Source organism: Salvia hispanica, chromosome 6 (genome assembly GCF_023119035.1).
Source record: "Salvia hispanica cultivar TCC Black 2014 chromosome 6, UniMelb_Shisp_WGS_1.0, whole genome shotgun sequence".
Classification (NCBI taxonomy): domain Eukaryota; kingdom Viridiplantae; phylum Streptophyta; class Magnoliopsida; order Lamiales; family Lamiaceae; genus Salvia; species Salvia hispanica.
The window spans coordinates 41,062,194-41,116,719 of record NC_062970.1 but is presented as its reverse complement, the minus strand read 5'-3'; the positions used below and the strand labels follow the sequence as shown (position 1 = coordinate 41,116,719).

Here is a 54,526-nt window from a genome sequence, read left to right as displayed (position 1 = left end):
AAGAGACATTGAAATATTAATTGATTTTATTTTTGATTTTGTTTTCTATCAAATCTGCATTTCTTTCTTAAATCACAATAGTAGTAATGTGATCATGGCAAGATTGAAAATAAAGTTTCCAACATTTTTTTGACCATAGCCCGTGAAATGAGACGTCCATTTTCGAGCACGTGCAATAGTAGTTGTTATGTATACTACTCCTACTTATCTAAGCGGGAATGAGCACTTATTGTAAAAATAAATTGCCGAAAGAATGGGAATATATATATGGTCAGATGGGTACTTAATTACTTTAATGAAACTACCAATTTAAACTCGAACCTTTGTTTATGTTTCCGAGACATTGATAAAGGCTTGGGAATTGGACATCTACCAAATCTTAGAGTTTTTATTTGTCACATGCTATGACGTTCAATCATTTTTATGAGAATGACGTTCTACTATTATTATTTATGGATGACCAAATTTATATCCTAAGGCATAAATTCAATCACCCAAATTTGAACTCAAAACTATTAGAGTTATAGATCGATATTAGTTTAAAAGTCATAAATTCATTTCCCCAACTCGTACGTACACTGGCAGCTCACTTCCTATATGAAATTAAAGTCATGTTGTTTTTGACCCAACGATACTAATTAGACGAGTTCATAAACCTAACTTTGTCATTGTGATTCCATATCTCTTGATGTAAATTAATCCAAATATCAATTAATTCGTTCATGTTAATTAGGACTTAATACTCTTCTAACAAATTGGATCTTTATAATTTATATAGTCCATTCCTGATTATATCTTATAATTTTCTGGACGAAATTCTGACAATATAATTGCCTTGCATTGGAAATCTAATTCTGATGATTTAGTTAACAATGATTAATAATAATTGCTATTTGTCTCCATCACGTAAGTTGGATAGTAGTACTGCTAATTCAATTGGTTTTTTATGATTGTCTCATAGTAATAAATCTATAGTTTAATAAATCTTAACAAAAGAGACACCTGTTTTGATCAAGCTGCAAAATTTACGTTTGGTTATTGGACACGTGAACTCTTAAAAATTTTAGTAATTGGACTCGTGAACGCTCATAAAATATAGCTAGTACGTTCTCTTTTATAGTAATCACATTAAATAATTTCTTCTTATATCTTTGACGTACTGGAGTACTATATCATATTTGATAGATATTTCAAATTTTGGTTCAATTAGGTCGTGGTCCACTGACGTTTTTATATTTTTGTAAATATTCGTATATTTTTGTAAATATATTTGTTTATGTTTCCGAGACATTAAGGATTGGGACATCTACCAAATCTTCTCCGCCGGAAACAGGCGATGATCGTCCACAAAGTCTAGAGTTTATATTTGTCACATGCTATATACTATATGAAACTTTAAAATTTTTGTCACTTAATAAAATACTTGGACACGTGAATAATGATAAGAAATTACTAGTATATGAAATGCACAATGACGTGGCCCGTGGGTGTTGGAAATATAATTATGGGATTCAATAATTTTTAAGAGAATGACTAGCTAGCTAATGGCGTTCTATTATGGATGACCAAATCTATATCCTAAGGCATATATTCAATCACCAAACACAATTCCACTTAAATGTACGTAAATTGCGATTAGGACTTTAACGTTACAAATTTGAACTCAAAACTATTAGAATTTCAATCAATCTTTTTTGATAATATAGAGTTAAGATCGATATTAGTTTAAAAATCGAAATTCATTTTCTCCAACTCGTACACTGGCAAAGGCTGAACCTTAATCACAACTTTGTTAAGAAGTAATTTACAATTAATTACGTACTATAAAAAGATTCGTTGCGCCTAGCTATTCATGTATAGTTTGTTAAGAGGCATACGTGGAAATACAAAAAAAATTGATGGCCTAATACTCCATTTATTAAATGCAATAAATACTAGATATTTTTTTGATCGGATGCATGGGGTATTACCGAATAACTAATTAAATTGACAATCCAACTAATTGCAATGGGTTCCATTCCATAATTTCCATCATATATAGTAGTAGTACAAATTTTGGTATACATTTTGTTTTTTCTGTACTATTAGAAATGGGGCGCCCAATTTAATTAATTTGACACCGTGTGTTTTTTGACATTGGAATCGTGACTAGCTACAACATGGCCATGGGTACATGACATCGCTCAATTTCATTTCACGTTGATTATTGTGAACTATGGAAATAAAAATAGGCTAGTGCATTATCCATGAACGTGGCCCTGGATGGAAATTTATTTTCTATGTGAAAGGTCATTAAAAACCCTTTCTCTTTTTTTGATTGGGGGGATGCCCATCAAAAAGGAAGGGCATAATGGTAAAGGCACGCCCAATTAAATCAAATACTACCAATTTCAACAGATATGAAAACCTCTCTAATTTCATGAACAGTGCGGGCTCGAGGGCTCTGCATAAATATTTGATTTCATGCAACTGAACAATGGAAAATGTGTAGATTTGGGATATATCATACCATTTCTTTTAAAAAGATAAATGTTTATTGAAATTCTCTAGCAATAATGAATTACAATAGAATTCATTAATCATCAATCAGAATTTATCAATCAGTTATAAAATTTTGGCATATTCAACAAGATCATTATGGCCGCAATTGTTCTAAACAACCAGGCGACCATTAGATTTGTTCTTAAATTCTTATTCCACTTTAATTTTTATAAGCCCTTGTTAACATTTCACGAGGTCAAGTTTCAATTCCCTACACGTGGTACTCCTAGTGGACCTTCTGGGAACTTTTCCTCTAATTTGCATCGACACATGTTCATTAGTACAATTCTATAAGCAAGAAAACTCCTACTATAAAAATATTACACAGTTAAGAAATTAAGCTATTAATCCCAATTATAAAAATTTATCCATTCAGAATTTATCAATCCATTTCATAAAGAAAACAAGCCACTAGAAATGGGACTTATCTGCCGACGGTAAACTATACAATTATAACACATATATTCTCTTGGAAGCGAACTGGGTTCGGCCGGGTCAACCCGAAAATGAAAATGAATAAAGTTATGTGCACATATTTATATTTCCCTCTTTCACTCCATAAAAAGTAAAAAAATCAGAATTTAAATCAAAGCCATTTATCATTTCTCGATCTTAATTAATGCACAAGTTACACAGATCTCAAATTTGAACATAATCGCAACTTATCACATATGCTTTATTAGTTATTTCAATAGCAATGACTAATTACTGAGAACTACTTGTACTGTATGATTTTTTGTGACTATGAAATTGAGTAAAAATGACAACACTGTGAAATCAAGTTCTTCTAATGTCTCCTTTGAGCATGACAATTTGTTTTTTTTTTTTGGTTTTTTCTTGCATTGTTGTACCAAAATAGTCTGTAATCTTTTCTATGTATCAAATAGACTGATATTTGTGCAAAATATATTTAGACGGTGCTACACGATTGGAACGACGAGGAATGCATAGAGATATTGAGAAAATGAAAGGAGACGATAAAGGTGAAGTTAATGATCACGAGTACAGCGATGTGCGGCTAGCATTGGACATGGTGATGTTGGCTCACAAGTCACACCTTAGGGACGGAGAGGACTTTGAAGGACTCCTCTAACAAATATTTGTATATTTTCTGGATCATGTATAAATATAGACTCTAAAAAGCTTTGCTCTAGCAAATAAGTTGAATATAAATATGTTACTCCCTCCGTCCATGAAATATGAGTGGGTAGGTACGGTATATCTAATCGTGCTTACATTTAAAATTTCATTATTCTACTAAAAATAGATACTGCGTTACTAATTAATTATATTGACCTATATATTCCATCAAAGTTTAAGAACCATAAATAAAATGATTGAATCTCAACTCAATGCATATTTTTCATTGGTGTGAGCCATACGCTGATTATAAGAGGACAGAAACAATTTGATTTTAATTTGTAAAAATTTATGTGCAAATAATCTAATCAAATTGTAGAAATATGAAATACGCAACGTGGATAAGTAGTATTTCGCCAAAATAAACATTTAAGAGTTCAAAATTGCAAGGTATATGGGTTTTTTAATTTAATTATAAAAAGTGCATGGAGTACTGATTTAAGTTATCAACATAGGAGATCATCAATATTTTTTTTCATAACTAATGCTACATTCGACAGTGATAAAGTGCTACATTCGACAGTGATAAAATTAGGAATTTGACAGCGTGTGTATTTTTTGACATTGGAATCGCATGGGTACATCGCCCAACTCCAGAAATACGAGCAGCTTAGTTACGCTAATTAATGCTCAACCAAACTGTACGTGCCACTTCGAATTAGGATTTCATAAAAATAATCCCACGATTGGATGAGTTTGCTACTTATATTTGGATAGAGACTACCAATTTGATTAAGCAATCTCATAAATTTTGTCACACTTTGGCCGGACATATATGGATATGAGTTTTAAAAAATGTTATAAAAATTGAGTGGAAAAAGTTAGTGGAATGTGAGTCTACTTTTATATACTATGAGGGTGTTCGGTTTGCAAGATTGTATCTGAGATTAAATTTGTTGTATATATATTTGGTTCATGAGATTCAATCTATCTTGCAAACCGAACACCACCTATTAGTTTTATAATAAAATGCGAGTGAGAATAAGTTGGTGTAATAAGTTGGTAATATGAAGTATACTACCAAAAGTGGTAAAAAATGAAATGTGACAAATTTTGTGGGAATGAGGGAGTAAATTCTAAAATAATGAAAAAAAATATTTCAAAACTAAACTTAAATTTGAAATGACAACAGTTTTATTATTTTGAATCTATATTAATTATTAAACATATCATAAGTAAAATTAATATTATTTTCATTAGTTTTTTAAGTTCATATATGTAGATTATTGTTGAATGACATCGATATTCAAAATATTATTGTGACGCTCCGCCTTCATCGCGTCATTATATTTTAAGTCGTTATTAAAAAACATTGAATGTTTAGCCTAATATCATGTTTATTATATTATAGAATTAATGAAATATATAATAAAGACGACATTCGGCTATAGTTATGGAAATAGCAAATGATATGGATCACATCATCGAATGTAAGAGTAGCTTTGACCCGTTCACTTTTCCATTTGTAATTATCAAGAGTCCTAAAACTTGGCACTTGGCAGAAATGAGTACTGTGGACTACAGAAATGAAAATAGGTTTTCAGTGAATTATCCATGTTTTCCATGAACGTGGCCCACATTACACCTTGATGGAAATTTATTTTCTATGTGAAAGGTCAATAAAAACCCTTTCTCTTTTGGGGGATGCCCATCAAAAAGGAGGGCATAATAGTAAAGTCCGCCCAATTCACGGTACATTGTTCGATACAGAAATCAAATAACGGATTTGAAAACCTCTCTATTATCATATCATGTAAACTGAACAATGGAAAATGTGTAGATATCTTTCTGTTTCTTTTACAAACGGGTTAGAATATTTGAAATGGCAAAGGATACAGATTATCAAATGATAAAAAAGGATAAATATTTATTGAAATTCTCTCCCAATAATGAATTTCATAGAATTCATTAATCATTAAACAATTATTAAATTTGGGCATATTCAACGAGATCGCCTATTCATAAGTGTTTATTGAAAATTCTTATCGCAGACAAATACAAGAGTTCATTATTCAACCTACGTACCCTTTTGGTAGCCAACTTCAAAAAGCTTTGGCCGCAATTGTTCTAAAGGTCTGTCAAATCAGGTATCCGCGGATACCTCAAATCAGGTATCCGCGGATACCTGATCCGAAAATTTCCCAAAATCTAGTACCCGATAGGCAGATACCCAATCCAAATTTATTTCTTAAATATTAACCACACACTTTTAGAAATACAAAATTAATACAAACTAGAAGGGAAGGGAGGCGTGTCCTGCATGCAGTAACTAGTAACAATAAACCTAATACTTAATTACTTAAAAGTTTTAAAATTGGAGTTAATATATTAATACATTATTATTATTTTAAAACTCTATGACTATGAGGTCAGGTTTGTTCATATAGTCTTATTCAACTTTATTATAAGTCCTTCTGTCCTTGTTAACATTTCATGAAGAGGTCAATGCTTCCGTTTCAATTCCCTACACGGGTGGTACTCCTAGGAACTTTTCCTCTTTTGTTGAGCTCTATAATTTAATTTGTATTGACACATGTTTATTACTCCAGTTACTAGTACAAATCTACAAGCAAGAAAACTCCTACCATAAAAATATTACACACAGTTAAGAACTTAAGAAATTATCCATTCAGAATTTATCAATTAGTTATTCATTCCATAAAGAAAACAAGCAACAGAAATGGACTTATTTGCCGAACTGGGATCGGGCCGGGTCAACCCTAAAGGCTGCGCCGAAAATGAAAATGAATAAAGTTATGTACATACACATTTATATTTCCCTCTGTCATTCCATAAAAAGAAAAAAAGTCAAAATTTAAATCAAAGCCATTTCATGATATTGACCTAACTATAACCTATTAGTAATATTTTTATAGTGTTGGATGTGGACCATGGACTCCACGTCTCTGGTGATGGAGCCCTTAAATACAGAGCTTTCCATTCACCTTTGCAACAAAGCTACTCTCACGTGGTTAGTGTTGCGCCGCCTTGAGTGGAGCATTTGGCCGGAGACATGTTTGATGTTGTTCCTAAAGCTGATGCTGCTTTTCTCATGATTTTTACACTCGACCTTGATTTCTACATTAACTAAATTCTAATTAAAAAATGATAAACACTACTACAAATTAACTCTGATTAATATATATCGAAATTGTAAGATAGTGAAATAGAAGTTAATACAATATTCCGTAATCTTTTCTATGTATCAAATATACTGATATTTGGGTAAAATATATTTAGACGGTGCTACACGATTTGAATGCATAGATATTGAGAAAATGAAAGGAGACAATAAAGGCGAAGGTAATGATCATGAGTACAGCAATGTGCGGCTAGCGTTGGACATGGTGATGTTGGCTCACACCTCAGGGAAGGAGAGGACTTTGAAGGAGTCATCTAACAAAAATATTTTCTGCATAATGTATAAATATAGACTCAAAAAAGCTCTACTCTAACAAACAAGTTGAATATAAATAAGTTATTCCCTCAGTCCGTAAAATAGGAGTGGGTAGGTACAGTATATCTAATCATGCTATATTTAAAATTTCATTATTCAACTAGAAATAGATACTATGTGAGTAATTAATTATTTTGACCTATATATTCCATCAAATTTAAGAACCATAAATAAAATGATTGAATCTCAACTCAATGCATATTTTTCATTGGTGTGAGCCATACACTGATTATACGAGGACAGAAACAATTTGGAAGAGAACCTGAATTTTTGTTAATTGTATGCAAACGTGACAAATTCAGGTCAATGATGTGTGTGACCATATTACCTGCAGGTCAAGTAAATCCACGTCAACTTATTATTTTACAAAAACGCCAGACAAGCCAAGTCATCTTCATTTTTTAACATACCAAGGTCTAATATTGCTTAAACTAAAAATCAAATTTTGAGTATTTGATTTTAAATTTCAAAGATTGTGAGTAAAATCAAAATTCGTCCAAACTTGTGTGTTTTATGACGATATATAGTTTTTGTCCACACAAACTCAAAATTTCTAATACCTCTGCGCCCAAAGAAATGTATGTGTACTTCAACTTTGAAATAGGAATAGTAAGAAAATAACAGGATTAACTGTAGTAAGCAACAGCACATGCACTTTCTTGAATATTCATCATGAAATATCTAGTTTTACTTGTACATGTTTATGATAAATAGTCACATTCCATTAATCATTACATTCATATTTTAATTATATAAAGTCTAAAAATAGGATCAGTCCATATTCCACTAATATTTAATCCAATTTAGTTTGCATTTCCTAAAGGGATTATAAACGCTAAAATCACGAATTACATTGGCAAATTTTTGCTATTTGCCGTAAACTCAAGTTTTTTAGGTTCGTTAGTAATATTGTTTGGGCATTGCCCGATGTTTATACCAAAAAAATTGTGTTATAAATTCCATCTAAATAGATAATTAAGAATGGAATTTAATTGCAACGAATTGTGTAAATGTAAAATGAATCAAAATCAATGGAAGATATGCATGAGTATTTAATATCTGTGAGTTTCGTAGTTAATCCGGGGATTTATTTTAATCTTTGGGTTTTTTGGAATTATTCGTGAGTTACGTAATTGATAGTATAACTTCAAACATGCATAGATTAGTAAGCGGCCCCTCTGGTCAACTCTCGAGTAGCGTTTTTGATGTTTGAAAAACGCAATTGATTTTGCGATGGATTATTTAGACAGCGACAGGCGACAGCGGTCTCCTCTCCCTTCTGTCACACGTCGTTTTAGTACCCTGATGAGTGATGATACACATGCCTTCCCAATTTGTGTTGGAAGTTTGCGATAACCACATGACCAAATGAACTCATAGTTAGGTTGGTGATTGTGAACAATCAAAATTTTAATATTTTAAAAGTAGTGTAGCTATAGCTTTTAATAATTCTATTTCCTTTAACTATTAGTAGTATTACTCCCCTTAGCCAGCCATTAGAAAGTCTTGTTTGAATTTGACACCAATTTTAAGAAATACTAATAAAAAAAGAGTTACTGGAATATGAAGTCTACCTACCAGGGATGGAACTAGAAAAAATAAATTAGCCGGAACTGAAATTTCATATATAATAATATTAAAAAATAATTTATAATATATACTCCATTATTCAATTTATTGTTTTGTCATGTGCTATTGTGATTTGATGAAGACAGATAAAAGTAGATTTCGTTAATTGAAAATATTTTTTTCAAAGAAAAATTTCATGATTTCAACTTAATCACAATTGGTTTGGTGGAGAGAGGATCGAACGCATGCTTGAAAATTGAAATAGAGGAGAAAGCAGTGCAGTTCAAACATACTCCAAGTTTGCCACATCAATAGTAGAAAGAGGGAGTCAACAAAAGGGCTGTTAGCAAGAAAAAAAGAAAGTTTCTAAAATTCATCGTTGAGTTATACGGGAATAAGGGATGGATAGAGCATCTTTATGAAAGCATTCACAATAATCCAGTAGGACTCGAACTCGGGTGAAACTGAAACACTTCCCACTAGAGCAATATTGAGGCAATTTATGAAAGTATTCACACTTCTAATAAATTGGCATAGTCACAAATTATAAGGGATGGATGAAGTACTGTATCTTCTAAAATGGCATGTGGACCCTCAAAATCTAATAAATTTATTTAAAATGCGATTATGAACCCCTACACAACTATAGAAATGGTGTTTCTTCTAAATATTTCACCGACACTTCAAAAAGCGTTCTCATTGGCGGTGTGCAAAAAAATGACGCAAATAATAAGCGTTGGTAAATTAAATTGGAGACGCTTTTTTAAAAAGCACCCCCAAATGCTTAGAGACACTTTTAGAAAAGCATCCCTAAATGCTTAGAAACGTTATTAAAAAGCATTCCTAAAACCACTTAGAGACTCTTTCAAAAAGAGTCCTAAACACAACTTTAATAAGGAATATCATATGATTGCAATATTAAAATATTCAAATGCTCTATTCCTTCTACAAACTTTTGTTTCTAATTTAGTTCAACACCAAGTGGTGAATCTTACTAACCAGACACTTATGCATAAATTTTCCCAGAAAGTGATTACACTGGAGTTGAATACCACCTCATGAAGAAGGCCGGCCAATACATGCAAAACATAATATAAGTAACAATGTGATATTAACATTACAAAAACCAGTAAGTATGTCTGATATTAGCATTCTTGATGAACAACAATTTGACACCTAGAGAAACAATGAAAAATTAACATCGTATTCATCACCTAAAGGAGTATTTTTATGAACATGCACATTGTTAAAAGCAACAAATGGAGTCAAGCAAGACACATACCTAATACAAATAATAATTTTGTTGAAGTCCCAATCTCCAACCCATCGACATGCTGCACACCTTTCTGTTGTCCATTTCGCACAAACAGGTGCTCTATCATGTCAAAAAATAACTAAGTTATAATTCATGCTACAGTGAATAGAGGGTTCACGGGAGATATAATAGGGTTTAGGGTTAGGGGAGAACCTTGTAGGATATAAAGTAACGTTTGCTTCAACTTGTTTGCCATTTCCGTTTACCAAGTGCATGCTTCTCAATTCGCAAGACCCAAACTTGCTAACAACTCTTTAACAGGTAAAACAATGGCAATGTTTCTTTCAGGAAATGAAAGGATATGTAAAGTGCCCAGATTAAATGAAACTAGAAAAGTAAGCAATATTTACAAATGAAGACTTGGAAAGTAAATTCCCTCAACACCACGTCAAAAAACAGTAACTTTATCAGGCGGTGCAACTTTACCATTCTTTTTCTTGTTTCTGAAACAAACATCATGATTCTCAGTAGTTAAGGTGACACAAGATTTTGAATTGCCATACAAAACTAATACAGTACTACATTAGAAAAAAACAGAGTATCTCCCCGACATCCACATCACCAATGACCCCATGATTAAACCATAATTAGAAAACAAACACAGTATCTGACCTCCATATATATGCTTGATTGTCGTTCATTTCCATGTAGATCCTTAGCAATCAACCCATGTACTCAGTTTGCTGGCTCATATCCTGATAGGAGAACAATCATTATCCACCATGTATACACATATAAACTGAACCTGGTACTCCTTTACAGCAATCATTTCTAACGTTTGACTTATAAATGTAACAATTTGCTTTGTAAATCAACCATTTAACATTGGAAATGGAGATTGTGCCATAATGGTGCCATGGATCAATCTGCTTGAAACCAAATTCAACATATTAGTTCAAATTCCCAATCAAATCAAGAAATTCTAAACAAAAAATAAATGGAATCAATTCACAGTTGAATCAATAAAAAATTCCTCTATTAGAATTGCAAACAAAAAACTTCCCGTCATTCAGAAACACTAATACAGCCTTGGGATGCTCTGACAAATTTCAGTAAAAAACAATTAGATCTACATACAAAAATCAGAGCTACATGGAACCAATAAAGATTAGATATTACATAGGTAAGTCAAGAATATCACTGAGTATAACGATGATCAAATAAACATTGGTGGAACCATACAATCATCTCCGGAATAAATGAAGGTAATAAGTACAAATTCAAAAGAAAGGAAGTAAATACACCTGATCCTGAAGCAAGTATGGTTCGAAGTCCTGCATACAAGAGGGAGACAATCATTATCCCGGCAAAGTTACATTGCAAGTTATATAACATAGGCTAAATAATTCACAAAACAAGTTGTATGAAATGTAAATAGTGTTCATATTCAGCTGAACCATGAACATTTGATCGGTAGAGTTCCTACACTGTGTCCAAACTTGATGTAGATGAGGAGTTCCACGATGCCAATAGCAAGTGAGAGCCAACAAAAAGTTCCTACATAAACTAACTTTCTGCTAACAAAGCGAGAAATCAATTAGTCCCTTGGAAACATCAAACCTTCATATTTATGATACTGAAAGTATTGAAAGTCTATAAATATGTGTATGCGTGTGTGTGAGTCAGTGAGTGTATGGGAGAGAGATCCAATAATTATAGTGGTCAGTGGTGTATGAAGATATCTGGAGGTCAAGAATAATATATACTTTTTCAGAATTTATGCTTCATAAATATATAAGCAAACATGAAATATTTTCAAGCAATTCATCTATAATGACTTCCTTCAACCAACAATGCCTCAGACTGCATAAACTGAAAGTGAGTGACGGAATTAGTTTAACATGTTAACAAAATGTTTCAGTTCAATTATCGAGTCCAAAATGAAACCTAAGAAACATATAGAAAACTTATATTGACTAAATAACGATGATCAATTGAATGGAAATAAGCATTAGATTTGGGATATTGAGGGGCGATTTGGCTAAATTAAAGTAGTAGTCGAAGGAGAAATTGTTGACATGAACATAGGGTTTACCTTGAGGAGCGGAGGAGCTGCCTCGACAGCTTCAACATCTATCTTCATGGAAACAGAGAGAGAGGCAGAGAATTCCGCCACTTGATCATTTTATCTAATTCAATAATCCTTAATCGATCAAATTGTAGAATGTTGAACAAGAAATGCAGATGATTAAATTGATTATACAAACCTGAAAGATCTACTGATGATCAAGGAGTGAATTCGCCCAAATTGAATAGGAGTGGGAGCAATGAGATTGTAGAAAAAATTTAAAGCGAGTTTGATGCTGAGCCCTTTTTAGTGAAGAAAAAGGTATGAGTCGTAACTGAGCCACCAAAAAAAAATTTAAAACGCTTTCAATTGCGTTAATTGTAACATTTCTTTTTTAATTTACAACGCTATTGCTAATCTAGTGTCTTTAGACCATCGATAAATAATTAGTTTAAATAGGCAATAGTATTCTAAAACTAATTCTATTTTTGGTTTTGGAAAAAAAAAATACCTATCTATAGGTTTACTATAAATCCAAATCCAAATTTTTTTCAAATTTTGTAAGTAAAAGAAGAATAATATAGAGAATATTTTTTTAAGTTTGAGCTTAGTGTAAATAGTTGGATAAAATCATATTTAATGTGACATTTATACTAAAATGAGCTTGAGTTTAGTGTAAATGGTTAGAGATGTTATTAGAGGAAGGATTTATGGTAGTGAATCTTGGGGCTATTTTACTTAAATTGCTTATTTTGATTTAATTACACCCAAATGTGTAGTACTACCTTCGAGTTAATTAAATTTTCATGATTAAAGCTCTTGATTTAGTTAAGTCTCAAAGTAGTTAAATTTTCCATTTTAATGTAGACCCAATGCAGTTAAATCTCATGATTAATTTAGTGCAAAGGATAACACCAAACTTTCAAGTAAGATGAAGAATTAGGATGCAAAAATTTAATAGGATAGGTGAATATCATTTTCAACAAATGTTTATTTTTAAGCCAAATTCTTTTCATCTTCGTGAGGCCGTAGCCCGTATGCGAGAAGAACAGCATGATCCAAGGCAGTATATTTTATTTGAAGAATACAAAATATGCCGAATCAAATGCGTAACACGTGTACTGATTACTGAAGCGGGTGCGCGGTAACTCATTTTGTCTCCTTCCAATAGTATTTGAGCTATTGTGGCCCGATAAGCTGATACATAAATTATCACGATGTAATAACTAGTAATGAGTAATCTAGAAAATGAAAATTATGTTAGTTTTGATTGAATTATACCAAATTATGTACATTAGTTCATAAATTTGATCAGTGCGAATGTATGATCCCATTCTCGATGTAAATCCAAATGTCGATTAGTTCATTGGATTTGAGCAATATTAGGACATAACACTCTTATAATGAATTAGATTCTTAAAATAGTCCATTGATATGAATAATAAAACATTTATATCCTACTATTAATTTGGAATCGTGACAAATCCCTAATTTAATCATATTGGCCTTGTATTATGTCAAAATGTTATAAAAATGTATTGTTTGCACGATCATTAAAACAACTAGTACTAGTGCTCTACATTTAAAATGCCTTCATTTAAACTTGAGGTCATGCCAAATTTTTATACTTTCAATTTGCCAAAAGAGTTTGTGTTGGAATAAGGAAATCAATTAATTGGAGAACAAGAAGGCAAGAGAAGAAGTTATGACAAGAATAAAGAAGGAAATCAATTATGGATTATGGAAAACCAAATAAAAAGGATATTAGTATAATTAGAATATATTTTCCATGTATAGCTAGAATTAGAGCCTATAAAAGGTTGTGTAACCATTGAGAGAATTCAACCCAAGTCATTCACAACGTAGTCTTTAAAGTTCTCCCCGTCTTTTACTTTATGCAATAGTCTTTTATTTTCCGCATTTTACTTTTCAACATGGTATCAGAGCAGGTTCGATCACATGGATCGATCGCTGTCTCTAAAAAAAAAACAAGAACAGCAAGTAAATTTGCCACAACAATTTATCCAATACTTAGGCATAGAAAAAATAGTTAGCCATCGACGATAGCAATGATGATGCTTTAGTTTAGCAATATGATATCCAATACTCTGGCGTCTCTATCCAGACTCCAGAGGGCTTCCACGCAAAAGAAATTCAGAGAGTGAGAGGAGGCTACCGGCATCAAACAGCGGCGGAGTGGGCTGTTCGACCTCGACGCGGAAGCGGACAGTGGCCAATAAGAAGAAGTTCACAGTTTGTCCGACCGAGGGGGAGAGGAAGAATGCGACCGAACAACTCCTCTCCAAATTTATGATGGTCGTGAAGGCCAAAGATGACCGATGATGAGAGGGCAAGAAAGTTGCAAAAGCACAACCCACATGTTGGTGGAGCCAGGAAAGTTGGTAGCAAGACAACCCGGAAAGGTAAAGCAATCGAAGAATTATCTGGCAGAGGGGGAGAGACAATACCCTACCGGAAGAGATGGAGTCGCCAAGAAGGTGAGAAGTAATATGTGAACACCGGTGAAGGAAAAAGAATGACACAACGAAGGTGGTCAAGAAGGTCCTCGAGAAAGAGTGATGATCATCCACTGAGGAGAGAGAGAACCGTCACACTGTTGGAGGAAGTTTGGTGCCAGAAGTGGTCACCGAGAAGAGATCCATAAGGAGAAAGGAGACTGATGGTTTCACGTCTTCATTTACAGAGAAGTAATTTTGGGCCTAATGGTTATTAGGCTCAAGAAAGAAAAGAAATGAAAATAATGGGCTCATAGTTTGAGTCGGAATGGACCGAGAATGGTCCATAGATGGCTCCTAGATACGAGCAAAAACTGTCGGAATTAACTCCTCGACATGAGTCCTAGATACGAGCTAAAACTATCTAAGATGGCTCCTAGATACGAGCTAAAACTGTCTGATGGCTCCTAGATACGAGCTAAAACTATCTAAGATGGCTCTGACATACTTGGATTTTACATGGTTTTAGAGGGTGGTTATGTATGAATTTGATCATATTTTGTCTATTATTAGACGTGTTTATATCTACTTCTCTATTGTGTTGGTATGTTGGCCATTTTGTTAAGAATGTGTAGAAAAAGGTACAAAATATGTGGATGTGCAGCAGCCTTGGTTTGAGACAATATTTACTGGATATTTTGAAGTCCAATCAGCCCCTAATGCATATCAATCTCTTCGTCTTCAAAAGAGTTTCGCGTGGGTATCTCGCACGCCTCAATCGGAGTTCGGTAGAAAAAGTTATGGCCGTTATACGAACACTGCGCTGTCTAGAAATTCCCACCCGGCCGGGTGAATTATTACCCTATAATTCCACCCGGCCGGGTGGCGTAATTATGCCTGCGAGATTCCAGAGAGTACCAAAGAAGTCCCACCCGGCCGGGTGAATTTCCAGTGGATTAATTCCACCCGGCCGGGTCCGTCATTTTGGCGTTTTTTAGAGCTGGATCGCAATTTTTTGAAGAGAAAATAAGAAGGAAGAATTAGGTCAATTCTCTTCATTCTTGACAAGCGACAAAACACACGCTCTCTTTTTGTGAAGAATTCTTGGAAGAAGATTGAAGATTCAAGCTTCAATTCCTCCGCCAATTGCGATTCGCATCATGATTTCCACTGTTTTTCCTTGTTTCTATTTGTTTTCTACCATGAACATGAGTAGCTAAACATCTTTTACGTAGAATTCTTGGTGAAGATGTATTGATTTATAGTTTTAATCCAATTGACTTCGCTTTTATCTTGCTCTTGCAATTGTTTGAATTATTCTTGTGCTTTTTCCTAACAATTGCTTGATCACCAATTGGGAGTATAGGGTTTCTTAGAATAATCGGGAGATGAAATATTTAACCTTGAAAGAAGAATTATTCACACCTTAATTCAATAAAACTCGGGAGAGTTGAGGTTTTGAGTGGGATCTTTAATCTAATCGAACTATTAGGAGTTAGGTCTAAGAATTAGAAGGGGACTTCAATTATTACACCTAATCTACGGATTTCTCACCTCGGGAGGGGGTTTAATCTATATTTTTGATTGATTCAACAATTCTGGAGACTTTAAATGGTAAATCGGTTTCAATTGGGTTAGGCTATGAGTTGTGCATCGGATCCTTGAATTCTGCATATTTCTTCATCTTTGTCTGCAACTTGTTTCTTTGTTCTCTTGTTTAAGTATTTTATTTTAATCTCTGTTTTTATATGCTTTTAGTAGTTGTTAGTTTAAAACCAAAATTCTCGATCGTCTGGATAGTAGTTGAAATTTGTTCATGGTTAGGTTAACACTAAATTGTCTCTGTGGGATACGATATACTCTTGCTTGCTTTTTGCTACGATAACCCCATACACTTGCGGGTATTATTTGGGTAAAATAAAGTTAAGTCAGGCTCCTTGATATGAGTTAAAACTGTCAAAAATGTCTCCTTGATACGAGCTAAAACTATCTAAGATAGCTCCTAAATATGAGTAAAAACTGTTTAAACAAGCTCCCGAACATGAGTTAAAACTCCTTAGACAAGCTCCTTGACACGAGTTAAAACTGCCAACAAAAAATTGAAGAGCTCCTTGACACGAGTTAAAACTGCCAACAAAAAATTGAAGAGCTCCTTGACACGAGTTAAAACCGTCAACAGAAAATTGAAGAACTCCTTGAAAACGAGTCTAAACTTACAATGATGAATGAAGAGCTCCTTGATAAGAGCCTAAACTTTCAATGAAGAAGAATTGAAGAAGCTCTATGATACGAGCATAAACTGTCAATGGAAATTGAAGAACTCTTAAATATGAGTATAAAATATTTATCAAACTAAAGATCGTGCAAGTTAAGTGTCGAAATTCCCTTCCCCATATTTGATCACCATCATTGTTTGCGCAATCAGTATTAATGTGCATATAATATAGGTTTAGGGACATATACTCTCTCTGTTCTATTGTAACATGATACATTTCTTTTTGGCACAAATTTTTGGGTAGTGATTTAGTAGAGAGAAAAAATAAGAAAGAGAAAAAAGTAAGAAAGATATAAAGTGTTGTGTTTTTTCATGAAAAAAATATCTCACTTATATTGCGACGGTCCAAAATAAAATATGTGCCACTGATAATAGACAGAGGAAGTATATACATGTATAGGAACATAATCAGAAATCCTTGATTTTTTTATATGTCCAATTTTTAATAATACCCGCAACAAAAGAACTCTTTACTTTTGGTACCCAACATAAAATAAAATAGCTTTGGACGCGACTGTTCCTAACAATCTGGCTACCACTGTATGTGCTCTCAGATTTTCTTTCATAAATTCAACATTAATTTTTATAAGTCCAATTTGACATTCCACGAGGTCAATGCTTCCCGTTCATCCCATATGCGTGGCACTCCATTACTCACATAAATGGCAATTTCCTCGACTTTTACTTTAGTAAATAAATGTTGCGTATATATTAAGTTATGACTCAACCCCTCAAATCCACAAATCGTCTCATTGTATTAATCCTTTTAAACAAAACGTTTTTAATCTTTTTGGACATTATATTTTACTAGTTGGCAACTATTCGTCCGATTCTAACTTTTGGGTTTTAACCTCCTCTTTTTAATCTTTTTACATAATTATATAATTTGTTTTTCGACTAGTTTTTAATTGGTGAAAGTAGAAAAAAAAATACTAATATATAGTATTATTTTTCAATATCTATACAATTTATCCCTTTACGCCACATACTAGATTTACCTGCCTTTTCTCTCGCACATGCTCATAACGATGGCAATGGCACCATCCCAATATTATAAACTGACATTTAGATGGGTAGGCAGGCGATTCTATCCCATAAAATTGGCTTTACGAAAAAAAAGATATAAAAACTAGTAAATCATTTGCAAAAAATCTAAAAAATTATTTATGCATTAAATAATTATATGCAGCAGTCCATATTTGTTTCCATGTGGACTGAAAGTGTTGGGCTCTCTAAGGGCTTGTTTGCTTTGTCTGATAGGCACAGTTAGTGTGCCTTTTCTGAGATTATCCTCTGTTTGGTTCAACATTTACCGTAAATGCATGGCCCAAGTTTAATGCTCAGGCCCGCCCTAAAAATGCTGATAGTGGCAGTTAGCAAATCTGCCAAAAAAGCTCTGATACATATCTTTTCTCATTTTTATAAATTATGCTTTACACACATTACCAAAATAACCCTCTCTTTGAATTTATTTTATTCAGAATTTGAGAACAAATTACCATACGATTCTCCTCCACCTGCGTGTTCTACGAGCTTCCGATGACTACTGTTGTTTGAAGAAGGTCCACCGGAACTGCACACTGACTTACACGCGACGACAAGGTTAGTATTGAGGCATTAATTTTTTTTAACGCTGAATTTGGTGCATTAATTCAGTTCATCAGCTAATTTTTTGACACAATTTGGTCCAATTCATAGGCAATCTGGGTTTCACGAATTCTAATTTCAAAATTGATTTCATGATGTATTTGGGTTCAACTAGCTATCTTGTTTGAAAGGGTGGGAACATTGTTTTGGTTTGCTAAATAGACGTAAATTGACAGGTTTATGTTTTGGTTTGATAAACTTTTGTGGTTCAGGATATTGAACTAATATACATTGTTGAAATAGTTTCAATATCATATGATGACAAGATTGTAATATTCAAGGCATATTTAATAATGACTCAATGTTGAGGAATTAAAATTTGAAAGATATCGAAATGGATTCAAATAAAAAGAGGAATTCCTATCAATATTGGAGCACTTGAAAGATTTCCTTTTTCATTATGCTCAATGGATTTACATGTTATGTAGGAATACAAAACTTGGTTATGTCAACATTTGCAACTATAATTGCCTTAGATCACCTATTTTCTCTGCAATGGGACTGTGATGCTTGATAACTCATCTGCTAATTGTGTGTTTGGAGTAGTTAAATGACCTCAACTTTTCGAAATCCACATTAAATAGCTTGTTGATTTTTGTGTTCTTTTAGCCCATCCCAAATGTTTTGTGCATTTACTCAACCTTATGAATTGTCTACAGATGAATTGTTCTGCCAAAAAGGACAAGTTTTTACATTGTATAAGTAATATTCTAATGGATCTTTAGAGAGACAAAAGGGATCACCAATGCATCAAATGGTAGCACCAAGCTTAAGAACCCTCTTCATGAGTAGAATAGTTCTCATTCGAATAATCTGGGATAAACACTCGTAAGTCATCGAACCGGAACAGTAGCTGCTGCTGTGAGAAGTCACATGATGCTGAAATCATCAAGATATTATTGTATATGGTATGGAAGAGGCAGGTATAATTCCAAAGGCTGGATGCAAATTGTAGGTACAAGAGTTCATGTAAACTAGTATTCTGAAATGCCACACCTTGTTACATAGTCATATGCAAGACATGCTTCTTCATGTTGTAAAAATTGCATTGAAAAGTTTCACTTATTTTGTTGGTAGTTTGAGTTTATCTTGTAACTCTTTCAACAGCTAAATCAACAAGTAGGAGTTTCAAGGTGCTGCTACTAAATGCTGAATTATGTTTTCTTTTTTTTGTTGAAATGTTTTTCATAAGAAAGAAGTGGGGAAAGAAAAAATTGGAGACTTTAAAAAAATATTGGAAACACATGATTATCCTCAAGTGCAGCTCATGAGTCATTTTTTTTTCGTCTGAATATGTATAGGTGTATGGTTAACATGAGTAATATGAATGGTAGAATTAAAATCAATTGATCATAACTCTAATGACATGTTCATTAGAGGGGCAAGTATTAGGGCAAATTAGGGAGACAAAAATTTCTTGAGGGTACAAGTGAAAATATACATTATTGAAGGTATAATAATCCCAAACCAAACACCTGAAATTTAACTGCATGAATTTAACTTCCAATCCAAACAGCCGTCCCAAAAATGGTGGACCATGAAACAGAAAATGCAAACCATTGCCATCCCTTTTCTTGAGAAACGGAGAATGTCAAACCAAACACGCCCTAATAGTCGTGGACAAAATATCTGTCCCGGCCCATATTTATAAAACCTGTTATCCGTTGTCATTTAGTTATAAGCGGAACTACAACTTGACACTTAGTTGTAATTTTTTTCCTTTTTTACAAAATGTCAAAATAATACTAGTAATCTAGTATGTATAAAAAAAAATAGAACTGATAATGAATCACCAACTTATATCAGCCTCCCAAGTCAAATAAAAAAAAATACTAGACATTAAGATGATTTAAAAAATAACTCGATTTACACACTCTCCCCAACACTCATCATAATGCTAAGGAAATCTAAAATCAGTAGCTAGTATCGAATCAAAATCGGCTTCAAAACAAAATCATTTTCCACATGAAAGTCTCATTTTCAATGGGTTGAAGCAACTACCACACCTTTACAAAATTCAGATCTAAAATCATATACAGGTACCTGGTTTATCTGACTACAAATCTCCAAAGTTTTATAGGAAAATGATTTCGAAAGAAAGAGGGAAAGTCGCGCGAAAAACTGCCTCAACACATGTTTTGAAATGAAGTTAAAAAATATGCTTTTACCGAGGGTTTTTCACAACCAATTTTCATAAATTAAATTCGGTTCGAGACCATAATACTATGCCATACACACTTAAAGGTAGTGAAGATGATTCGGCAAAACAAGAAACGAGCATTTGAAAAGTCACAAGTTAAAATTAGTTTGTGGGAAGATACATGGATGGATGATATGAAATTCAAAGAGCTGGGCAGTGGTGATTTTTGAAGCAAATCTAGGACTAATTTGTCTGGAACAAAGGATCATGGCAACTCCTTTTTCATAAGCGAGTTAAAAATACTTGTGGAAGGGCTCAAACAAACTTCTCCACAGTGGCATCTAATTTATAGCCACTTCTGGTGCAAGACACTCTCCCCTTAATTGGCAAACCGAAACTACAATGGAGGATGATTCATACAAATGCAAATCATCCCGAGAATTCGAAGGTCTGCACATCACCTCTGTTATCCCCTGTTTGGAAAGAAACGACTATATGTTCCGTTTAGAGAAAAAGCAAGGCGTAATATTTTCGACTATATGTTCCGTTTAGAGAAAAAGCAAGGCGTAATATTTTAATTTTGCTATTCTTAAATTTTAATGAATTTCATCTTTAATTAAAATGTGACTTGTATATAACTATATTACAAACAAAAGGAATAAAAATGAATTATTAAAATGTAAATTTTATGTAATTATATTTAAAAATAATAAATCGATGGTGAAATTCATGTATGTATAGTCTATAGTGTTAGCGAAGGCACGAGTTGTATGTTGTTTCTTAAATAATGAATGGGGTTAAAAACGTTATGAATCCAATTTTAGTAATGGTGCATTATAGATGCTCGTATCAAACAAAAGAAGAATTCATTATTCTATTCCTTCTGATTTTCACATTGATTTGACTTACTATACTATGCATTTGCGACTTTCGAATAAAACTCCTCCAAAAAAATCATTAACATATGCACATTTATATTTATATACACATAATATCCAAAGACTAATTATTTCTCTCTTTTATTTCAAAAAAAAGTCAGAAATAAAATGAAAAAACCATTAATTTCTTTATCTTAATTAATGAAGCATACATTACACAAATCTCATATTTGATCACAATATAGGGAGTTATAGTGGAATCCTGGAATCGCATTACTTTAATAACGTCACACAATCACAACTTATTGCGTATGCATTTTTACAATAGCATAATAGTTTATTTTTAAGCCAAATTGTTTTTATCTTTGTAATTCGTATATTTTATTTGAAGAATAATAGAAAATATGACGAATCAAATGCCAAACACCAGGTGCTCGGTAACTCAGTTCGCCAACTCACTATCAAACAAAAGAAGAATTCATTATTCTATTCCTTCTGATTTTTACATTGATTTGACTTACTATACTATACATTTGCGACTTTCTAATAAAACTCCTCCAAAAAAATCATTAACATATGCACATTTATATTTATATACACATAATTTCCAAAGACTAATTATTTCTCTCTTTTATTCCAAAAAAAAGTCGGAAATAAAATGAGAAAACCATTAATTTCTCTATCTTAATTAATGAAGCATACATTACACAAATCTCATATTTGATCACAATATAGGGAGTTATAGTGGAATCCTGGAATCGCATTACTTTAATAACGTCACATAATCACAACTTATTGCGTGTGCATTTTTACAATAGCATAATAGTTTATTTTTAAGCCAAATTGTTTTTATCTTTGTAATTCGTATATTTTATTTGAAGAATAATAGAAAATATGACGAATCAAATGCCAAACACCAGGTGCTCGGTAACTCAGTTCGCCAACTCACTACCGTGCCCCGATGAACTAACACATAATTATCACTATGAGTCAGCGGCGGATCCAGGTGGGGTCGCGCGGGGTCGGCCGACCCCACCGTTGGTCCATGAATGCCACCGGAAAATACCACTACTCGGTTGATCATTTTCGATCCATATTGATCCCAATCCATTATTCATTGATAATCCCAAATTAGGATAGAATCGACTAAAATAAACTCAAAAAAATAGATAGTACTGATATGTTGAGATGTGTGAGTCGATTCCATATGTTGTAAATCGATGGCAGTGTGAATATGTCATATATTTTGATTTTTGAGGTAATATGAAAATAAATGGATAAAGAAAATTGGTAGAGCACAAAATCCGAAATAAGGGAGTAGAGAGATGTCTTTTAGATACCTATGGAGCAGGTAAGTGGTAGAGCAACCAACACTAGAGATAAAGTAGTGGAGTATTCGTTTGTGCCATGTTCACCTCTAACACACAAACCACATCTCACTAGCCTTTTTCAAAGACCTAACATCTCTGCAACTCATGTCTCGTGAGTGTTTGGAACCTCTTTGATTTTTTTGCTAGATGAATTTTAAATTGAATCTTCATTTCCAACCAAATCATTTAAATTCTGCATACCAACAATTTTTTGGATATCATGTTGCAATTATTAAATTGGGCCAACAGTCGAGGAAAGCGTATACTAGCAATTCTAAAGAACGCATCAAGTAGCCATCAACATTGGCAAACCAAGAATGAGCAAATAGCTTTCTAGTAAAATAAGGTCACAAGCTCTATCACTATTAGATGCCAAAAGAAATCAAGTTAATAGCTATATATGTACCTAAAATAACCACACATATCCTGCCAATATATTCTATAAGCTCGAGAAGATTTTTCATTTCCAAGTTCCAACATAATTTGGGAGATGATGAGATGCATATAAACTATGACCTTTTTCTCTTCAACAACCAAAAACCAGTTTATTCAATCAAATAGAGTGATGGAATAAAAATCTTGCATCATCTTTGCAAAGAAATGTGTGATCATTGTATTATTTTTTGCAAAGAAATCTGGCATCCTACTTCTTATACTCACTTAGGAGGTTCCTGCCGATTCTATTGTTAACTACTCGAATTTTTACGTCTAGTGAAATCGAAAGATTTAATCAACTCTAAAGGTCTAGTGAAAACGAAAGATTTAATCATTTCTAAACTGTTTATAAAAGGACATAATTCTCGTTTTAATAAATCTGTTTTTCTCATCCCTAAGATGCAAAAAAAAAATAAAAAAAATAAAAATAAAATCCCATCTCATTCCACACAATCACCTCAATTTTTCTGTCTTCTCGCATGGGTGTTTCTCAGATTGTAACGACTAGGGTGGTGGTTACTCCAAGGATAATAGTGGAAGATTTGTAAAAATTTGGTCTCGGGATTATGGCATTTCAATTCATTTTCTGATTAATTCTAATTGATTTTTGCTATGATTGTGGCATAAGTTGTGTTAATTTGTGTTTAGCATTTCGATTGGAAAAAATGTTATATTGGATCGATTCAGGGTACTTTTAGATGCTATGTTTGTCAAAGGGTTTTAGTATGAAATTGTATCTTTCGACGTCATCATACGAACACCCTGCAAGCTGCAACAATGGATTGACTAAATCATACGATCAATAATAAAAACATGTTCAAAAACCTTGCTGTGGGGGAATAGGCCCGAGGCCCATCCGTGATTGATCCAAATGATGAATTAACCAATTGAGATGAAAAATAATTTAATTGTTCAAATAATACTATTGTTGAATGTATGTAACAAAAAATTTAAATAAAAAGTAAAAAATTCTTTTATACAAATTTAATGCAAGGTAGAGAGAATGATTAACAAAATTAACAGGCCAAATTAACAATATCGACAAAAAGAATTGCATACGAAATACAAACCAAAACATGGGGGCCCAAACAATTACTCCCTCCGTCTGCAAAAAATAGGCTTGTTTGTAGTCGACACGAGTTTTAATGAGAACTTGGTAAAATAAGAGATCAAATGTATAAAAAAATGGGTAAATTAAGACAGCCGAGGGAAAAAGAGGTAAAGTATATGTAGGCCTGAAAATTTAATCCGCAGGTTTAGGGTATTCCCGACCCAGTCCCAATACCCGACGGGTTTTGGGTACCCGAAACCCGAAATTATGGGTTCGGGTACGGGTATGGGTAGTTAATGTTAGGATTTTTTGGGTTTAGGGTACCCGAAACCCGTATTAGAGTACTCGACTAATACCCGATTAATTATGTATTTGTAGTAGTGTTAGCTACCGTCAGAGAGATGAGTCTGCACAAAGTCACGGATGAATGACAAAATGAGTAGCACTTAAGATGAATTGAATGCCATGAATATTAGTTTTTGGGTTATAAAGTTCATAGTTTACTATTTGGATTATGTTTGGTTGCTTTGACATTATTTAGATTATGTTTGGTTGCTTTGACATGTTATTGTTCTATTATCTCAATTTTTATACTTCTTTACATTCGTGTTCGGTTCATGTTGCATTATTTATGTTCTTACTTGTTATCTTTTGAAAATATATAGTAAATTAGTTATGCTTTCTTCATTTTATTTACATGTTCATTTAATGTCTTAAAAAATTATTTTAATCTCTTTTATGTTTCAATTTATACCAAAAAAAAAATATTTTAAAATTAAGTAGTGTCTATTTGTCTAATGTCTATTTTATATAATATAGAATTATAGTCAATAAATAGTATAAGTATTGTGTTATTTTTAATAGTTTCTATTCTCATCACAATTTAATTTGATGTACTCCCTCCGTCCCAAGATAAGTGACCACAAACTTTTCGGCACGGGATTTAAGGAAATGAGGTTTTGTTAGTAAAGTGGAAAGTGAATAAAGTAAGAGAGTTAGTATAGTAGAGAGAAAAAGTAATAGATAGAGTACCAGAAAAGAAAATGAATCACTTATCTTGGGACGTCCCAAAAAGGAATACGAGTCGCTTATCTTGGGACGGAGGGAGTATCATTTTATTTTTTGCATTTTCCTAATTATAGTTGCATTTGGTTCAACAACTCAATAACTACAGTCCAGTCTTGCTAAAAACAATAACATTAAGAGTCGTCAATAATTATAGTGAAGTACTTAGTACTTAATTATGATAAAAATAAACACAACAACTTAAGACTTCAGTACGCCCCCAGATAGGCCTCCACCGTGAGGTTTCTTGCCGGCGGCGGCTTGTTAACGAGGAAAATGTCCTCGATCTCCATCTTGTAGAAAAAGAAAAAGCCCACACAAAAAACGAATGAGAACCCAAATATTTCCATTTATCTGAAACAGGCCCAATACAAAAACTGATATTTTAAAAGGCCCAATTTTAATAAAAAAAGGAAGGAGCCCAAACGATATTCATTAAACAAACTTACTTAATAATAACAAACTACAATTAATCAACACTATGATTTAATAACATAATTTAAGAGGCAATACACAAGCAGTAGTAATTAATTATGAAATTACATGAAAATAAACACAACAACTTGAGACTTCAGTACGCCAGCGGATAGGCCTCCACCGTGAGGTTAGCACCACAAGCAAGAGGACAAGGAAGGGTGTCATGACGGAGAGAGAGGAGAGTGTGAGTGTGATGAGAGTGAGTGAAAGATGATAATACGTTCGAGATTTATAGTAGAATCAATGATGGCTTCTAACTTAATATGGTAGATAATGCTGATATTTTTTTATTCAAATTTTTGTGATCAGTACTTACATATTTACTTATTTAGACGGTCATTAAAGTTCCGCATGACTAAACACCTTAGATATTGAAGAATTAGATGGTGTTTAGAGGTGCATGGTTTGAAATCCGCACGAACCCTACCTTAAAAATTGAAAAGAGTTGGATAATGACTAAAAGGTGCACGGTCTAAAATCTGCACGAACCCTTCCTTAGAAATTGAAGAGTTGGATAATGACTAAAAGGTGCACGGTATGAAATCCGAACCAACGGCTGATAATCAAAAATCGTAAACACGATCCCGATTTTAATACTAACAAAAATTAGCATAATTGCAATCCATTTTATTACTTACAAAGTACAATTCAAAATTTCAATTCAATTTTTATATTACCGTGCAAATTTCAAGTCACTCTATATTACTACTATCGTTTTCAACATTGTCGAGTCATCTTCTAGAATTTAATTGAATTTTTATATTACTGTGCAGATTTCAAGTCACTCTATAGTTTTGTTGTTTTGATCGAAGATATTATATCCGTCCCACAATAAGAGTCACATTTTTGTCATTTCGGTTCGTCCAATAATAAAAGTTACGTTTCACTTTTACCATAAATAGTAAGTAGGTCTTATATTCCACTAACTAACTTTACTCACATTTTATTTTAAAATCAATATAAAAAAGTGGGTCTCATATTCCCATGAACTTTTCTAACACTATTCCTTACATTTTTAAAATTTATGGTCACGTTAAATGTGATTCATATTGTGGGACGGAGGTAGTATCAATTACCAAGTGAATATAAACGAACTCATAAATTTAATCATTGTGATTGTGACAAATACTTGAATTCAGTTATATTGTCCTTGAAACTATTTAAACTATGAGATTTAATTACTTGCGGCTTAACTAAACTCTCAGGTTTAATTAATTAGGATTATTTAAAACCAAACATTCAATTGAAAGAACCCACACAAAAAATTAATTTCAAGCTAACCCTATAATAATATCAAGCCCAATCTTTCAAATTATTTCAGCCCACACTAAATTAAATTGAAGATTCACTCAAGAGTTACTTCCCAACAATTATAGAGACTCGGCCCAACTGTCAAATATACTTTGGCCCAACCATAAAAGAATTAAACTAGGCCCACGATCCTAACTGAAGAGGGATTAAATATTTTTGAATTGATAAGGAGTAGTAGTTACTAGTTAGCATGCATCTGAGCAACACATCGTATACACTATAGAGCGGTTATTATTATAAAAATTTTGCTTTAGTTTATATTCGAGGATGATATTTTAGCCAAATTTATAGTAATAATTAAAAATACCGTCAATATTTATTCCAGCAATGAACCTTTCATGTATTTATTTTGGTTTTCTTAATTTGATTGTGTTCCACACTCCCCAATTGATTTGATTCAAATACAATAATACTTTATTATTTCTATCATCCAAAAGTATACTACATTTACCTTATTTTAAAATATACTGATTTCATTTGATGAAATATATAATCTCACACTCTATACTTATATCTCACATAATGATAGTGTAACACTCCAGTTTTTTTCGACCTTTTTGTTTGTTCTCGAAACGACGACGTTATGCATATAAAACAATTTTTCGCTTTAATTTTTTTCGTTGAGAGAATAATTTTACATTTTGAAACCCACTTTTCACGAGTCCAAGCCTTTTTATATTTAATGCTTTCTTCTTTGAACCCATCTTAAATAAAAAACCTAATCAACGAAAAGAAAATTATACATTTAACAGTCACGGCCCAATCGAAGCCACCGGAGAAGAAGAGGGCGGCAAAGCTGTTGGTGGCAAATTGAGAAGGAGATGCTGCGGCACTCGATGATGGCCAAGCTGTGCCGATTGAGAGACAGCAGCGGCAACCAGTTTCGGCAGACGGCGGTGAAACCAGGCTGAGAAGTTGAAATTGAGAATAGAGGGAGAAAGTGATTATGTGACGTGAAAATGGGAGAAGAAAATAAGGAGCTGTTAATTACTAGTATTTCAATTAGACTCATTTTGGTAGTTGGGCTACTGTACTAATATTTTATTTGGGCCAAGAGTCATTTATTTAGTTGGGCTGTCTAGTTAATTGTTTGGACCGGAGCTTTTAAGATATCTTTGCCCGGTTGAGATAAAGAAAAAGAAAAGGAGGGCGGAATTAAATCATGGGCTTTTCACTCACGTTTTTCGAGAATGGAACGAAAAGAGAAGTGAAGCATGAACTCAAGGAAAGGATTTCTCCGCGAACTCAAATGAGACATGTTACAGTAGTGTGCAACAACTATTCTGCTGGTACAAGTGGTAAAGCATTGAAGGACTTCTGACTTGTGTTTAAACCCGAGATAATGAAAAACGAAAATAGAATACTTTTGTGGTATTAAATTTATACACTAAACAATATATAAGTTCACATTTAACATTTGAAGAAAAGCAAAACGGAGTAATAAAAAGTGAAAATAAATGAAAATAAAAGCCAAAAAAGTAACGAATGACATTGTTTTAGGACATGCTTTCTGATTTTTATTTTTTATTTGGGAAGTGGGGCAGAACTGCATGATCAAGTAAACTCGTATATAGGCTGTGGAGTAATGAAAATTGGTGAACAATATTTATTACAACTATCATCATTGAATATTTATTAGCTTATAGTTTGTTTCCTACAATTGCAACGTCGTTTGGCCATTCTAGTAGTACCTTTTTAGGTAATTTTTTAAAAAAACTGTATTATTCCTATTTGTTTATATATTAATACTAGATTATTTTATTAAAGCATATATTTATTTTATTTATTATTATTATTACCTTTAAATTATTTTTCTTGCTTTTTCAATTTATTGATATGGTATTTTCATAAACAGATATTTATCATTCAATATTTGAATTCGTTCGTAATTTTTTTTACACTAGCTCATAAACATAGTATTCCATTATTTATAACTCAAGAGTTATTATTACAATATATCTTAAATTATTAACTACGGAGTAAATTTTTAAAATGCAATACAGTAGATATTTGTCCCGTCTATGATATGGAATGAACACGTGTCGATTCAATATGTGTTTTGCATCATCGCTGCCAATCGTCCTTCATTGTTCTACAGTTTTCGTATATTTGCTTTTTCTTGTAATTTTAGAAACTCTATTCATGCTCACAAACCACAACGTGATTGTCATCATCAATTTATTAAATACTCAATTACTATTTTTGATTTGTTACCTAATTAAGTTAGAAGACTCCTATTGCAAATATTTGTTCGATGATGGAAAAAATTCATCGTCAGTTATAACGAAATTCAAGTTAGAACCTTGTTAACTTAGAAACTTCAACTTTACCATTATCACTATATTTCTCTTAGTATACACATTACCATAATTTTCAAAAACTACCTAATTCTCTTTTTATATACCAAATGTAAAAGAAACACAATTAAAATAAAAATCATTAAGATTTATTTAACGGCCGTGATCAACACATAAATTAAACACATTTAAGAATCTATCAAAAATTATACTAGTACAAAAATCTCGATTGCATTAAATCGTAATCGGTTTTCTAACTCCAACTCTAAGTAACGCTACACACTCATGTTTTATTACAAGAGTAAGAGAAATGACTAATTAATGATACTAATTTAATTTGATTTTTTTCTGTTATATATACTCCCTTCAAATCGAGCATAGGAATACATTATTAAATTTAGTTATTCCAAGTTCAATGTCTCATTCAAGAAAGATATTTTGTCTATTAGTTATTTTTTCATGCATTGTTGTACATGAATGCAAACCGCATGAAACGAAAGGTTATGGAGGAAATGGTCCTCCGTTGCAATGTAAAAATATTTGAGTGTCCAACATTTACTATTATTCACACTGAAAAAGAATTTGAAATAAGAAATTATAGTCAAGCTTTATGGGTGACAGCTTCGAGCGTTGTACAATACTCATTTTCTATTGTAAATGCTCACTCTCTTTTTCTTTCATTTATTTTGTTTCAGTTTTTTCATTTTGTTGCTGTGTTCAGCACTATGCATGATTAATTTAGTATTCTTACCTTCAATCTGCCATTCCTTCCGTTTGTGCTATTCTTGAGACTTTGCACTGCTTTGCAGCGGAGTTATTTTTTCTTTTTCTCCCTGCATTTGAATTTCAGAATGGAGATTCATTAGTTTTTCTGTATTTTCTGAATTTGATTATACGTAAAATGTATACACTCATCTCTTATTCCAGTTTCCCATTCAATACATGTTCTTTGATTTCCATGCTTCTTGAAATTGTTTAAGATGATTCATGCAAAAAATGTTGCTGCATTCATTGACTGGAATAATAAAACTGCTCTGCAGAGGAGTAATTTTTATCTTTTTCTCCCTGCATTCAAAATTTAGAATAAAGATTTATTAGTTGTTCTGTTTCGTGCATTTGATTTTATGTAGAATGTATATACTCACCTCATATTCCTGTTTTCCATGCAATATGTGTTCTTTGGTTTCCATGCTTCTTGAAAGTGCTTAAGATGATTCCTGCAAAAAAACAAATTGCTGCATTCATACACTGAAATGATAGAACTGTAATACTAAACAAGTTGCAACATTCAATCTACCATTCGTTCCATTTGTTTTATTCTAGAGACTTTGCATTGCTCTGCAAAGGGAGACTTTGCATTGCTCTGCAAAGGAGTTATTTTTCTTTTTCTCTCTGCATTTAAAATTCAGAATGTAGATTCAATAGTTTTTCAAGAGTTTCTGTATTTGATTTTATTTAGAATTTACATACTCATCTCTTATTCCAGTTTTCCATGCAATATGTGTTCTTTAGTTTTCATGCTTCTTGAAATTGTTTAGTATTATTCCTGCATAAAAATGATGCTGCATTCATTCACTGGAATGATAAAACTGCAATACTATTATACTGAACAAGTTACAACATTAATTAACTACTACGTCCATTAAATCTTGATTGTAAATAATGGAAGTGATTGATAATTATATTACTATATTCAGAAGCAAATTCTACTATATCCAGTAAATAGCTATCTATCTTCCCTCTATGAAGAAACTAAAGAAATCAGCAAAGCTTAAAGGGTGTTAAAGTGAGCAACAGATTACATTTTGAAACAAATTCTCAAAATATGATTGAAAAAAATTTAAATACTCAAATTTGCACTGTTTTTATCAAGAATAATACGTCCAATTACATTTAGATAAGCGTTTATAAGCATTATCTCTATAAATCGTAAGGCTTTTACAGTAAATTTGTGAAGACATTTTACCTAAGGTCTGTTGATCCATTGAATATTCTGCGAATTTGGAGCGAATTAAAATTTCCAATCTTCGACCAGAACATTTCGCCCTAATTTTTGTAGGTTTGTCGACCTCCTTTGTGATATGTTGTTGTATCTGTTGTAGGCTCACAGCCAGATATTGAGAACCCCTATGTTCATCCTCTTTACCTTGAATAGTCGATAGCAACCTATTTTTGCTCCTTACATGTAAAATAATTAGTGAAATAATTAAATACTTGATAAATATTGACGATTTGTGATATTTTTTCAAATTTATGAACTGTGTTTCGATTTTACCTAAAATTGCTTCCTTCTTCGGTTGGTCGAAAATATGATTTCAACGTTGTGTGAAACGCTTCCGTTGTCGCTGGAGTGTGTAAGTTTCGTGCGCTAGCCCTGATTTTGCAATGGCAGAACCGATTAGAAGATAACGTGTCGCCGATTTTGGTGGGTGTGGGTGTGGGTGTGGGTGTGGTCGTAGACGCCAGTCTATGGCGACTTTTTCTCCGATTTGGTGGTAGAATCGGCGACCAGGGGTGCAGATCTAGGGTTTTCGTCGCTTAAGCGGCGTGTGGAAATGCAGAAAAAAGTTTATATATTTTCTTAAAATATGTTATTAGATCATAAAGTTATTTAATTAATCTGATAATTTGTAATTAGTTAATGTTAAGTGTAATGGAGTAGTATTTTGGATAAAATCGCTTGGTTTTGTAATATGTTTGATGTTTGGCTTTTCAAATGTGAGAGGCAATTTTGATTGGGCCATTTCAGAGAATTCAAGATATTTCATGTTATTTTTTTGTTGGTTTCTCTGTGGGATCTTGTGAATAATGATATGATTGGATCTGCATTGTATGTAAATTTGGGGTAATATTTTTGAACTCATTTGGCCTCTATTTTTAAAGAATTGTTACTACTATATTGCGATAATTGTAAACTATATTGGGATCCTCCTGTTTAGGGATCTATTTTTAAGAATTATTGGGCTATGTATGTTAATTATATTGGGCTATTTTATCTTTTCAATGTTATTTTTTATAGTTATATTTAAGTATGTTTGTTCTTTTTTTATTTTTAAAACAATTATAAATTATAAATTTTTAAAAATTTATGAATTACTGGATTGTTGTTTTTTAAAGTTATTTTTGTTTGCAGGTATGAATAACTATGTTTTGTTAATCAAGTGAAATCATGAACTCTTTCATCGTTCAAATTATTTGTTTTTTTTTTCGTTCTTTTAGATTCTGTTTTATATTTTTCCTTATTTGTATATTTTATTATATTTCATCTACTCATCTCCTATTTTGTTATTTCTTTTATTTAATATTGCTACACTTATACTATTTATTCAAATTGTATAAAATTGTATGCCGAATATGAGATGGTTCATTACAGTATGTTAAGGGAAGTACATTTTTTTTTTGTTCTTAATAATTATATGAATATTTTTTATACACAATTAATTATCACATTTTTTTATCATAAACACCAATGTTATTCTGTTTTTTTTTTAATTTATTCCTTCTTATTTAAGATTACTATTCGAAAATCATTTGGCCCGTGCATAGCACGGGTGTTAACAACTCTAGTAACTTTCAGTTATTAGGGTCAATAATTTTCTTATATTTAAAAAAATTAGTTCAATTTAATATTTAATATTCCATTCAATTGGTAACACATTGGATTTTGTTAATTTCTTATATTTTTAAATTCGCCCATTTTTTACCATTTTCTAATTATTTGTGTTTTATATGCAGTTTGTTCACGTACTTCGGTCACGGAAATGACCGAAAAGACATTATTATCAATACAGACCCACTATTGTTGTTAGATGTCGTGAATTCTACTTACACAATTTATTTTTATGTACCGAACAAGTATCAGAATGGTGGTCTTCCTAAACCTCTAACACAAGATGTGAAGCAAGTGAAACTGCCTAAATATAAATATGTTGTAGTTAGGAGGATCCACGGTGAAATTATAGAGGAAAGCGTACTAGCACAAGTTCATATACTTAAGAGCATCTCCAATAGCAGCTAGCCGGTTTCGCGTCGCTAGCCGGTCGGCTAGCCAAACTATTGGAAACAGCTAGCCGCGAATCAACGAAGAAATCGGCTACCCTACGCCGATTTGAGGGCGCTAGCCGATGTGCTGGCCGCCATTGTGGTGTGCCGATCGGCCAGCGCCCAATTTTCGTTTTTTTTTAATATTTTTTTTTGAAAACCTATATATACACGATTTTAGTTTCATTTTCATTTGCACCACTTGTTTTAACGAGTTTTTCTCTCTCTAAATTTTCTGTACAAGAGCAATATCGAGCGATGGACAACAACAACGAGTCCAGTCCGGCGACGAGCGGATCTCAAACTCTCACGGTACCTGTGGGATCTGGATGGGGCCGAGATGGGCGGGCAGATGGGCCATGGGTTTAACGTCCCTTGGGAAACAAGTTGATGGGGATGATGGCGGGAGCGGAGGGGGGGATGCAAGGGGGATGCCGGGCGGGGGACAGGCCGGCGGCGGACATGCAACGCCGGGGTGGGGAGGTATGCCCCAGATGCAACAACAGATGATGCAGCAGGTGATGAGGATGATCTTGGTATGGCAGGGAGGGATGCAGCCCGGTATGCAGCCTGGGATGCGGGGGCCACCGGTGGGGGACACGGTCTATCGTCTCTCTCTTGATTTTTTGACGGCTTCGCCTCACACGTCGACCCAAGTGGAGATGCAGTTCATCGGGCGATGACCTTTTGTTATTGCATGAGATGGGGATCGATCTCGGGGAGCCGGACACTCCCGTTCCAGTGGGTCGGGGCGCGCCGAAGAAGAAGAAGACCAAGGGGAAGGGCAAGGTGGTCGGCGAGTCGTCGCAGCCCGCTATTCACGAAACCCCCACGCGGAGGAAGTGGATGGAGGATGAGTACGTCTGTGTGGCTAAGGCGTGGTTGTCGATTTGCGGCGATCTGCTGGTTGCGAACAACCAGTGGATCGTCAACATGTGGGCTAAGATTAGAGCAGCCTACAGGAGGAACTGCCCGCACGGAAAAGGACTACAGCGGGGAGAAGTGCCGGAAGGGGTGGGAACGCATCGGGGGGCCGCGGTCGGCCGATTTTCGGGGTTGTACACCAACGCCCTCCGCATGAAGACTAGTGGGCAGGCGAGGAGGACGCCCGAGAGGATAGCGGAGAGTCGAGTTCCCCTTGCCGGGGACTTATAAGGAGTTCACCTTCTGAGTGCTGAAGGCCTCCGAGAAGTTCCGTGCGAGGTGCGACGCTGGGTGGCCGAAGAAGCAGAGGCTGAACTATTCCGGCGATTACAGCGGCAGCAGCGGCGGATCCCACGACCTCCCCCGGATGCTTTGAGGATTTTCCGTCCCCTCCATCCTTTGCTCGTCACCCTCGCCCGGTTGGCCAAAAGCGGGCGCAACAGGCAGCAAGGGGATCCTCCCCCTATCGCCCCAGGAGGTCATCTCGGCACTCCCCCCACGCGCGTACACCTTATTTTCGCATGCAAAAACAGAGGAACGGATGTACGAGGTCTTCCAAGAGTGGAAGGCCGCAACTGACCCCACGGAGAAGAGGTTTTTCCACTTAATGCTCGAGAACATACAGGTGGATTTGGATGCCACGAGGGCACTGGTGGGGGGCTCAGACGCGGGCTCAGATACCCCAGGTGGCGACGACGAGGACGGCGGTGGCGACGACGAGGAGTAGAGAGCGGCGGGGCTCGTGTGTGGAAGCCCGTTTTTTTTTTTAAATCATGTATTTTTTTTTATCTATGTACCTTTTTTTTTTTTAATGAAATGAATGAATTTTCCCGTATATGTCTCGTAAATTTAATTCCGTAATTTAATCGTAAATTTTATTCCGTAAATGTAGTTGTTTTTGAATTATTTTTATTGCGGCTAGCCTAAGGCTAGCCTATTTGCTTAAAATGATGATGTGGCAGGTGGATTTTTAGTGTTGATAACGCGACAGGGAGAGAGAGTGGCTAGCCTGGGACTAGCCTATTGTTATTGGAGATGCTCTAAGAAACACTTGAAAAATAGTGCTTATAAACGGGCAGCGAGTGGTGATCAATTTACATATGATCAAGGCAATTGGGTACAAGGATATGAAATTCTTATTTGGTTCAACTAGTTATACAACTGAAATGTAACATACAAGAGCCCAACAAAAATAAAACTTAGAAATTCTATAATTGCAACTTTTATCTTATCGAAGACATATTTATTTCAATACTCAATTCAACTAGTTATAACGGTTTCGACCGTATATAGATTTGTCCATCCGCCGGCAATGGTGTATTTTCTAGTCACTGTCGCTGTTTTTTTTTTCACTCTCTCTCGGCTGAAATCCGATTTTGATTTCATCTTCAAATTTTTTTAATTCGTTTAGAATTTTGCACAAAAAATTGTTCTGAGTTAATGTCAGATTGTTCAAATCTTTAAGTAATGATAATTTAAACTAAATTAATTAATAAATTTCAGGTAATAATCACCAAATAAAACATTGGCATAGCTTACTTAATAAAAAAATGCACATATAATCTTTAAATACAAATAATTTATAATAAGCAATAAGTATATTATGTTAATTCTATAATTTAGACTTATTAATCAACAAACATCATAAAAAACTGTATTTTAACTTGACCTGAAAACTTTATATTAAGTATGCAATGTAATATTAAAATATTCAAATCCTCTATTCCTTCTACAAACTTTTACACTATAATGACTTTGAGTTTAGTATAAATGGTTATAGATGCTTTTAGACGAAGGATTTATGGTAGTGAATTTTGGGGCTATTTTACTTAAATTGCTTATTTTGATTTAATTACACCCAAATGTGTACTACCTTCGAGTTAATTAATTTTTCTTGATTTAGTTAAGTCTCAGAGTAGTTAAATTTCCATTTTAATTTAGACCCAATGCAGTTAAATCTCTTGATTATTTTAGTGCAAAAGGATAACACAAAACTTTCAAGTAAGATGAAGAATTAGGATGTATAACTTTAATAGGGTAGGTGAATATCATTTTCAACGTGTACTGAAGCGGGTGCGGTGTAACTCATTTTGTCAACTCGTCTCCTTCCAATAGTATTTGAGCTGTTATGATCCCATTCTCGATGTAAATCCAAATGTCGATTAATTCATTGGATTTGAGCAATATTAGGACTTAATACTCTTCTAATGAATTAGATTCCTAAAATAGTCCAATGATATGAATAATAAAACATTTGTATCCTACTATTAATTTGGAATCGTGACAAAGCCTAATTTAATCATATTGGCCTTATATTATGTCAAAATGTTATAAAAATGTATTGTTTGCACGATCATTAAAACAACTAGTACTAGTGCTCTACATTTAAAATGCCTAGGGAATTGCAATAAACCAAATTCATTTAAACTTGAGGTCATGCCAAATTTTTATACTTTCAATTTGCACGTTAAAAGGTTGCCAAACGAGTTTTTAGTCTACAAGCTTCTATCCCAAAGAAGAGGAACGTAACTACATATACCCACATCACTAACTTAAACCACTACCTACAAGTTTGTTGTAACATGTTGGAAAGAATCAATTAAAAGGAGAAGAAGATTGGTGGAGATCACGGATGATTGCTTGAGATCACGAAATTAAGGGAATTGATATATTTTCCTTTTAGTATCTAGGGCAAATCTTGCCAAGTATATACCATTTTCTAGCCTATAAAATGGCAGTGTATATTGTAATGAAAGACAGACAAGTTGAATGAATAAACACAGATCTTTCAACAAGGTACCAGAGCGCTCGTAAGAAAATCATCATAGCCCTTATACCTTTCCCGACCTAGAAGGCGGCGAATTCCAACCTGCAAAAATGTCAGACGACGAGGAGAAACCAAACATGGAGGATGCACGATTAAATATGAGGAGACCCGATACACCACAGCAACGCCCAAATCACCAGCCACAACCATCAAGAACCACCACACAACCGCCCAATCGCCGCGAATTCAAACTCGACAAATCAAAGATGTGGTGCTCACACTGCGGAAAGAACAAGCATACAAGAAAAACCTGCTTCGTCCTCATCGGAGTTCCGGAGTGGTGGGACGGGAATCAAAAGGATAAAGCTCGACTTGCAATCGGAGTTGAGGACGGAGGCGGGCTGTTCCCCCAAGGAGTGGGCAACCGGGAGGTTGCCGTCGCCCGTGGAAGAGTAGGGGACGCCGGCCAGCAGCAAGGTGGAGGCGGCAGGACTGGCGAGACGGCCGGAATTGGAGAAACGGCATTTACAGAGAGAAAAAGGGGGAGGCGCGTCAAGTGGAGGTCTCCGATTAGAGTTGAAAAACCTTGATCCGCAATTTAAATTGCTCCTTAGTCCTTTTAAAATTAATGATGCTAGAAAAATACCCCACTGCATGAATAGTATTCAATTAGGTCCCCTAAATTCCAAGTGTGTGCAATTAGGTCCCCAGAACAAGAAAATTCCAAATAGGGTCCCTAAAATTGCTGAAAACTCTTTTTTAAGTCCGAATCGTTTTGCACCTTTGGATAGTCTCCCAATTGCGTGTGTCGCCCAAAGTAAGAGTGATTCTAAGGAGAAAGGGTGGATTTTTTATTGTGGGGCGACTGATACTATGTCTTATGATAAAAATGATTTTTCTGAATATGATGAAGTTACAAAAAGCCACATACAAACCGCGGATGGGGAGTTGACTATTGTGAGTGGGAGTGGAACCATTGAGATTTCCCCAACCTTAAAGTTCAAAAATTGCCTCCATGTGCCTAAATTGTCCCATAAACTCATGTTTATTAGCCATGTGACGAAAGAATTGAACTGTACGTTACTGATGCATCCAAACTTCTGTGTATTACAGGATATCAGGACGAGGAGGATAATTGAGCGTGGCACTGAGCGGCAAGGCCTCTATTACGTGGATGAGATTGCTCAACAAGGTGGCACCGTGATGCTTGCTCACGGATCTGCCAATCAGGAAGCTTGGCCGTGGCACCGCAGACTGGGGCATCCATCCTCGGGTTATTTAAAATTGCTTTTTCCAAAGTTTTCTCAGTTTAAAGATATTACTTGCGAATCTTGTGTTTTGGCAAAGAGCCACAGACAATCGTATAGATCAAGTGATACTCGTGTTAAGACTCTTTTTTCTCTAGTGCATGCTGATGTTTGGGGTCCTGCTCCTATTATTGGTGATCATGGTTTTAGATATTTTCTTATCTTTGTAGATGATTGCACTAGATTGACTTGGGTATATTTTTTGAAAAATAAATTAGAGGTTTTTGAAAAATTTACTCATTTTTTTACAATGATTAAGACACAATTCCAAACCACTGTTAAAATCCTTAGATCTGATAATGGAAGGGAATTTGTGAATACAGAAATGACCGAGTTTTTTAAGAGGAAAGGGTTAGTCCATCAAACCACTTGTCCATACACTCCTGAACAAAATGGGGTAGTTGAGCGAAAGAATAGGATAATCCTAGAAGTCACAAGAGCCCTTTTCTTTGACTCCAATGTTCCTAGGTTTCTATGGCCCGAAGCTGTTGCTACTGCTGTTTACTTGATTAATCGACTGCCAACAAAAATATTGGGTATGAACACTCCTCTACAGACTCTTTCATCCTTAACTAATATTCCTACACCTCTCACTCTTCCGCTCAAAAATTTTGGTTGCTCAGTTTATGTACATGTGCCAAAACATGAAAGGGGAAAATTTTCTGCATGTGCATTAAAATGTGTGTTCTTGGGTTATGGGATAAATCAGAAAGGCTATCGATGATATCATCCGGGGTCTAGGAAAATTATAACAACGATGAATTGTAATTTCCTTGAAAGTGAATTCTTTTACACCAAACCTCGGGGTCAGGGGGAGAGTATTGTTCAGGGGGAGTGAAATAATTCGACCTCTCAGTGTGTCTGTGCCATATCCAAAGCCCTCGGTCGCGGAACTAACAGAGCAAGCTAGTGTAACCGCCGAGCCGGTCATGTCTGCTGTAGAGCCTCCTCAAACGCCTACGCCTGAATCTCCTCCTCCAGTGATATCCGAGGTAATTCCTGAAACTATCTCAGATAATACAGTTGTTAACCCTGACGAGTCTGGTGTAGATGAGAATGAGAATGCGGCAATTGATGGGGATACTGGCCGTTATGTACTCCCCTCAAGGATTACTCGTGGCATTCCGGCCAAAAGCTATAGTCATGAGAGGATTAGCAAAGCTAGATATTCTATGGCGAACCTGGCCAAGGCCAACTTAACGGAGATGGCTAGGGCATTTGGAGCAGCCCTGTATGACGAGGAGGAAATTCCATACACAGCTGAGGAGGCCATGAAAATTCCAAAATGGAAGGAAGCAATGCTGGTAGAGATGCGGGCCCTAATGAAGAACAACACATGGGAAGTTTGTCTGAAACCTGATTGAGTTCGAACAGTGGGTTGCAGGTGGGTTTTCACCATCAAACGAAGACCAGATGGATCGATTGAAAGGTATAAGGCGAGACTAGGAGCCAAAGGTTACACACAGACCTATGGAGTTGACTATGCAGAGACCTTCTCACCTGTTGCCAAGATGAGTACTATTCGAGTGTTACTCTCGATAGCTGCGACCAGGGGGTGGCCGTTCCATCAGTTTGACGTGACTAATGCTTTCTTACATGGGAACTTAAGAAACCAATCTATATGGAAGCACCTCCTGGATTTGCGGGGGAATTCAAAGGAGGGAAAATTTGCAAGCTGAAACGAACACTTGGGCTGAAACAGTCGCCTAGAGCTTGGTTTGGAAGGTTTACAGAGGTGATGAAGAAGTACGGGTACAAACAAAGCAATTCTGGTCACACACTGTTTCTAAAGAAGAGTGAAGGAAAGATCACATGCCTAATCATTTATGTAGACGATATGATCCTCACTGGTGATGATGAAGAGGAGATGGATCAGCTGAAGAAGAATTTATTTACAGAATTTGAAATGAAGGACTTGGGAATGCTGAAGTATTTTTTGGGTATAGAAGTGCTGAGATCGAAAAAAGGGATCTTCATCAGTCAGAGGAAGTATGTTCTTGAATTACTTACAGAAACAGGACTATTGGACTGCAAGCCAGCCGACACTCCTATGGTTCAGAATCACGATCTGCAAATAGTAGAAGGAGCTGAAGCTACCCACCGCACTCGATATCAACGTTTGGTTGGGAAATTGATATACCTATCCCACACAAGACCTGACATAGCAGTTCATGCATGCACCTCAAGTAGCTCATTGGGAAGCAGCACTGAGGATTGTTCGATATCTAAAGGGGACAGCAGGCCATGGAATTCTGTTTGAGAATCATGGACATTTGGAGATTCATGGGTTTACAGATGCTGATTGGGCGGGAAATCCAAATGACAGAAAATCGACTGCAGGATATTTCACCTTTGTAGGGGGAAATCTTGTCACATGGCGAAGCAAGAAGCAAAGGGTGGTAGCACTGTCGAGCGCTGAAGCAGAATTCCGAGGAATCAAGAGTGGATTGACAGAAATTCTATGGTTGAAGAAGTTGATGACTGAGCTGGAGTTGAACTCACAGAAATCATGTAGACTGTTTTGTGATAACAAGGCGGCGATCAGCATATTTGAGAATCCAGTCCAGCATGATCGTACTAAACACGTCGAGGTGGATCGACATTTTATCAAGGACAACATAGAATCCAAGATAGTAGAACTTCCTTTTGTGAGATCTGAAGATCAGTTGGCAAATATTATCACAAAGGCTGTTGATGCTAGAAGCTTCCATAAGGCATTGGGCAAGTTAAGAATGTGTGATCCCATTACTTAACTTGAGGGGGAGTGTTGGAAAGAATCAATTAAAAGGAGAAGAAGATTGGTGGAGATCACGGATGATTGATTGAGATCACGAAATTAAGGGAATTGATATATTTTCCTTTTAGTATCTAGGGCAAATCTTGCCAAGTATATACCATTTTCTAGCCTATAAAATGGCAGTGTATATTGTAATGAAAGACAGACAAGTTGAATGAATAAACACAGATCTTTCAACATGTATCAGAACCTGGCATTTTGCAAACCAGATGTGTGATGATGAAACTAGTACATACAACATACTCCTTATTAAATTATCTTCAACACATCCAAAGATAAGAACTGAACTAGGAAACAAGCTGGAGACAGTTATTTGATTAAGATACTCTTTCAAGTTAAGACTTTGCAATTTAAGTCTCATCATTTGGTGAATGAATAAATATGGATGCACATGCGCGTATTATTAGGCCATATTATGAATACAAAACATCACCTTTATCTTGTCTTTTCCATTTTGATCCAAATTCGGGCAGGTGAATTTTAAACACTTAATATTGGATCTTCATTTCCAACCAAATCATGTCAATTCTGCATACTAACAATTTTTTGGGATATCATAAACTAGCAATTCTAAAGAATGCATCAAGTAGCCAATCATCAACAGTGGCAAACCAGGAATGAGTAGCTTTCTAGTAAAATAAGGGCACAAGCTCTATCACTATGAGATGCCAATTAAAGGGATCAAGTTAATGACTAAGTACGTTGGTAACATATACAAGGATGAATGTCGACTAGACTTATACTATATATGCACCTAAAATAACCACACATATCCTCCCAATATATTCTATAAGCTCGAAGGTTTTACATTTCCAAGTTCCAGCATAATTTGGGAATGATGAGATGCATATAAACAATATGACCTTTTGATGCATTTTGCTTTAGTCTTTTTATCTTCAACAACCAAACCCAGTTAATTCGATCAAATAGAGATGATGGAATAAAAATCTGGCATGATCTTTGCAAACAAAAGTGTGAACATTGTATATTCCCAATTTAGTGCTTAGCCCACCCATTATAAAATACTCTATACGCCTTATAAAATAAATAAATAATATGAAAATAACATGATTTTTAATATAAATTGATAAAGCATGAGAGATAGAAAGAAAAATATTTAAAATATTGTTAAATAGAACAAAGTGTATGCCGATTTTCCAACTAAATAGATGCAATTTTTTCAATTAATTAGACTATCAATTGTTTAGAGGCAGTGAAATCTAATTGAATACGTACTAGTAAATTTTAGTACTTAAAATCTAATTGATTTTTCAGTTAGTACTTTATTTATTCAATGTTTTTAATTTAGAATTGCATATTTAGAAATTACGATACGTTTTAGATTTGTGAATTAAAAATTGATTTATTGATTTCAAAATTAGATAGTTAGAAATTTGGTTTGTGATTTGTGTGAATTTGAGGATATAGATTTATTGACCTTTGGTCATTACAATTTACAATTGGCAACTAAGAGCATTCACAGTGAGAGCCCTTCCCACCGCCTTCCCGTAGCCTTCCGGAAAGGCGGTCGGGAAGGCTCCCATTGCAGCGGTCGAGCCCTCCCGAGGAGAGAGAAAGTGCCAAAAGCACGGTTGTGGCCGAGCCTGGACGGTTTTCAGAGCCCTGTTAGATGAGAGTGAGTGAAAGAGGATAATAAGATTCGAGATTTATAGTAAAATTAATGATGGCTTCTACCTTAATATGGTAGATAACACTGGTATTTTTTTATTCAAATTCTCGTGATCAGTACTTACACATTTACTTATTTAGACTGTCATTAAAGTTCCACATGACTAAACACCTTAGATATTGAAGGATTGGATGGTGTTTAGGGGTGCATGGTCAGAAATCTGAACGAACCATACCTTAGGAATTGAAGAGTTGGATAATGACTAAAAGGTGCACGGTCTGAAATCCGAACCAACGGCCGATAGTCAAATCATAAACACAATCCCGATTTTATTACTAACAAAAATTGACATAATTGCAATCCAATTTATTCCTAACATAGTACAATTCAAAATTTTAATTAAATTTTTATATTATCGTGCGAATTTCAAGTCACTTTGTATAAACGTTTTCAACATTGTCAAGTTGTCTTCTGGAATTTAATACGTAGAATTTTTATATTACCGTGCGAATTTCAAGTCACTCTATATCATCATTTTCAACATTTTCGAGTCACCTTCTAGAATTTAATTGAATTTTATATTACTGTGCGAATTTCCCTTGCACTTTATTTCCAAACGAAAATACTGATCATTCCAAAGTCGAGATTACAACTTTACATGCGAGAGTTCGGCAATTACAAAATAACATAAGCTTCTAGTAGATCTTTGTTATACTAATAAAGGAAAGGGAAATTCGGGATGTCATATGACCTGATCGCTACTCAGCATCGAGGTAAGCCTCCACGGTGAGGTCGCGGGGAGGTGCCGACTTGCTCACGAGGAAAATAGCCTCGATCTCGAGCCTGTAGACCGAAAAAGTTTGGTTCATGCGAGGGAAGGCTGCAAACAAGCAACGAATGATCGTCAGTAAAAAAAGAAAATAAAAGAAGAAAATAAAAATAAAACCGTTGAAGGCCGGGTAGGCCTTGAACAAAGCCTTCCTGGCCCGGGCTTCGTCCTTGGAGCCGGCAGGGAGGTTGCGGAGCTGAAATTAATATAAATTAGAAGGTGACTAGGTGAGAGTGAGATATAAGAAGAACAAGTGACCATTACCTCGCCGGATAGGGTAATCTTGGAGCAAGTCGGGGACTGAGTGTCGGCGCCCTCGCAACCGTTGATGTATGCCTCCGAGACCGTGAAGCTCGCGCGGACGTCCACCGTCACTTCCCTCTCCACGGGGTCCAATGTGGAGAGGTAGAAGAGCCGGGAGCCTGTATCGTCGTCGGTGTAGGAGACCGGATACGTGAAGGGGGTGGACGTCGAAGTGTTGGTGCCTATCACGCTCCACTTGCCCTTGTTGACAAGCCACCGTGCAAACTCTGCCACGTCATCGACGTCAGGGCGGGTATCGTCGTCTGTGAAAGGTGGTGCTTAGAAGTAGCAACACCTTTTATATTATCGTGCAAATTAGGAATCAACGTATGAAAAGTTGAGGGACGACAACATAACAAGCTGAAACAGAGAAAAAAATGAGAATGTGTGTGAGATAGAAGAAAAGATAAAGAAAAATATGAGAGATATTGTACCTCGCCGGAGAGGGTGATTTTGGCGCAGGAGGGAAACTGAGCATCCTGGCCGTCGTAGTTGCCGAAGAAAATCTCACTGAAACTGAGGCTGTAATAGACGTTGTTCAGGGGCTTTGGCCGAAATAATTTGAAATTTGCACGATGCCAAAATAATTTGAAATTTGCACGATGCCAAAATAATTTGAATTTACACGATCCTCCTTGCGAATCGGGCTGATGAATTAAAATTATGCTTCTTTACAATAAAGTACAATGGATTTTTAATATTTGATCAATACTTAAAAACATAATAACACGTAATTAACAATAGACTTAATACTTAAAAACACACTAACACCTAAGTTACGAAGATAGAAAGAAAAATAAAAACTGCATATAAGGCATTGAGGTAATCTTCGACAGTGAGCATCTTGTTGACGAGGAAGATGTCGTCAACAAGTAACTTGTAGACGGCAAAGGTGTCGTTCATCTTGGGGAAAATGCCCTTGGAGTGGCATTCTGGAAATAAATTGAGGATGAGAAGGGCATGAAAGACCATAAATATTTATATGAAAAATGACTTCAAATGATATTATACACATACGTAGAGGCGTTTGGTGCATTTTTTGAAACATGAGTACCTCCAACATTCGATTAACTATACATAGGGGCTAATTTTGTAGTTCACACTACCAAATAAAGTTATAGAAGAATAATTTTAAGTTGTTTTTGTATTAAATCAACTAAAGATATTGATCTCAAAAACAGATGGTAAATTCAAATTTTATTATGTGATTCCAGATTGAACGAGACATAATTTTTCTTATCTTTTGAGGATATAATATTTTCTTTTCCAAGCATTACACCGCCGAAAAAATTTCATTGCATTATACAAGCATACATTTTTTAATAAACTTTTAACATTTTATTTCATGATAAACGCACATTAGCATAAATAAAGATAAAATTAGCCCCGTTTTTGTACAATGTAAGATATGTATGGCTAACTTCAATACATTACAAAGTAACAAAACAGTAAGTCGAAAGAGTATTATTAATATGTGTTCAAAAATTCATGCATGATGTTTAATTGACGCCGGTCGCTGTTCTTGGTCACTTAAAAGGTTAATAATATAAGACTAAATTAAGTAGAAAATTGATCTCGTTCTTGGCCTCATAAATAACATCATTCCATTATAGTTTAAACTTCGGCATAGTACGCAATTTGATAATCGGGATTGACATATTTTGAGAAACAATATATTAACTTGAGAGTTCTACAATGACGGCTAGTAAAAGAAAGAAAATGAAAGGCAATTCTGATCGGATATAACGCAATGATTTCTCGTTGATATTATGATGGAGTTCTGAAAAAATGAAAATAAAAATAATATATAGATCTTGTATTTAATTTTGTGTGTTGAATAATTGCAAATGGGTCAAGGAGGGAAAGATATATTAACTCTGAACTCGGCTAAAACTGAAACACTTAGAAAAACACACTACTCCCGCTAGAGAACTGGCACAATTTGTGAAAGCATTCACACTTCTAATATGTGGCACGGTGACATTATATTTAAAAGTGACATGTTGACCCTTAAATGTTATAAATTTATTTAAAATGCAATTACGAACCCCTACAAAACTGTAGAAAAATTGTTTCTTCTATACCAAACAACATTTTCATCCCATGCAAAAAAACGCCAAGTCTTCCACACATGCACTATATATTTAGGGCATGTTTAATAAGTTAGTAATACCAAGATAGAGAATTATATAAGAACATTTTTAATTGTTTGATATCATAGTTAAGCTTAACTCAAAGCCCAATATAAGACCAGGGCCCTATCTAATCTTACCAAAATTATAACATTAACCTTGTTTATGTATCTCACCAATTTGTCAAGTTAAACCATGTTATTTAATATACAATACAAATTTAGATAATTTCTTTTCTATCAAACAACAACGGAAAAAAATTATATCTTTGCATATCTTGACATGAAGCCCGTATTTCTTATCTTATTTTACATATCTTCTCATATCCCATCTTTTTTATCAAACGAGTCCTTATAACATCAAAATTCCATCCAAATTAATAAAAATGGAAGAAAGTAAACCTCCAAACAAAAGCTCAAGAAAAAAAGCATTTGTTGGTAACATTAAAAAAAAAAGTTGGCTCCTAACCCCCTATTACATTATACATATGGACAAAATATTTAGGAAAATTATAAAAAAAAGTAATCCACTTGTTGGCTAGTGAAATTCACCAAGAAAACTAGTACTCAATTGGAAGTAGCTTCAAAAAGCACTATTCAAAAATCACCATTCGACATGGTCATAAATTAGAAGAATAAATTAGGGAGAATAAATTAGGGATTTAGCGGCAGATTTATTAAGCGCCAAAACATAAATTAGAAGAATAAATTAGGGAGAATAAATTAGGGAGAGATACATTAAGCGCCAAAACATGTATCTCACAACCGTCCACTCCCCCACAACTCCAAGCAAATTCATGAACTCACAGTTATCTCTGATAGTATAACACAAAGAACAAGAACGAGAAGAAAATCAAGTTGAAACCTACCTCTAATTCTTGCATGGTGAGTTTTTCAGTGAAATTATTTTGAGAATGAAAAATGTAATATATTCACGGGAATGATAATCTACTGTTGCTAACGTAGCTTTTATGTTTTAATCAATTTTATTATGCAATGTGATCAATTTTAAAGTAATTTTTGTTTTATCCCCCCAGTGTTGATGAAATGATCTAAGTTTCACTATATCATTTTTTACCAGATATTGTCTTTACTTATTTTCACTCCAACGTATGAAGTTACATGTAGCTTCTAAAGGAGGGACACAGACTAAAAAAGTATTCGTTTGCATGAGGAACGGAATATGTCAGCACAAAGGTTTACAGCTAGTGAAGGTAAAAAAAAATACTTGGTTTCTATGTGATAGTAGAAAAAGAAAATCGTGTTATGTTTCGATTAAATAGTGAAACTAAATCGAATCTGACGGATTTATTTTGACGACAATAAAGAAGCTTTGAACATGTTTCCATTTTCGAATGAGGATATAAGTGTTGACATCGAAGAAGAGGAGGAAGGTAATGGGAAATCACACACTCTATTAAGCTCCTTAATATTTTAGATAATAGATTAATCATTTTTTTTTTGTGTGCTTAAAGGTAGTGCATCTGGACCTAAATCTATTGGAAAGGAAAGCAGAGGCCATACCTATATGACAAATATTTGGGGCCGCCCTCCAAATCTACCACTCATTTCTGTCGAGTATAATGAGTTTGGTCAGCCTATAGGTGGTGAAAAGAGCAAGCTTTGTCATTTCTTAGTTTCAATTGCAAGAAATGGTAATTAGTGTCCATTAGATGTTAATAATTGGCATGCCATGCCGAGGGGGAAAACGTTGAGATGCTCGAAGTCATTAAGGTAATAACATTTCAAAAGAGTGTAGATTATATAATTCATCATGTTCTTTTATCCTTCTATGCTTTTGGACTAAGTTAGTTTTCTTTAACAATGTGGCTTATCTTTTGACATGCATTGTTCTGACTTTAAAATTACTTTTATGTCTTTTATGTTTTGACATGCATTGTTCTGACTTTAAAGTAATTTTAAAGATAAGCCACTAAGTTAGCTTTCTATTTTAGTTTAATAATGTATGTCTTTGTCTAATGTAGTTACGAGTTATTGGGCAGATGTACTTATAGAGCACTTAATACATGATAAGGATAATAGAGTTTTGGAAGATCAATGGATCAAATGTCTTGCTTATTTGAATGGAGAAGTTGGAGTTAAATGAAGAAGTTGGCCTACATCGGAGTTAAATGGAGCAGTTAAATGGGTTTTGGCCTACATCGGAGTTAAATGGAGAAGTTGGAAGCATTATTTGAAAAAAACGAGTTATTGGGCAGATGTACCTATCGAGCACTTAATACATGACAAGGATGATAGAGTTTTGGAAGATCAATGGATCAAATGTCTTGCTTTCTGGAGAAGGGAAGATGCAAAGGTTTATTCTAGATTTTCTCTATGTAATGATATTTCATTCAAGCTATGAATCTACTTATCATTTTGATTTTGACTTGCTATTAGAATATAAGTAAGAGAAACCAAAAAGCTCAATCAAAGAAGTTAATGAATCAAAGAACATGACAGCCGTTATTTGTGCAAGTTAAAGACATATTGGTAATGTTTTCTTTTTTCTATGTCTAATGTTAATTGCTATAAATTTTGATGATCCTGATTATTTGTCTTATGTTGCAGTGAGTGAGTGCATAAAGTAATTTTGGTCTAACAATTGAAGAGGTATGTGCAATGTTAATTTGCTAGTAATAGTAATTTTTATTATATTACTTGTATTATGGTTTGATTTTTGAGCTCTACTCTTTTCCCATGTTCTACTTATGTTATTCACCTGATGGATCTTTATCTACTACTACTATAATTTTCTTTGTTCTTGATTAAAAAACTAAAATGTGATTTATACTTTATGCATTCATTGTAGCTACAAACTAAAATGTGATTTATACTTTGTGTATTCACTGTAGCTACTAATTATTTCTGATTCACTTATGTCTATTCAAATTAGGTACGAAAATTACTTTTCATTCAAAGTTATAGAATTTTTATTTCGGCATATGCAATAATTTAATGTAAAATTTATTTTCTTATTTGTTCAGATTTGTTTTCTTAGTCCAAAGTTTGTCATTGCCATTAATTTCACCATTTCTGTTATTTAATGTTGATGTTTCTCTTCTATATTGCAGATTTGCAGGTTGGCAGATACCCTCTGTTTTTCCGCTTGCTGTATCCATGGTATTGGCCCTCGTCTTGTTAAAACTCGGTAGTTTCTACAAGCTATATGTGTTGTGGTTGCATGTATCCGTGTGGAACATTGGAAGTGTGGCTTTCATGTAAATCTAATCTTTCATCTCACTGTTGAGAAGAGTTGTAGTCTGGATGTTTTTATGCAATCAAATTAGTTTTTTCATTGAGACAATTCAAGTTGAAGTATTATGTTTTAAATGTGTTTCCCTTTGTAGTACTATTATTTTATGCACGGAGGATTTCTATGTAAGATTAGATATTGGATTTTTATTATTCAAATTTAGCATTTTATTTAATTAGTCGTTTATGAAATTTTATTGGATGGTTAATAGCAATTTAATACTATAATTTTTTTAGATTGAAAGTGGAAATGTATTTATATATTTAATAAAGATGTAAATATAAAAATTTGAAGGACTAAATATAATTTATAGGATGAAAATACAAACTATAGCAATTTGTAGGTTAAAAGTATAAATCAAATAAATATAGGTGGGAAGTTGTAATAATATATATTTGTGGGGATTATTTGTAAATTATCGTGCATTTATATAGTGTGATTTAAAAGAGTAGTTTGTGACACTACATTTTGCTTGTTATCACATTATTTTCCTCACACTTGCAATGAGTGCCATTACACAAAAAGTGTCTAAGATAATACTCCCTCCGTCCCGGATAATTCGTTTCTGTTTTCCATTTCGGTCCGTCCCACATAATTTGTCCCACTTCACTTTTACCATTTTTGGTAGTGGACCCCATATTCCACTAACTCATTCCTACTCACATTTTATTATAAAACTAATATATAAAGGTAGGACCCACATTCCACTAACTTTTTCAACCCACTTTTTATTACAATTCTTAAAACCCGTGCCCGATCAAAGTGACTCGAATTATCCGGGACGGAGGGAGTAGTTTTCTAGTTGCATTTATATGTGTCTGTGAATTTTCTAGTAGTTATTTGATTTTAAATTTCAAAGATTACGTGTAAAATCAAAATTCGTCTAAACTTGTATACTTTATGACGATAGTATTTGTCCACACAAACTCAAAATTTCCAATACCTCTGCTTCCATAGAAATGTATGTGTACTTCAACTTGGAAAGTAGTAACTAAATAACAGGATTAACTGTTGTAAGCAACAACACATGCAATTTCTTTGAATATTCATCATGAAATATCTAGTTTTACTTGTATTTGTTTATGATAAATAGACTTCACATTACATTAATTATTACATTCATATTTTAATTAAATAAAGTCTAAAAATAGGATCAATCCATATTCCACTAATTTTTAAACCAATTTAGTTTACATTTCCTAAATGGATTATAAACGCTAAAATCACGAATTACATTGGCAAATTTTTGCTATTTGCCGTAAACTCAAATTTTTTATGTTCGTTAGTAATATTGTTTGGGCACTGCCCGATGTTTATACCAAAAAAATTGTGTTAAAAATTCCATCTAAATAGATAATTAAGAATGGAATTAATTTAATTGTGTGAAATGTAAAATGAATCAAAATCAAATGAAGATATGTAGAGTATTTAACATCTGTGAGTTTCGTAGTAGATCCGCGGATTTATTTTAAAAGGTTATTATTTTAATCTTTAGTTTTTTTGGAATTATTTATGAGTTACTACGTAATTGATAGTATAACTTCAAATATGCATAAATTAGTCAGCGGCCCCTCTGTTCAACGTTACTCCACCTTACCTGTTGACACATTCTCAAATGAGCATTAAATATCATTATTTGAACATTATAATATTTTCCATGTCCTATTATCATATACTAAGAAAACAAAAAAACAATGATTTTTAGTTCAATTTGGAAAAAAGACTCCATAAAAAGGGAACTTTTGTTTGTGCTTTATGAATAAGGGGTAAATGTATCTCGAGTAGCGTTTTTGATGTCTTAAAAATGCAATTGATTTGGCGAAGGATTATTTAGCAGCGACAGCGGTCCCCTCTCTCTTCTGTCCGACGTCGTTTAAGTACCCTGATGATACACACGCCTTCCCAATTTGTTTTAGAAATTTGCGATAACCGCATGACCAAATGAACTCATAGTAGAGGCAGTAGAGCATTGAAACTTGAAAAAGTTGGTGAATGCTGAACAATCAAAATTTTAATATTTTAAAAGTAGCTTTTAATATTTCTATTTCCTTTAACTATTAACAGTACTACTCCTCATTAGCAATTAGAAGTCTTATTTGAGTTTGATATCAATTTTAAGAAATACTAAAAGAAAGGGTTAGTGGACTATGAGGTCTATTTAACACAGACGGAACTAGAAAAACAAATTAATCGAATCTGAAATTTCATATATAATAATATTAAAAAATAATTTATAATATATACTCCATTATTCAATTTATTGTTGTGTCAATTTTTAAAAATCAAACCGAACTAAAAAAGAAAAGTATGCAATCAAATTTAGAAGAACTAATATTTATTTGAAATCCAAATGGATATAGAGAAATACTTTTATCCGTCCATTAAAAATAAAAATTAAATTCTATGAATATAAACAATATGACCTTTTGATGCATTTTGCTTTAGTCTTTTTATCATCAACAACCAAAACCTGTTAATTCGATCAAATAGAGATGATGGAATAAATGTGACATGATCATTGCAAAGAAATGTGTGATCATTGTATTATTTTAGGAAGAAACCAACGTAGGAAGAAAAATTGGTGTATTTATGCATATGATATAAATAATAATAACAATAAAGCGTATGAACAAAAACATAGAAATTAATCCCGTCTTTTAAACTAGTTCGTTATCTAAATATATGAAATTAGATGCCGATGTTATGACAAATAGGGCAATTGTGAATCGAGAAACAAAAGAACGTAAATAGACACAGAATTTACGTGGTTCACCAACGTTGTGTTGGCTACGTCCACGGGCAAAAACGGAGAACAAATTGTATTATGACTGCGGTTTTCAGATACAGATTGGATCTGTCAGATCTCAGATCACAGAATTATGTGCTCTACTCCCATATATATAGGCACACATGAGACAGACTGGGCCTAGGAAACATAATCCTATCCCAATTAGAAAACCTAATCCTATACAAATTCAAGGCATACTAACAAATCTACACCTTGACTTGAATTCTCCCTTGCAGACGCATCATCATAACACCAGACGAACAAACTTCTCCATTCTTGCCTCAGATTTGCCCTCCACGGGCAACTAACAGCTCATGACATTAAGCAAGTCCAAACAATGTTGGAACTTGCTCTGCGGGACCGACTTGGTGAACATATCAGCAGGATTATCAGCAGTACCTACTTTCTTCACCTCAATTCTCTTCTCATCTCTTAGAAAATGATACCTCACATCAATATGCTTAGTCTTTTCATGATGGACTTGATCCTTGGCTAAACAAATAGCGCTCTGACTGTCACAGAACACAACAGCTTGATCTTGATGTAAACCAAGATCACCAACTAGCCCTTGCAACCATATTCCCTCTTTAGCAGCTTCTGTCAATGCCATATACTCTGCTTCAGTAGTAGACAAAGTAACTGCAGCCTGCAAAGTTGCTTTCCAACTAACAACAGAACCACTAAGAGTGAAAACATAACCGGTCATAGATCTTCTACTATCGACATCTCCAGCGTAGTCAGAATCAGAATAACCAGTCACTAAACAGTGAGTATCACCTTCATAAATGAGACCAACATCAGACGTACCTCTCAAGTAACGAAAAATCCTCTTCACAGCCTGCCAGTGCTCCTTTCCAGGATTTCCCATGAACCTGCTAACAACGCTGACAACATGCGCTATATCTGGCCTAGTACAGACCATGGCGTACATCAAACTCCCTACTGCATTAGAGTATGACTCGAGACATGTACTCCTCCTCAACTTTAACTTCAACATTACGCAAATCTAGCAAAATATTATTCAAATTTTCCAGATGATTGTTTGTTAGTACAAACCTATCCCACATCGGACATTTGAGGGAAGTTGGAAGGTGTATATAATTCCTGTCCAACCCCAATTAGTTTGAGGCCTTTTGGGAGTGACCCAAAAACAAATCCGTGCGGGCTTGACCCAAAGCGGACAATATCAAACTAATGTTTGCCGACGCCGACAATCCTGACAAGTGGTATCAGAGCCAGGTTGGCGTCGGGTCTGGTCCGATTTGCGAGACCCATGTTTGAGTGGGGCCGACGATCCGTCTGAGTCGGAGCCCATTATGTGTTTCGATGTGGTCTCGGTTTGAGGGGGAGGTTTGTTAGTACAAACCTATCCCACATCGGACATTTGAGGGAAGTTGGAAGGTGTATATAATTCCTGTCCAACCCCAATTAGTTTGAGGCCTTTTGGGAGTGACCCAAAAATAAATTCTTGCGGTCTTGACCCAAAGTGGATAATATCAAACTAATGTTTGCCGACGCCGACTGACAGCCGAAATATGAAGACATGCAATATTGGAACTAAAAAGAACTTAAAAGAATAATTTGAGAATTACGATCATTTTACCCGTGCACTCATTTGACTGTAGTACCTATCTTAGTTCTAGAGTAACACTTTACAATTTTTTACTAATTTTAGTAATACTCGTATTTAAGCAAGTAAGAGAGGATTTTTAAAAAATGTTGCGGAAATTAAAGGAAATTTGGTGACATTGTTTTTTTGTTTGTGTGATTTATTATTAGTATTAAGAAATGGATGAACACGTACTAGTAGATTCTCCTAGTAGAAATAAGGAAATTATACTTGGTTTAGTAAATTCCTTCTTTATTTTAATAATTTGTGAATCTCGAGGAGATTGAACTTTTAATTAAGGATATTTATAAGAAATATACTGTATTTCGTAGGAAAAAATGTACACTTGGTACGAAAGAGATGAAAAGGGGGAGTGAGTGGATTGAGACCTAGGAGTAGGGGTGGGAATACGGGTATTCGTGGATATCCGATCCGAAAAAATCGGATACCCAAACCCGTAAATCATTGAAATATCTATCCAAAACCCGCCCCAATATATTTTCGGGTACTCCAATACCCGCTCCGGGTATCCATACCCGGCTCTTTACAAGTGTTATTAACTATTAAAAAAATTAAAATTTTATATATTAAAATAAATATAGAAATATTTAAATTGACTAATATCTTTAATGTTTCATTTATTTTAAAGTATACGATTATATTTTTGGGGATTGGTTATGCAATATGTAAGTAAAATAATAAAAGTTATGCA

General features: G+C 34.3%; 1 protein-coding gene and 4 long non-coding RNA genes across 13 annotated transcripts; 2 read left to right on the top strand and 3 right to left on the bottom strand.

The window, feature by feature from the left end:
- Positions 1-9,692: 9,692 nt before the first annotated feature.
- On the bottom strand, positions 9,693-12,365 carry LOC125192980. Of its 8 annotated transcripts, XR_007171506.1 has the most exons (8): positions 12,230-12,365; positions 12,058-12,151; positions 11,449-11,536; positions 10,635-11,296; positions 10,373-10,465; positions 10,176-10,274; positions 9,990-10,082; positions 9,693-9,883 (listed from the first exon to the last, which is right to left on the bottom strand). It is a non-coding gene; the product is annotated as an uncharacterized LOC125192980 (long non-coding RNA). The 8 variants fall into 8 exon arrangements; XR_007171503.1 differs by having other exon boundaries at positions 10,373-11,296; XR_007171502.1 differs by having other exon boundaries at positions 10,176-10,465.
- Positions 12,366-18,190: 5,825 nt separating this feature from the next.
- On the top strand, positions 18,191-19,484 carry LOC125197077. The gene is made up of 2 exons (XR_007171995.1): positions 18,191-18,363; positions 19,068-19,484. It is a non-coding gene; the product is annotated as an uncharacterized LOC125197077 (long non-coding RNA).
- Positions 19,485-29,559: 10,075 nt separating this feature from the next.
- Positions 29,560-31,994, bottom strand: LOC125192630. Of its 2 annotated transcripts, none has more exons than XR_007171441.1 (4): positions 31,708-31,994; positions 31,399-31,610; positions 30,578-30,649; positions 29,560-30,497 (listed from the first exon to the last, which is right to left on the bottom strand). It is a non-coding gene; the product is annotated as an uncharacterized LOC125192630 (long non-coding RNA). The 2 variants fall into 2 exon arrangements; XR_007171440.1 differs by having other exon boundaries at positions 31,399-31,598.
- Positions 31,995-43,656: 11,662 nt separating this feature from the next.
- On the bottom strand, positions 43,657-46,779 carry LOC125195354 (protein CREG2-like). The gene is made up of 4 exons (XM_048093513.1): positions 46,770-46,779; positions 43,992-44,293; positions 43,845-43,923; positions 43,657-43,778 (listed from the first exon to the last, which is right to left on the bottom strand). Exons 1-4 carry the CDS (start codon positions 46,777-46,779, stop codon positions 43,657-43,659), a joined length of 513 nt encoding a protein of 170 aa, XP_047949470.1.
- Positions 46,780-48,323: 1,544 nt separating this feature from the next.
- On the top strand, positions 48,324-49,431 carry LOC125193051. Its single transcript, XR_007171522.1, has 4 exons — positions 48,324-48,478; positions 48,562-48,654; positions 48,733-48,774; positions 49,236-49,431. It is a non-coding gene; the product is annotated as an uncharacterized LOC125193051 (long non-coding RNA).
- Positions 49,432-54,526: the final 5,095 nt, after the last annotated feature.

Excerpts from the sequence above, each read along its gene's own strand:
- LOC125195354 (XM_048093513.1), bottom strand. Across the intron at positions 43,924-43,991 it reads AGATTACCCTATCCGGCGAG|CTCCGCAACCTCCCTGCCGG; the intron begins GTAATGGTCACT and ends TATTAATTTCAG. Across the intron at positions 43,779-43,844 it reads GGCCTACCCGGCCTTCAACG|CCTTCCCTCGCATGAACCAA; the intron begins GTTTTATTTTTA and ends GCTTGTTTGCAG.